The 52917-nt window shown below is 41.8% G+C and overlaps 2 protein-coding genes across 2 annotated transcripts; both read right to left on the bottom strand.

Moving 5' to 3' along the window:
* Nucleotides 1–947: 947 nt before the first annotated feature.
* On the bottom strand, nucleotides 948–25179 carry BUB1B (BUB1 mitotic checkpoint serine/threonine kinase B). The gene is made up of 23 exons (XM_075712878.1): nucleotides 25037–25179; nucleotides 23464–23523; nucleotides 23053–23197; nucleotides 21966–22162; nucleotides 21685–21863; nucleotides 21373–21566; nucleotides 19321–19415; nucleotides 16897–17123; nucleotides 16497–16609; nucleotides 15691–15788; nucleotides 15356–15408; nucleotides 14787–14897; nucleotides 14456–14540; nucleotides 13974–14076; nucleotides 12608–12897; nucleotides 11476–11666; nucleotides 9266–9412; nucleotides 8975–9087; nucleotides 8526–8687; nucleotides 7664–7806; nucleotides 5917–6088; nucleotides 5423–5529; nucleotides 948–1137 (listed from the first exon to the last, which is right to left on the bottom strand). The coding sequence occupies exons 1-23, from the start codon at nucleotides 25177–25179 to the stop codon at nucleotides 948–950; spliced, it is 3318 nt and encodes a 1105-aa protein (XP_075568993.1).
* Nucleotides 25180–37911: 12732 nt separating this feature from the next.
* Nucleotides 37912–51120, bottom strand: CDHR5 (cadherin related family member 5). The gene is made up of 14 exons (XM_009483001.1): nucleotides 51030–51120; nucleotides 50628–50806; nucleotides 49667–49717; nucleotides 49217–49309; nucleotides 48972–49070; nucleotides 47514–47624; nucleotides 47010–47186; nucleotides 46511–46601; nucleotides 45234–45331; nucleotides 44231–44437; nucleotides 43042–43158; nucleotides 42046–42118; nucleotides 39402–39553; nucleotides 37912–38508 (listed from the first exon to the last, which is right to left on the bottom strand). The coding sequence occupies exons 1-14, from the start codon at nucleotides 51118–51120 to the stop codon at nucleotides 37912–37914; spliced, it is 2136 nt and encodes a 711-aa protein (XP_009481276.1).
* Nucleotides 51121–52917: the final 1797 nt, after the last annotated feature.

Below are 52917 nucleotides of genomic sequence, written 5' to 3' on the forward strand. Positions count from 1 at the left end.
ACTTTCATACATGGGAGAAGCTGTGAGGAAGTAAATCCCGAGTCTGAGATGTTCCTCTACACTGAAGGTACATAGCATCTTGGTTCTGGGTCGTGTAAATCCTGTTCTCTAGAATAAAATGAAGCCTTTGTATTGCTTTCAATAATACAGTGCATAAAAGGTTAACATAAATATCTATCCACAAAAACACCCACAAAACCTGCAAACACTTCAGCACATATGGCAAGTTTAGACTTCAGTGAGATTTCTGTAAGATGCTCAATCCAGTCAGTAACTCTAGCCCTTGCAAAAGTAAATAAAACACTTGCGTTGAGAAGCAAAAATTGAAGTATGCATCTTTTTCACTCATGACTTCATCTACTTATGACAATCATCCACGAGAGCACATTCCAAGTAGAATCATTCAAGTTGTGTTCAAGTATCCGGGAAGTCCTGTGTGCTTATGAAAGCTGCCACCAAACAAGGAGCTTTTGTATCTAGCAGTCACAAACAATTCCCAGTCACGCAGAAGCACTCCAGCATGGATACTAAACCAAGTCTTTTGAAACCATCTGACAATAATATTTGACAGAGCTGCTATCAAAATACAACTTTATTGATGAAACACTGATTAAAAGACCAACTAAACATAGGACAAAGATGTTTCAGAGACTGCAGTGTGAACTAGGTATTAAACACATTTTTAAAGGAGCTATACAAAAAGGGGAGGGGGAAATTATGACAACCAATTTTCTCCGGCAAACTGCTCAGACACAGACTAGTCCATGTAGCAGGCTTAGGAGGTTATCTATGCACTGATGCAATACCAACATTCTTTAGCAAGTCCCGTGTGAAGTATTGCAGAAACAGCTACAATCACTGTTCATGCTTACATTTGAAAAAAATAAATAAAAAGTTAACAACAAATTCCTGTCTATAATACAAAAATGTATTAGTCCTCTATGAAATCACAGGAAGTTCTCCAAGAGGAAAGTTTCTCCCAGTGCAGCTAAGGATTCACAAAGACGTTCTTGGAAACAGCTGTCAAACATGTCACTTATTTCCTCTCTTAACTCCCTCAGCAGAGGCACTGTGGACTTACCATCTGCATTCAGAATTCTCCCAAAAAATTTACTCCAGAAATCACTGTCAACAGTCCTAAAACAAACAGAGCAGTTTTCAGTGAAACAGTATGCATACACAACATGTCTGTCAAGACTTCCATTTGTAGGCAGCGCTAAATGCCCTGGGAAAACCAAGTCTGAAATAATAATATCACTCACATGAGTTAATATAAAGGAAAACTAGGAATGTATTGTTAAGTTTACACATGTGGGCCCCTTTCTCCAGTAGGCTTCTGGATAGTAACTAGCCAGGCTGTTTCACAGGTCTATCAAAAACACTGTTTTTACAGTTGCCTCTTCTAGCGTACCTGACTACTATCACCATTCACATTCAGCCACGGCACTTTTAAATTAAAGGAGTTATCAAGAGCATTCTTTGAACCAACAAAGCTGGCATATTCCTTTCATGAATAAGGGGTAGAGGTAAATCTTATTCCACCATTTGCAAGTTAAGTTCACAGGTCAATAGTAAAGGAAAGCTGCAAGAGAAATTTAAAAAAAAAAAAGTGGTTTGCAGCCATTTTTACTTTCTTTTTTCCCCTGCCTTCCAACTGCCAGAGTTCTCATATAGATAACATTTCAAAGACAATAGTAATAAATCACCTCTCTCATAGATAACCTTTTTGTTCATGTTGTGTGGGTATAACCAACTCATTAAAGGCTCAGAAAACTGCTATCAGAGCTAACCCTTTGTTCTTCAGTCTTGCACTGAAGTCCATAGACCGCCCTGCTTCTGACTACTGAAGCACTTTTCTCCCTTAAGCTAGGAGTTACATTGGCTTTTGAACAAATTATCTGCCTCTGCTTTATGTGACTCACAGAACAGCAGCAGTCAGTCTCAGAAGGAATTTGGCCTGTACTAGTACTAGTAACTACACTAGTAACTCCTACATTTTCTAAAATAATGAAGTCATACAGAACCTAACAAAAAAAAAAAAAAGCAAGACTTGAGGCCATTTCATTCATGGACTTAGACAAGTAAGAGACATAGCAGAGGAGGTTACATGTTGGTAAGGACGTCTGAGGAGTTACGATTGACAAAAATAGTCCTAAAAATTCAAACATAGGTTCTATATACTAGCTCACATAAGCCTGCGCAGATGAAGTTTCCTAAAATAGTATAGTGAAAATAGAAAAACTAAAACCACTCCTGGAAGTGAAAAAAATCTCCAAATCTATTCTTTAATAATGGTAACATGCTAAAACCCCCTCCCCTGAAAAACAGGTTGGCAACCTTATAGCAATGCTCAAAGATGGAAAAAAAAAAATACTTGATCAGAATTCACATTCTGCCTTTCCAGAAGTCTTTACCACAACATTGACTTAAGTGCTTTGCATTCAGTCAGCTTTTAAGTGGGTTCTGCTTTATTGAGTGCCATTGGCCTTAGAAGAACAATTTTGTGCTTTGCCTTGCAGTTCCCCACTGCTTTGGTATTTTGTTGAACTGGTAGTAAAATTAGTGGCTCTACCAGTCATTCTGCTATCTTTAAGTTTGTTTAATACTTAGAAATAATTAAGTCCTTTTTTAAAAGCTTTCCTAAGATAAAGAGGTCATGGTTGTTGCATTTAACACCAGTCAGCCTTCTAATAAGAAGCCTTCTTTTTCTTTTCTATTTCTCTTTCTATTTCTTACTGCCTAAGCTCTCAGAACATTCTTTGAGGAAAGTTATCCTGTCAATACAGCCCTCAGAAAAAAAAACCACCCCAAAACCAAACCACAAACCACCCACCCTCAGAACAACCTCCACCAAAACCAACCCCCAAAGGAAAAAAAAAAAAAAACAAAACAAAACACCCAACCACTTTCCAAGTCACTTATAGAACTTTTCGCAGAAAGGACAGAAGTAACATGATCTTTACAAATGAAAAGTAGAATTACTAAAAGCAACAGGAAAAAGAATCCTGTGTCTTCATGGGTGTTGCAGCTGTCATTGCCATGCATGCCTGCATTCAAAGAATAAAGCACAAGATTAATATCCATCAGCTGGCTCTTCTCACAGGGAAGTGCTTAATTGTGCAGCCACTTCTGGTGGATGAAGATTCCCTGCAGCAGTAAACTTGCTTGTCAGAGATTACTTGAGAATTTAGTGAAAGCTTAAAATTGATTGGAGGAAATGTCATCAATTAATAAGAGCCAGCCACACTAAAAGGTCTATGTGTGAATGAAGGGAAAAAAAACACCACCACACCAAACCACATTCCGTGCAGATTCCTTATTCCCGCATAATGGAATGCCCCGTTTACACTGTTGATAAAAGACTTCAGTATAACATGTAACTAAAGCACCTATACAAACATTTCTTGGAATTTGTGATGTTGAAAAACAAGTATAAAAGATGAATATTAAGTCTATAACACTTTCAGAAGCAAAAGTAGAAGACAGAACGGAAAATGGAAATTCCTTATTTGTACTCCCAACTTCAAAGCAAAGTTATAAACTGATGCACCCAGGCAAGCGACGAGCCATTACAGCCTGGCTCCAGTGACACAGAGCTCGTGCCCAGGCTTTCCCTTCTCCCCCCTTAGGCTCCTCTAGCCCTTCACAGGTCTCACTCCCCTTCTACCCAAGTCTCCCTCCAAGTTCTACCTCTACCCAGAATCCTACTTCTTTCTATCCAGCTTCCCCAGCTGTGACTGAAATTCCTTTCCAATTGACCCCTCTCCTCCAAACTCCCCATAAGAGCCAGCCCTATCCTTCCAAACTCAGACTTACTCTACCTGCTACTCCACTCCTCCTGCTCCAGTTATCCAGACAGTTATTACCATTTTTCTCATACCTGCATCCTGATCAGGTCCCAAACACCCTGTTCCTACCTTCTCAACTCAGGCCTTGTGTGGCTTCATCTGCAGTAGCTCAATTTAATCTCTTGCAGAATTTTTAAAAAGTAGTCAATAATAAAAAATGAAATAAAAAAAGGCAACACTTATCAGAAATCTGTCCCTCTATCCCAGCAGAATACTATTAAAAACAGATCATGTTCTGATAGAAATTAATATACAGGAGTCCTATTTTTCAGAGCAGGTCAGACTTACTTAGCTCAAAGACATGTAAATGTTAGAATATCTGTCAGTAGAGAGAAAAAGCCAGTCTCCATCAATGATTTAGTTACATTTTTTTAATTACTTTTAGTATTTCTGAAGCAAAGGCAGTATAAGATAGGTATTTACTGCCAACCTATACATCATTGATATTCATCTCTTCAGAGAACAATCACCCTTGGTGATTTTGTTCTTCACAGCCTAGTCCTGTAAGCTGATCCTCTGAAGAAAAACCAAAAGCTACGGGTACAGTATGGCATGCAGAGCGAGTACTCAGCAGAAGCCTCCTATAGCCTTGTAACTACTGGTATCAGTCTATAACAATATAGACAAAACGGATATATGCCAAGCAAAGAAAAATGCATTTTTCCCCTGTATGCAGCTTAAGATGATGAATTTTTTTTCCAAAGGTTGAATACAACAAACTAGGAGGTGTAAGTAATGCAGGTTGCTAGGGAACTGGACAACTCCCAGACTGGTAGTAGGCTTTCTTAAAGCAATGGTCATAGTATCTCCACACAGCGAGTGTAGCTAATATACCACAATCTTGGTGCAGATACCTGTCAAGTAATTTCTGTCATGAGCAGAGCACTCTGGAAAATCCTTATGAAATGCTAAGGTGTAAAATTCTGCAGGATGTGACTAAAAAAAGTAAACAAGTGTTTACTCTAAGAACAAAGGGTAGATGAAAGCAGAGTGGTCTTATAGCCAAAACATGTGGCTAAAGGAGAGCAGGAAAAATGAATACCCGAGGACAAACATCAGTTTCCAAAAAGAAGCTGCTTGCAGATACATCTTAAATTATCATTTTAAATTATTTTCCTTCTTGTGCATGTATACTGTTTCTGCAACTGTTACAGACAGAACCCTGGCATCAGTGTCTTAGTAGCCCTTCAATAGAGCCTAGAATGCAAAAGGCAGAAAACACAAATAATCTTCATTTCTAAAGCAACATGCTCATGTAATTTTTTTCCTCACCACCCACCCACTTATAAACTTCTCCAAGCTTGGTCTATCAAGTAAAAAGAGAAGCTAAAGCAATCTGGTCCAAAAGGATAGAAAAAGCAAAAGTCATCTTAACTGGACTGTTAGGCTGATATTGAGCTTAAAATGAAGAAGTCTAGTAGCTTCAAAACTGAAGTCCCCACAGAACAAATACTTTTGGCAACAACAGCGCTGAGTTCTGTGTACTGAACGTTGAAGATAGTGCCATTGTAGAGAAAATGAAGGAAGTTAGAAGTCTGTTCTTTCCCAGCAGCCTCCTCTGCAAAAGGACTTACTTTGACACATTTTGGCTGATTTTCCAGATGGAATTCTCTTGATAGACCTGGATGTGATCACCAGACAGCATCAAATGTACTATATCTGCAATGCCAACCAAGTCTACCTGCAATCACAACAAACATCAGAAAGTTCAACTTCTGTCAATTTCTGCAGTCCACTACAGTTTGCTACTGTTGGTGCTTTTACACATTTAAGTCTGAATTGGTCTTTGCATCGGAATCTTCAGAGACCTGCTAAACAAGGAAGCTTCAAAAAGTAAAAATTCGGGTCTTACTGGAGGTTCCTAAATAAATACAGTAGGTCACAGGCACTCAGCAGCACTGCTAGTCCCTTCACTTTATGCCAGAGATTTAATCAGATGAAAAATTCTCTTTATTCAGTATTTATTGATCAGACCTTTCCACGGAGTTTGCAAAATATAGCTTAAGAAAATAGAGATTTTGTAAAGGAAACACAGAAACTAAGATGTCCTGCTAAATAGATAACTCACCTGATAAGGAAGAGAACTTTTTGCCAGAAGCTGTTGTCCATGAGGGGTCTGAGATATTGGAAAGCTGTTGGGCAAACTTACTCGAGGCTGTAATCTCAAATCCAAACTGTGAGAGAAATCCACTATCTTCAGAGCTCTTGTCATCTCATCATTAGCAAATGGATCACAGATCCTGAGCAGAGGAAGCAAATGAAGCACAAGACAATCCAACAAACTTTTTTCTTCTTTTAAATTAAAATCAACAGCATATAAAAGGTGTCTTAGCTATGTCAATGCTCCCCTCTGATGGTTACCTTAAGAACTACTGCTGAAAGGGCTACCCCTGGATAGGGAACCAGCTGGCAGCCTGAAGCTTAGAGATGATACTGGTATCCCAGAGTAAGCAATGGGAAACACTAAAGGGTTAAGGATGATGCTGTTTTGATATTTGTCACAGTTATCTGAAACACAGTTGGTGGGATGGAAAAATAGCATAAAGTTTAGTGCCTCTCCCTCTCCTTCAAGATCGTAGAACTCTTCATACAAGAAAGAATTAAGCTTCATACTACTTTAAAAAAAAATCTTCCCTAGTCTACACAGTAGGGAGGACAAGCAGAAAGGGCAGTTCGGAATACCTGTATAGGTGACGGTGTACTGCCAAGCCAACAATGCGAACAGATCACACTTCTCACTACTAGTCTTCTTACACACTTGTATGCTATGAGCATGTCTTGTAATTGATACTATGCACTTGTCCTAGGATAGTTTCTGCTATCTTAAAACCACCCCACCATTATCCTCACTTTTTGGCAGTTTAGTTTGGTTTGCGTTTGCTACAGAGAAATCCAGCAGGAGATAAAGTCCATCAAGCCACTGTTAGATCAGTGACTTTCAAAATGGGATGTGTGCACTCTAAGGGATGTGCAAGACAATCCATTGGGGTGTGTGAAGAAAATATTAGAACATGTATGTAATTGACAAATAAATAAATTCTATAAATAAAATATTTTAAAATATATTGGGGGTACATGTATTAGGTGACTACAGGTTCAAAAGGCATTTAAAAATATATTGGGGGTACATGTATTAGGTGACTACAGGTTCAAAAGGCATTTAAAGTTAGTAGCCATTTTTAACATATCAGCGAAGACTAAGGACAGCCTCAGTGAATTTCTTCTAATGGAATTATATCTGAATCATTAGACATTCCAAAGTTACTATCTTCCCACACTTAATTCACAAATCACATTTCAAGGGATATGTGACTTTGTTAACATAATATGGGAAAGAACTTAAAGAAGAAAACCAGATCTGTGCATCAAGTTACAAGCCAGACTGCAGTGGAAGCTAAGCTATCTCTTTAAGAGAGTGTCTGGATATTCCAGTCGCACCTGCCCTTTGTCTTCTAATTTCCTGTTTTTCAGATACGTAGAACCAGAAGGCAAGTTATTTACCGATATCCAGTTAGCTGTCCAGTACATTGGTCAAGTAGAAACTTGGTAACACAGGCAATAGCAAAAATGTTTTGTTTAGTATAAGTTTTACACATCATTGTATACTATTTCTATAGAAATAAACAAAATAAATGTTTATTCCTAAACAAAGTGTTCTCACTATTTTCAGAATACACTGTAGCCTAGAAAAAAAATCCCACCACCTGGACTGCAATATCAGTACCCCAACTAAAGAGGAGAAATTACAAAAGCACAAGAGCTGTAGCTGAAACCGAGTATCATATATCCTCCCATATCCATACAAAGGGACAAACCTGTCTCCCAGAAAGAACACCTCTGGACTCAGATCTCCGTGGACAATCTCTGCTTTGTGGAGCTTCTCTACCACACCCAGAAGATTATAAACAACCAGTAGGACAACTTCCTCCGTGATGGACTTACGGCCACGAATAACATCCTGAAAACAGGGAATAAACACGTATCTATATGCCATTCTACCTGAAATTAAGTGAAATATTTATAGCTCACCTTTTTTTTCCCCTTACTCATCTGTACAGAGATAACAGTCCTACCCTAAATTCAGTATAATCAGATTTTGCCCATGATCAGCCCAGCCAAAATTAAAAGAAGCATGAGCTCTTAGGAGACACTATTATTCAGAAGCGGACAAAAGTTCAGGAGGAGGAATTGAACTGAAGACTGAAATCACTATTTCATTTGTATCCTATTTATATGCAGCCATTCAAAATGCACTTACAAGACTTTATTTAAAATGTAAATCCTTCAGCAGGACACTAAAGGCTATGACCTTCCTATAGCAGTCTGGAACTCATTGAAAGATGTCAAGTTAAACACGAGTTTTAGGTGCAAACCTTGTGGAATAACATGTGGTTCTTGGCTCAGGTCATTTATCACTCATGAATAAAGTGTGAAAAATTGTTCCGGTTTGTCTCCAAGAAGCACATGATCTATGAATGAGACACCAGCTCTAACTAAGGCTATAATAGACAGTCCTAATTTGTATATAGATAAAACAAAAACCAGAGGACCTAGATTGCAGGATTAAACATGTGATGCTGTCTTCAGCAATGAGCCTAATGACAAACAAAACTCACTACTGTTACCTATACAAGAGATCATGTCTTCTACAACTGTACTTTGTTTATCTGTACTGACCCCAAGCGTGAAGCGGTTTATATCCCTGTGCAAAATAGCACAGCCATCTTGATACAAGTAACAGCTGCAATTCTCACTGAAGCTTTGGTCAAAGTCAGTATTCAAACGCTCCTGTAACTGAAGTGTGATATAAAAATCCCAAGGCACAGGCTGAGAATACACCTACAAGAAGGTACATAAGAAGAACATTTATTTTTGGAATAAAGCAAAAATTGCTTATCTTCATATTCTTCTCATCCTCTTTTTTTTCCCTCCCCACTTTACCAAGGAAGACATTTTCCACAGTCAGAAAGTTTCAATCTATATCAACAATTAGAAAGAGGACTTGAAGTAGCAAACTTCATGCACGGAATTCAGAAATTAAGACCAAACTTACTACATTTTACTTTACATTGGCTGAGAAGATTTTAACATTTCACACTTCTTGTATAATAACCATCATGTGTTACCTTGATTGCAAATCCCTTTGCATCCAGCTGGGGAAAGTTAGATGGAATGGCAAAAAGCATCTTGTATTCTTCATTGGTCCAATATTCCCATTTGATACAGTAAGTCTCATTTCCTGTTATGGAAGTTTACATTGATGAGCTGTCACAGCAAATATACGTACCCAGGCTGTGCAAGTTATTTCCCATCTACACCACATAAAACTAGTGAATATGGAGTGAATATGAAGCATATTTCAAACGAATCAGAACATAAATAGATCCCTTGCACTGTAGAGTGTCTGGCATACCTACCTAGCTCAACATCTTTCTCAAACTCCATGACAGGCAGAGCACCAGTCTCCAAATGAAAATCTGGAGCAGCAGTCAGTAATTCTGGCATAGGATCTAAAAGCTTTTTACGCTGTTCAGCACTCCACAAGGACTGAGTTACATCATCACCTAGGAAGAGAAGTAATAGAAACAGATGACATGACTAGGTGTTGAGTCTCTGTGACTTGATTATACCTGTCAAGAAAAAGTAACCTGGATACTGGAAGCTTTCTATCTGCTTACTGATTTATTGCATCACCTTTCAGCAAGTCAATTAATCTGTTTCCAATAGGGTCTTGTTCTGTGAAATGAACACAACAGTCGTCTTTGAAACTACCTTACAGACTATCTCATCATGAGGTCTCAGTGATTCTACTGTAGCGTCATGTAAAACGCATCTTTCACAAGAGACGAAGCTCGGAATTAGATTAGGTACATCTGCTCAGCCACAGCAGAATTCAAACTCGTTTTACAAATTAGCACTCCTTTTTTAAATCTATGTCCAGAGTAAGCGATCAGTTTGTGATTTTTAAATGAAGGGTTTTACTGAAATTCACTCCTTTTCTTACATAAAACCCCTGCTGTATTCAAAGGAAAACAGAGTTGGCCTCCAACTCTGCTGCTTACTGCAATATTAAGAATTTAAGGGCTTTTACCTCCTGGAAGACACATAAGGTAATTACACATAGGTCTGGGTTTATTTTCCTGCATAATAGGACAGAGAAAAATAATCCAATAGATGAGTTCAGCTATACAAAGCCAAGGTAGCCTGAAAAGTGTTGATCTCAAATGATCAGAGTAAAACACAGCAGAACTAGATGGCTTCTACTGACTTCCACAGTACAAAGGTAAGAATTACAGTATCATTACCATTATATTTATTTGAAAAGCATTGCAGTAAGATATTGCTCAGGAAGTAATTCTGTGAAAGTAGATCCAGAAAACATTGTAGGTTGAAGGCTAAACAGGTCTTCCAATATTTTACCATCACAAACCTATGAAATTTACTGGCATATTTTACAGGAATAAACAGACAGACATCTGAAGTAATTTTTCTGCTCTATGCAGCATTACGGGGTCCTCAGTAGAATTACTACGTCCAGGTTGAGAACTGCAATTCAAGGGAGATGTGCAGAAAGCAAGAAAAAAAAAAAAGCAACAGGAATGATCAAAAGTTTAAGAAAGAACCATTAAGACATCTGAACAAATGCCTTCTTTTTCTGAAAAGAATCTGTAGAGATTCTTCATCTTGCTCTAAAGATTAGTCCATATGATTAAAAAATTAGTGTTAAGATCTATCCAAAATATTTCAGCTATTTCAGTGACAACACTCTTCTAATTGTATTTTCATTCCAGGTCCCAAGCATGCTTCATAATAAAATAGCCTGCAGACACACAATAACATATTCTTCTCTACAGTAGATATGCTGAGAATTTTCAGATGTACAATTCTAATTAAAATATGATAAACTGAAATCAAAGGAGTTAGAGCCAGTTAAACACCTTGAAAACCATCATTCAACACAAACCTAATTCTACAGGCCAGATTTTGAAGGCTTTTTGTGACCATTCCTGTTCTAACTGTAATATAAAGACTTATAACAAAGAGAAACAAAGGCCTTTGGCTAGAAGAAAAAAGAATAGAAATTAACTATTTAAGTACCAATACTGTTTTCCTTCAATAGGAAAAAGGAGGATACTGTGAAGCAGCACAATTTCCAGTAAAGTTAAGAGTGCAAATTTAAAACCAACATTATGCAAGTTTCACTAGATTTCAAATTCATATTTACCTTTTTCAGCCTGCCACTTATCAGCACATCAGCAGAACACACAGTATGATTACAGAGAGAAAAAAAAATCAAGGCAAAACAAAGCTGTCTTAGAAGTTCTCACTACCATCCAGTCCAAATATTTCATTTCAGAATTTGGCCTCATTACTCCTACACACTCCCTGCTTTAATACCTTAAATAACTTCTCCATCATCTTAATATTTACATCTTTTGGATGCTGACAAGCATGCTATACTCTATACCTCACTCCTAACTTCTGACAAGGGAGACAAGTTTAGTCACAAGTCAAAGTAACAGGAAATACACAGAAAGCAGAGTAGAATATAGGAAGTACGGGAAAGGCGCCATAGTTTAGTGACAGCTGCAAGTTATTTGTTGTGAAACTCAGTTTAAGTACTAACCAGTAATATTTGCACTGATACATCCAGAATCGGTAGCCATTTCAGCAGGCAGGCTCTGAGCAAGTTCCAGTTTCTCAGGGATATGCAGGTATTTAATAGTAGATATTTGTGTAACAGAGGAAAGAGAAGATCCCGAGGAGACAGAACCACCTGATGAGCGGGTATCTTCCAGGCTTGCTTCCATGATGGGGCTGTAAATAAAGTCATCAACTATTCAGACTTCCACAAGATAAGACTGTCTAGATAATGCCAGCCTAGTGACTACGGAAGGATACTGTGCTCTCCCAGACTTCTGTATGTTAAAGAAGTCCTTTCCCATCCTTAATGGAAAGCCAATAATTATGTCAGAGCTTCATTTCCGCTTCAATGATTGTTTATACTCAGAATCTTAGTCTACAGATTCATTGTATCTTCTCTTCCATTAAATATGAGTGCTACAACAGAAGACGTACTGAACGTTTGTAACTCCCTTAACTACCAAAATTCAGACCTATGGTGCTTTTAAAGCAGTGGCGGGTTGGGTGGGAAATAACTCTTGCTCTTCCTTCCTAATTATAATCAGCATGGTTTCCCAGGGAACTGGCCAAGTAAAGAAACACCTTCAGCATGGTATACATGTTTGCATACTAACAGCTAGCAAATCAAACTCGGTTCTAAATTAAGAAGACACCATATAACAGATGCTTTTTTCTTTACAATGGTAAGAAACAGGAGGTTGTTTGCCCAGTTTTTTTCTTCTTTCTAGCTTTTCTCCTCTGTAGAAGAAGTCTAAGCCATAATCACCAGATGCATTTTATACACTAAAGTAACTACAGAAGCATAAGAGTATAAAAGGAACTGATGATTCTACTTTTAAGCTCTGGTTACAAAGACAGAATGAGTTTATTAATTTCTTTGCAAGTTATTTGGTAGAAAAAGCATGGAGGTTAAGTCCCTCAGCAGTAATGCTGAAAAGCCAAGTGGGCTTGCTATTACCTCTTAAATCTGCTCACAGCAAAAGGGACCCTGAGCTAGAGAAATGGCTGTCTTTAGTATATTCTGGTCTCTTCAGAAAATTGTTTCTTCAAAGTAAATCCACAACCAATGAAAGACACCCAGGAAAAGGGGCTTACGATGCTTTGCTGTTAATTACCTCAGTTTATTTACACAAAGAGCTTCATTGTACGCTCCCTCACAAACCAGCGTTTCCTGATTCAGAGGTGCACTCTTAGGTTCTGGACAGTCTTCCTTCAGGACACTCTGTGAAAAAGCAGGAGCTGGGACTCTCTGAGCTACCACCACCCCATGAAAGGGCGTTGAGGCCAGATGGGCAGCCCTAACAAAGTCACACGTGTCTTCTGGGTTGGCACAAAGGGTTTTGTTCTTATAGGAGCCTGTCACAATTGCATCTTCAGTCAAAGGTTCAATTCCATTCAGCTCATCCTGAAAAAAAAGTAGGAAGAGACAAGTGAAAAGCCTGTACATTTTATGTCAAATTTTCTTTCAATTTACTTAGAAGCTGAACATCTTTCTCTCCCCTTTCTTCCACCCCACCACCTTCCATTCCAGTATGAATCCGACACTCAGTCTTCATGTACTCTACTTATATCGCTCATTCAAATTGAGTAATTGAACCCTAACTGTAATATAGTTGTGTATTTTTTTTCCAACTAGAAAGGGTAGCTTTGTTGCCCCTTAGAGTGCTGTAGACCTGCCACAAACTGTTAGAGACTACTTAGTATCTACCATCCCAGAAGTACATTTCAGTTCAGGCATAAGCACATTAAAGTGTTTACTAAAATGTCAGGCATTGAAGACACGTAGAACATGTAAAGCAGATCTATGCAGTTATCCAGACTGACTCTAGACCCAAAAATCAGCATGATGCTTACCATACTTAACCCTGATAAGTATTTCGTATTGTAGCTGTACATAAAATCCATCTCAGCTCAGAATAAAACCCTCTCACTCAACCAGCCAAAAGGCCTATTGCGGCATGCAATAACTAAGTCCCTTGGTGAGACAGCAACTACCACCTCTACTGAAAACTTTACGAACATCTGCAAAACTGCCACAAAGAAACAAGGTACAAAGGTTTAAGGGAGTCAAGCTTATGGCACTTTGGGTGAGGAACACAGGAGCCAATATGCTTGTTTGGATGCATGGCAAGAGAGTGGATGGAACAGGAGGCAGTGTTTAAGAGTGCCACTCTTCATCACACAAACTTCTTAAAGTTTCAGTGTGAGTAACCCTTGCCACTAATCAGTTGCTCAAAGTTTGGCAGACTCCCTACCATCATCTCCATATTGGCCACCTTAAAGCCTAGTAAAAACATGAAATTTCCAGTGTAATCTTAACATCACTCAATTCAAGTACTGCCATGCCAGACAAAAGTTTAGGAATCCTTGCTTATCACACATCATGTCAGTCCAGCCAGCCTCACTCAGTTCAACAGTAGGACATTCTATGTTGGTTTCTCCTTGACAGGAAATCTGCTATGGGGTAAACTGTTTCCTTACACAGGCTTCTGGTGGTAAGTTTTCCTTTGCAGTTAGAGAATCTGAAGGTTTACGAACAGCAAGAGGGCGCCGGGCACTTTTCTGTGTATGATCTGCAGAACAACTAAAATAAAGTTACATTCATTAACTATTTATTACAGTAGCTTCTGACCTCCAACAGAGATTCCTCTCAAAAGTTTAAGTCTACTGAGAATTTCAATCTACCACTTTCTACTACAGAACTACCAGTAAACTGCAATATATACAGCTCTCCAGAATGAAGAAAGTTTATATAGCAGCTTAAATAGTTCTAGATTGAGGAGGAACAACAGGAGAGTATTGCCCATTAAGTAATGAAACAAAACAAAAAATACAAATATAAACAAAACAAAAACCTACCCCACATCCATACAAGAAGCAGGACTGTATTTCAGCTGCTACAGAAAGTGGTTTGATACTTCAGTTTTCCCTCCCTCTGAAATCTAGGTCTTGAATAATCCTACCTTATATTCTGATTTGCCGAAGTAGAGGATTCATCAAATATGGAGAAAAACGTAGCAGGATCCGGTGGGCGAAGGAGACCTACATCTGTAAAGAAAAACCAAGAGGCTCTATTATAGCAACATTTTTTTTCCACAACAGTGTATCCAATGCTACTTAAAAGATTTAATACACAGCCTTAAAAATACCAGTCCTAGCAGGAAGTCACAGAACAGACATTTAAAGAAACCTATTAAAAAGAGGCTTGGTTTTGCCATGTTAATGAACCACACTTTTACCACCATACTGTGTTAGCTAGCTTGCTCTTTTCAGAATATACTTCAGCATTTGTACCTTTTTTCCCAAGGCTGGCTTCATCCCTCTGTTCTTCCTGCTCATCCTCTGAGTCTAAAAACACATTTCCCCTTTGTGTATCTGGGCATACATCAACAGTCTGGAAAACCTCTGTCAACAGTAACAGTAATCAATTTGGGTCAAAAGTAAATTTCTTCAGCACGCACCCTTCCCAACAACAAAACTGAATATATAATTTCTGATTGTATTCCTCTACCAAATCCTCTGAGGAAAAAGAATGACTTAAGGTAGTACCAATCTCAGTGTTAAACTCTTAGAAATTTTACTAAGACTGCATATATGAAAGTGTAAAGAAAGCTCTTCAGCTATTAAAAGAAAAAAGCTCTTCTGCTTGAAAGTCCTTTCAAATAAGGACAGTTTTCAGACCTCAGATGCTCGGTCTTTGCAGAATATGGTTAAGGGCACTCAACACGAGCATGTTCTCATTTTCATTCTTCTAATCCACCTAGACTTTTGTTTTTAGTTTGTTGCAGTCTTGCTATTCATATAAAAGAGCACTTCCCTTCAACACGGCCTTCGCCTTAATGATAAGAAATTTTAATACTTACTGTCAGGACAAGATGGTTTTTGTTGTTGAGTATCTTCAGAAACCTGGGGTTCGCTGTGAAAAAGATACAAACTTCTTTCTTACATTTTATGCACCTTCACAAAACATAAGTAAACTTTGTAAAAAAGGCAAGCCCAGCTGACATACGCTACTTGTAAGAAGATCCCTCAGACAAATAATTGAAATTATATAAAGACAGATTACAGATCCTGGTTAAAGGCTGATGCCTAGGGGTATATTCCATTCTGCGTGCGGAAACAGGCTATCCGTTAGTGATCCATGTTACTCGTAACTAATTATCCCCACAAATTCTCTCATTTCTGGCAAAGACATTACCTTTGCAACTGAGGCTGTTTCTCCCCACCTTTTGTTGCACTGGAAAAAGTCAGTCCTTGGAGTCCCAAAGGTGGGGAAGCTTCCGTTATCTCTGTTGGCTGTAGAAACAAAACATATTTTGGTTCTACAGTGATGGAATCACAAGCCATGCAACAAGGTTCCAAGAACATTGTGATAATCCTGTGCAGGTCATTAGAACCCTGATGGATTAATAATTGTCTTTAGCCAGTTTTATTTGTACTTAGTTTACTTGCATGAAAAAAGTCCATTCTTATTGCTTAGTATAGTTAAAATGCGTAATTTTACTCTCTGCAGCCATATATAACTTTCATAGGCGAATTCAGTTATACTGCAACTATTGAAGACACATGTAAGCAGTAACACAGCTTACATCAAATTCACAACACTTCATATTTCATTATTTAAAATATTTACTACTAAGGCATTGTTTTGGGGAAAGAGGGGGAAAGGAGGCAGGGAGAGAGAGAACATACTTATTAGCCCAACTGATGAAGCTGGGAAAAGGAAAAGCTTTAAAATAATTAACTTTTACTTGTTATTTGCAACCTATAAGAAAACTGGGATATAGTGGAAGGGTATGGCTTGGGGACAAGTGGGAAAGAAGAAAAGAAATATTTCTCTGAGCATTACTGGGTGATGTATGTGTACAATGGACTGAAGCATCCTTTCAAAAAAAGTTTTAAAAGTGTTAGCCAAAGAGAAACATATTAGATATTGTTTCTCCTTTGGTACTTTTACTTGAAATAGTAGCTATTTTTAAAAGAACAGTTAAACGAGGACAGTACCTGTTCACGTGGTTGTTGCTGCTTGTCATCTTCTTTCTTCTTTAATTTCTTCTCCAGCTCCTCAATTTTCCTTTGTATTTCTTCCTTCTTCTGTGCTATGGCCTGCATCTCCTCTAAGGAAGAAAAGCTTTTAAGGCACAATGCATATTTCACATGCAATCTGTGGCTAAAGCCTAAATTCCTTTCAGAGGGGCTAAAACCCCTGGTCTTCTTTCCCTGTTTCACGCATAAACTGTCAGATATGTTACTTTCTCTATACCTCAGAGCAGTTAAATAACCATTCCAGCAGAAAGAGAAAAGCAGCTGCAATAACAGACAGCTCTATGCTGGTAAAAAGTAAGTATAATTTTATGATTCCAGCTCAGAAAGCCTTATGTCATCATCCCATTTCAAAGCATACCTTCGGTTTTCTTTTTTGCTTTCTTTCTGTAGATTTCAGCTCGGATCTCTTCCAAAGAGAATTCTTCGACTCCAGCATAAACTTTATCTTTACAGTACATCACCACCTCTTTCTTTTCTTGAGTATCCTGCTGATGATTTTGCACTCGCTGTAGTGGATCCTCCTCTTTCTCAGGTTTGCGAGCACTTAAAACACGGTTTATGCTGGGTTCAATTTTGCAGGGAGTCCTGAAAAAATGTGCAGTTATTACTTCAATTATACATACTTCATGGTAATATAGAAAAGCAAGCATAGGAGAGAAAATAGCTAATTTCAGAATCTAGCTGTAGAACAGTCTAAAGACATTCTGTTCTGTTGAAAGAAAAACCAAACAAGAAAAATGGAATGATAGCACATAAAAGGCAAGCATACCAACTCAGAATTGTGTAATGAAAAAAAAAAACCCAAACCACCGCAAAGTGTTAATAAGGCCCAGTCAAGAGCAAATGAAATTCTTAGGATACTCTGAATTGCTGTGCATTCTGGAGCCAGATCTAGGTTTACTTTAGCTCCACTGATCTGTGTGACCACACAGGTGACAAGTCCCTAATCATCCTACAAAAGGAGGAAAAAAAAAGAAAAAAAATCAGCAGGACTTAAAAATGGAAGATCTTGGACTAGATTAAGAGTGGCATTTTAGATTCAATAAAAAAGGGAAAATTTAAGATGCAATAAGAGGGGAGTTTGCTCAAGGAGAATGTTTTGCTTGTTGAGTGACAGAAATGAAGTGCCCCATTACAAAAAAAAAAAAAAACCACCAACATCCAAACAAACAAACAAATCACTGTACAGTGAGAGGAGTCTGTAGCAGCCAATTTAACTTGAAAGTGCTTTCTGAAAGTGCTACATGCTAATTTCAGGAGAGGGGAACCAGAATTTGTGCAGTTTTACAGATACCAGTAACCCTGATGACTCCAGCAATTATCTGTACCGCAATAAAACATGATCTGAACAACTGACCTTGAAACATATGCATTAACTGTGGTCTGGGTAAATAGTTAGTTCAAAAGAAAACACAGTGCACAGTTCCAAGACATCTGTTTTGTTTTGCATGTGAATGGACTCACAACCCTAAGACCATCTGGGAGATTATGAGGCAAGCAGGTGTTCCTAATGGTTGGGTTTTTTTTTTTTAAACTTTTATTTGTGGGCATGGGGGCTTATTACCAAGATTACTACAGGGTCCTTCTACCCAAATCTCTGGATGACAACTGATTGCATCACGTTTACACAATTTCAATGCAACACTTCCAGACTTGATTTGGTTGACAGCCATGGCATCATGAGGAAATGGACTCAAAAGCAGAAAAAAAAAAAATCTGCTTTTAAACTTTCGACGACATAGTCTAAAACTACGTACAAACTCTCTGCTCAAGTTGCTTACAGCTAATTTGGCATGATGTTCAGTTCCCCCCCATTCCTTCCTTTTCTCTGGTATAAAAAGATGCTGCCTTCTGTAAATGAGTCTTCAGCTGAGACACCAGCATGTCAAGAGATTTAGTTCTATGGCATCACTGACTTTCAGGAGCAAGAAATAGTCTTACAGCTTAGACAGAAACTTAATTTTTTACATATTCTTAAACTAAATTATGTCGTCTTTGGCGAGAGCTATTCTGCAGTCCACGTGCAACATACAAAACCCACAGCAAAACCCGATGCTGTTAGCCACCTTTCAGCATTCTTTGATTATACACAATTCAGAGCCAAGGAAGCTGTCTGTAATATCAAACATTCTTTTCCACTTGTCTCTTAGGAAGAGCTTATGTGTTCTATGGCCATCATCAGCCACAGAAAAAGAAAGGCAAGCCGTTTGCAAAATAAGGCATTTTCCTCTTCTCTAACAAAACAGAGCAACCCCATCTCCTGGGATTTATCAGCATTTCTGTGAGCACAGTAGAAGCAGAAAGGTAATTTCAGGCAAAACAGCATACTCCTTGATAACCTAAGCAACACTGTTGTCATGGAAACTTTGATAGCTTGTTTCAGAATAAAACTCCAGATAGAACGAGCACAGAGTTCCCAAAATAGAGGAAAACAGCAATAAGCCTGTCTCAATTTGTGGCTGCTTTCATAGCAAAGAGCATCCTAAGAGGTAACTCTGGTTTTGTGTAAACACATCAAGTTACACTATTAAACTAATTAGCATATATAAATATGATATAGTCTCCCACATAATGAGCAGCAATAGTCAAATACTTCCCATGTCCTTATGCAGCCTCCACTGAAGCCTCTGCCATCAAGCTAAAGTCCTAAGAGCTTCCAGGTTGACAGAGTTTTAAATTCTTGCAGGTCTGGAGGTTTGACTACTTGACAAAATGAGTCAGAATCTAACGAAACAGGTTTGATAATTTCAAACGCAATCCCCATTTCAGACTGAACACTCACATGACTTGTTGCTGAGCTGACTCTTCCACATACGGGGTGAAACTGGGCAGTGGGTAGGGCACTTCTGTACCAGAATTTGCACTGCTGCGAGGACGCTGAGGAAGGAAAAGTCAATGTTAACAGCTTAAAGAGTCATGTTTAGACTCTACATTCCTCTCTACTCTGAATCTCCCTTTTCCCAAGCGTTTGGCTCGTTTGTAGTTTTTGTTATTTAAAAAAAAATTAAAACTGATAGTCTTGGAAAAGTCTAATTCCATTCCGATTCATAGAGCTATGGACAATCAGCTGAGCACTAGCACGTAAAAAAGGAAGACACACTCCTCCTGCGTGTCCTCATGAGTACCTAGTTTCTGTCATTGAGGGAATGCTGGTCAAGCTGGGTATGCCAGTTGCTCCTCTTGTTTGTTTTCCAGAAACACTATAGTCCTCATTTTTCAGCTGAGACTGTCCCAATTCTATGATAGTATTCCTTCTGCTGTCTACCAAGAACCTCCAGGCTTCTCAGTTTTCCTCTCAGAGGCCATTCCAGCACCACAAAAATTCCTTAACTGCTTGTGGGGTCCATTATTTAAGAGAAGACAGATAGAAATTAGCCCGACAACACACTAGTCTCATGTGCCTATTTGAAATTGCTTTAGACTCTTAAGCAGAGAGTTACATGGCAGGGATATTTCACAAACTGACTTCTCTTTTCCACCATTTTTCAAATTGTTTACTTCGCCATCTTCAGACCGGCAATAAAAGAGAAGCCGCTTCCCTCTGTGCAGCTTTTAATGTCTCAAAGCATTCACAAAAGGTTATTCTTTCAGTATAATACAAGCCAGAATGAGCACCACGCTTTAGTGAAGAGGAATTAAACATCCTCAACTCTTCTGCTGCTTGCAGATTTTTTTTTTTTTTTTAAATTAAGTCTAACAAATTTCATTACAGGGGGAACAGAGAGAACTCTAAGGACATGCATTGAAAGAATACAAAGGTATTTGGGGACCAGAATGAACATGTTAAGCAGTCCAAAGCAAGGCAACTGATAAAAGCAGTTTTACATTAATAATTCTTCCTCCTCATTCTTCTCAGCTAAATTAAACCTATGATTTACTGAACTTTTCCATTCACTTATTCAAATTGCTTTGTATCTGATAGTAATTATTCCTGGAGTTTCCATGAATTTCATTTGCTTCCCTCTCCTCATCCTAGTTTTTGTTTCTAAGCTTCGCTTATGATGACTTCTATATTGAGAAGTCTAAAATATTTTTATCGTCCAATTACTTTCTATTCTTCCCCTCTAATCTACAAAGAATAGGGGAACACTGGGGGTTATCTAAGGACCTATGAAACAAACTTGATTTCATAGGATTAATTTCCTTCAGATAATGTCTTGGATCATTTCTGTAGAACAGCTTAAACACCTGTAGAACAGCTGTTTGTTTTCACATCTCCAGCACTAGTTTAAACCATTGGAACCTGCCTTCTGTCATCCTACTGTCAAGATAAATATTCAATTGATACAGTAGTTCTTCAATTCTTTTGATCTCCACTCTTCTGTTTTCCTTACAAGCACTTCAAAACAGACTTGCAGAACGCTGTAAATGCCTTATTTTCATAAGAAGACAGGCAACAAATTCTTCCTTCAAGTTGTATTGTATGACATCAATTTAACTCTTGCTCTTCTTTCTTACAGAATTAACTAATGCCTGGCTTCTCTCCCTTTCTTTGGCTAGTGTTTTCCCCTCTTATATTCCTTTTCTGCCCTCCAAACAGTTTGGCAGGCCACCTCTGCCAATTTTTCTGGTTAGCAAGAATTAGAATTTCTTGATTTAAGAACTCTAGAGAGTTTTTTTTAAACTTATTCCAGCAAGATCAGCTTGCTAAACTTCAATAGGTTACGCACAGCCAGATACTCTTTAGGAAGAAGCTAGGAAGATCCATAGTTACAAGTAGACACAAACCCCAGGCAAGAGAAAAAGAGTATGACCTTTGTCTCGGGGTTCAGAAGAAGTCATCAGCTTACACACACCTTCCCCTTTTTCGCCTGTCCATTTTGAGACTCCTTACCCTGCCAAAGTTCCAAGGTCCTGCGCTTAGTTCATTCTCCTTGGCCCTCGGAGCTGGAGGTGCTGTCCATGGCTGGGGTGTAAGTATGGGAACCTCAGGTCCAGAAGCTGAATTTTCATCAAACACAGCGAAACCCGGATTATTTGAAAGCTGCTGAGAAGTTAGAGTCTGGAAGCTTCTGTTTTGATTCGTGGCTATAAGCAAAAAGATTTATGCAAATCAGCCTTTACCTATCACACTCAAGTGCAAATTCCACGACAAAAAGATGTAACTCTTCCAATAACAATATGTGGTTTCAGCAACTGAATGTACCTTTAAGTGCATCTCCTACACGACTAATTGGGGCTCTCACTTTTTTCTTCCCCCTGCCTTTCAGATCTGCCAATGAGCTTCTCTGAGGTTCTGCAGGTCCCAGAAGACCCGTATCTTTTTCATCAGGAGCTTCCTCAAGCCCCAGTAGTGTCTGCCGAGATACACGTGTCTGAAACTGCCTGAGAAGAAAACATCAGAGAAGTCAGCATAAACTTCACTGTACCAGGTATGCACTGAAGCACGTAAGACTACTCTAATCTTCCCTTCAGCTGGAAGCTTACCTGTGATGGGACTGGAGCTTGTCCAAAGGCTCAGCCTTGCGCTGAAGACCTTCCTGGAATATCAGATCTGCTTTCTTAAAACTTCCTCTAGCCTCAAGTACTTCTGCCCAAGTGATGTAGAGTAGTGCCAGTGTTGTGCCAATTTCCTGGCTATGTAGATAACTGTACAGATCCAAGGGCTCGTTACAACAATCTCCCTGAAACAAACAAATTGTTTCAGTAATTGTGTTGGACTACAAAGGATTCCAAGTTGATGCCTCCATTTTGATGCCTCCTGCAAGACCCCACATCAATACAAGTCTTACAGAAGCAGCTGTAAAGCCAGGACATGTAATTGTATCATGTCACAGTGCATGAGATAAAGAAATGGAATTCAGTAGGAGAATAACAATAAGAAAGACCTCCAAGTGCATGTATGTATTTGTCAATATTATTACCAATCCCTTAATTCTAGCCTACATATTCGAAGTCAGTAGCTTCTTAGATTTTTTTTTTATCCAAGATAATTCAATGATTGAACTTTGTCATATTAGTATTCCTGAGAATAATTATTTTATCTTTATCTAAAGTACAACATATTTCTTATCAGTTTCAGAACTGGTAAGCCAGGTCAGGAAGCTAAACCTGGAGAAAAGCTGCTTTAAGAAGAACAACAACAAAAACTATAGCAATGGAGAGACAGGGCAAGACCAGAACACATTCAGCTTAGTTTTGCTTAAACATAGGATGTGGATACAAGTCAGTTAGAAGTTAAAATAACTGGTAGGACAGATATAACACCCAAAATGTGTCTTTAGGTCACTTCCTTTTCTCCTTAAATAAATAATCAAGACAAAACTTATGGAGTTTGTAGCTGTCCAAACTTTATGATCCTAAAAACAGTCTAAAGATCCTATTGAAAATGAGAAGTGGAATTCAGGAGTAGGCAACATGTTTGCACAGAGATACTTCAAGTATTGCACTAGTTGTACAACATATTCTTTAACTCTATTGTTACAAAAAAAAAAAAATCAGCTTAACTGTGTGCAAACGACATGACAAGTAACAAGAAAAAGCAGCACCCAAGACATATTCACAAAATACTCACAAACTTGAGCCAGATATTAAGATAGCGGGGATCTTTGTAGTATCGCTGCTGTTCATTGAGTGCTTTCACTGCCCTTTCCAATATTGCTGCGAGATTACTCTCCTTTCCACCCTGGGGGAAGGTTTGCTCTGTCCACTTGATGTACCTAGAGATGGAATATATTCATAGGAAGTCAGTTCTGAATGAGATACAAGGCTTCTGTTTCTGTACAACATAAGGAGATTTAGAAAAAAAAAAAAATCAGGCATAGTATTGAAAGACAACATATCAGTCAAAAAAAACCCCACCCCTGTTGTTATAGAATTTCTTTTTTTAATGAATTTCTTATAAATTAGAATCTTTTTTTCCCCCAAGCTTTTACAAGAGTATCTGACCTTTCTATTCTTTTTTCTGAAATAAAAGGAAACTTACCGGTCCCAGACATCCAGTGGATCATCTCCAGAGTAAAATCGGATTTCTGATTCAAACTCCCTAAAAAAAAATTATCCACCCAATAAATACATGTGTATAACTGTAAAGATGTTTTCTATGCTGTAAACTAAGACCTTCGCTCTCACTCATACCATTTTGTAGGTCTATAGAAAAAGAAAAAAGGATAGGTTTGCTTATATTTAGACTTGAGCTTTTACTGAGACCAGAAGAAAATAAGCTTTTGTACTCTTCTTCAAAATTAAAGCACTGGGAAATGTATCATTATTTAACAAGAACAGATACACATCTTTCCAAAGGATATTTCCAAGAATTTCTATTACCCTAAAGCTTACATGGTCTCCCTTGACAGAATGCTTGTTCTGTTATGAAGAGCTATGAGCAGACATATATTGTGAAGTTAATTTTTGCATGAAACGTCCCTTATTTAAGTATAGGAGGAGATTGGTACACACAAAGGATGATGGAAAAGCCTGATGATCAGACAACTACAGAACTGCCCCAGAGAGCACGGTGAAGACACATCTATGTGGTCACACATCATCCATCCTTACAACATGATGACTTCACCTTCAGGCAGCACATCAAGAAGGCGAAACACCTTGCAGCTTGAGTTAGACAATAACATTATTAGCTTGTGTTTAGCCATGGCTGTGACTTGGTCCTGTAGAGCTCCCCAGGGAGTCCCTTGTTCTTGGAAGGCTCTGCTCAGCCGTAACACCTCACAAACATAATGAGTCAAGTTGGACAAACACCCTTGCAGATCCCAGTACAATAACAATTCTATGGCTTTCCATGAAAAAAATCCAGATCCAGCTGATAAGCACTGGGTCATTAAGTACTGGGCAGGTGTTCATAGGCCCTACTGACTTCACATGATGTCACCCAGATAGTTCAGCGTGACAAGCACCAGTGCTTCCAAATTCAGACAGCACAGACACAATACGCAGACTCCTCACCAAGTCAACTTGGCCTTCACAGGGCATGCAAATTCGCGGATCAGACAATAGAAATATAACTGAATAGGTCTGGGACACAAAATGCCCCTTGAAGTCAAACAGTTGTATCTGGAAGACTGTATGCAAGACAGACCAAACCCAGGCTGACTTTGCCCACTCAGGTGTCTTTGCAATCCAGAGAAGACATATGAAGATACCTGTATTGTGCCGACATTACAATAGTAGGAAGAATTTCTCTCCTGAGAAATACCCTGTTTCAGTAGATTATTGTAGGAAAGACAAAAAAGCTCTCCTCTTCATAACCTATATGTATTTTTCTTAATAAGTACATTTAAAAGCACAACTGAATCTCCCTAGTGTTTGCTGTTTAAACGCTCCATTGCAAATCTAAAATTAGTAGTCTATACTGTACAGCACACACAGCAAGTAGTCCTAAATAGCTGGACTGTGATAGTAGCATAGACATCAGTTACTAAGCTTCTGATCTTTTGTGCTTTGTTTAATGTTCATGAGATCAGTACAGTTAACTAAGACATAGAAAAAATGATAAAGCGGCAGGAAGATAAAGGGAAAGAAGGCGTCAAAGCATCTCTCACTGTTTTTTGAGCTGAACAGCAGTGTGGATGGAAGTCTCCTGCTGAGCCAGTGCTTCCTGCAAGGTGGACATGACACGGCCCTGCCGGAGGGGCTGCACATTCTCTTTGCTCAGCTCCCACTCATCGTTGCAGTCCTGTGACATGGCAGCCTCTCCTTGTTCGGCCTTAACAACAAAACAAGTAAGGAATTGATTCATTAGGTAGGATGCTAACCTGAAACCTGACAGATCTAGCTGTCATCAGGCGATGACCACACGCTTTCTGTGTAGCCATAAGCACACCGTTTAGGTCCCCAACTTTTAGAGGGGATGAGGCATTTAATTCCCCTCCGCGGGTATTATATGAAACAAGAGCTAAGCGCTCCTTTACAACCAAGAATCTCAGGCAGGTGATGTTAGCAGGAGAGGTACTAAGATTAAGCTGTTTGCCTCTCCACATGCGTGCGCCCTTCCTCCCGCCGGGATTCCCCCCTCTCCCAGGCTGGCGAGCTCCGGCCGAGGGGAGACACGGCAGCGCCCCAATCCGGGCCAGGCCCCTCTGGCTCTCCACCCACGCGTACCTGTAGCGGACCGGCGGGACAGCCGAGTCTCGACCCCTGCCTCCCTGCGGGGAGGGGACGAGGGGCGCGGCGGAGGCTCCCCGCTAGCACGGAGCGAGAGGAGAAGCCGCTTACCACGCCGCGGCGGAATGGCGGCCCGGCGGCGGAATGGCGGCCCGGCCCCGGGACGCGCCCCGGCCCCGCTCCCCTCACGGCGGGACGAGGGGCCCCGCGCTCCGCCGGCAGCGGCCGCAGGGAGGAGGCAGGCTCCCCTCAACCCGCCCAAGCCCACGGCCACACGCACCCGAGCGCGGCCGCCCCAGGCCCGTGGCGATCGCCCCGTAACGGCGCCCCCGCCTCAGCCCCCTTCGAAATTCAAACTGCAACCGCCGCCAGCCTCCTCCCCATTGGCCGCCCCCTCCACACCGCCCTGTCTGATTGGCTGCGCTGCCAGCCTCCTCCCCATTGGCCGCCCCCTTCACACCGCCCTGCCTGATTGGCTGCGCCGCCAGCCGGCCCTCCCGCACCGGTGCATCATGGGAATGATAGTTTCCCTCAGGCGGCTCGCGCCGCGCGCTCCCGGCAGGGAGAAGTACAGAATTAGTTTTATAATGAGTGCCCTTACAGCTGATCTCATCTAAAAGGCAGCCGTCACCGCAAGGAGCATTCCTGCGTCCTCCTTTTCCCGCTCGCATGTGTTCCCGTCGTTCCCCTTGCTCAGCTCTGGCGCTCGGCTGACCTGACAGGGCCCTGCTAACGACAACGAAACCTGCCGATTCCTCCAGGTTATTTCTCTGCCAGAGGAACAGAAAACAATTCTGTTATTTTCTCTGAGGGGAGCACTCCTTTCGGCATGCACCTAGCCATTAGCTCGGCTTTGTTGTCACAGAAAACCTCACTTTTCAGGTATCCCTGTCAAATACGCAGCTTTTGAGCCCCCCAAACCGGCTCCAAGTGAACCTCTTGGGTCCGAGCAAAAGAGCGTGTACAGAGGTACTAGCTCAGGCCCCAGAGGCGGTATCGCTGTGTTAATGTGATGCTCAGCCCGGTTAATTGTCTTCTCTCCTACAGCGTTGTAAGAGAGAACTAAGTAGCCCAACAGGCTGCAGGAACATTGCTATCCTGCTTCCAGTGCCAGAGCAGGATCCTGCAGGGAGAGACCAATTTTTTCTGCTCTGCCTCTACTTACACAGTATGGTCATGCCCTCAGCAACCTAATAAGATGGCTGGAGTGCTTTAACAGCTCCCCACACGAGTTTCAAGTTGTTCTTCAGCATTGGCTTGTGTTCCTGTAGATCAACTGAAGTGAGTCAGGAGTAGTTGTTTACCTCTCTTGAAGTGGAAGTTGAGATCTACATCAAATCCAGTATCTTCAGGGTCTTAAATGTACAGATGTCTTGCTCCCTTCTGCATTCTGTATCTGCAAAAACTGAAATATGAGGCAGCTGAAAAAACCCTGCCTTAGGCATGGACAGATATTTCCTGTGAGTAATATAGATTAGCTGCCTGCTATTATTGGAAATCCGATCAATAAAAAAAAAATTTCTCATAAAGCAAACTGAATATTTCATGAGTAAAAACTGATTTTTTTTTCTTCACAACTGACCTTAATAACTCACAGACTCTGAAGGCATTTGTGATGCCTGTGAGTTATGAAACCTTCATACTCACAGATGAAATGTAATAACAGCCTTCACTGTTTAGATATTCCATAGCATTCATATGATCTCAATAAAAGGCATGAGTGCAAGTACGCAAAGTAAACACAAAGGATAATCATGGCCTGATATTTGGGTTGCTGGGGTTTGGTTTGGGTATTTTTTTTTTGAGAAAAGGTGCCTATATTAAAGGCAAACTGTGACCATGTCGTTGATGGGTGATTGCTTCTTCACTACATGGGCAAGAAATTCATGACATGCCTAGAAGGCATATATGGCCTTACATCCCCCTAATAAATCTGCTACTTCTATACCTGAACAGTTAACATACTTATCCTGCAATAAAATACATAATGTATGCATAAAGATATATAAATCCAAGCATAACATCAAGTATAATATGGTCTCTTAAATTTTTCAGCTATTTCATTAAGACCTATCATACAAGTGTTTATCTCAACTTACACAAAATCAAGGGGAAAAACAGAACTGCAATCTCTATCATTCATTACAGCAACCTCTCTGTGCCTCATTTAACATAAATTAGATGCTGTGTGCTGTTGTAGGAATGAATGGCCTGCACACAAGTTGTCGCAGACCTGCTTGTGCTCTTACAATAGCACAATGAACTTTCAATGTCCAAGGTCTTGTTCATGAACGAAAACTCAGATATGCCCAGAGTAATGACAAAAGCCTCTTATTCTTTTTGGGCTCCTCCAAGAGCCTGTGAAGAAACAGATAGAGGATGATCCATAATGTGATCTCCTGACATTTCTGTTTCTACAAATATGGAGTATTTTAACATGACACCTAAAAGCATTAATCTGTCTTCATTAGCATTCTACACACAAGGGACAACATAGGGTGCTTCAGAAATGTCGTACAATGCCATAACTCGAGGACTCGCTAACAGAGCTGACATGGCTGGGTGCAAAAGAGACCACCAAAGGTTTAGCCTAAGATGGGTGCTTCACGACATACAGAAGCTAGGAAAATCCATTTGGTGCCGAGAACTTTGTGAGAGTGCAACTACTTTTTCTCTAACACATCTTTTGTTTGATGTGTTCCAGGAGCGCTCCAAGACCTTCATCTCATGGAGTTTCAGAGAGGACTCACCCATGTTACAATAACCAGTTTCCAAGCTTGAGAACAGACTGTTATCTAAGGTGTTTGAAGACGATAAGAAATGAAAGCAGAGATCTTGGGCAGCTCCTGGAAGATGAGGTACAACGTGTTAGGATATAACATGTTTAGACTCAAGTTAAATCCCTGTTGTTCTAAGATTATTACTTAAATCTGCATTTCGATCTTTCCACCCACATTTTTCTGTAGGACTTTCATATGGTGAGTATTGCCATTGTTGTTATAAGTAGAACTTCTGTATCAGGATGTTGTGGTCAGGATGTGTTTATAAAACTATAGATTTGCGTGGTGAATAACCTGTTATTGAATATTGCCCTGAATAAGATTTCTGAGAATATGTATCCTTTTTGATAATTGGGGCTGGTTTTCATTCTGTTCTTCAATTCTGGCTCAGATACAGAGCCATACACCTGTGCTGCAACGTGTCCAGCTAACAGAGATGAGAGCAATAACCCAAAGCTAAACCTAGTAACAAATGTTTAAATTTTATGAAAATCCTGACTTTCTACAACAGTGACTGTCTTGGAGGACAGTCCTCCAAGTTTGAGTTGAATCAAAATTTTCTTTTTTTATCATATATACACGCAAGTCTTAGAATACGATATTTTTATCTAGTCAGATGGCAGTGAAGGAACTCTTGTGAAATCTTGAATGCACGTCAGTGAGTTTATGCGACTTTCTGATTTTATAATGTAAAATTTGACTGTGCTGAGCCACAAACAGGGGAAAGAGGTATTGGGAGGATGTTTTAGGAGGAAAACTTCCTGTACATATGGAGAGAACAGGCAATTTCGATTGAGGAATGCAGATTTCCCACCCCCACCAAATCTTCCTGCTTGTTTTCACTCTGCTTCAGCCACTGCCTTTGCTGCTGTGAACACCACCATTTTTTGGATTGTTCCCTATTTTAGGAGCGAAAGATGGGACTGTACTCCCCGAAATACAGTTTCTATCTAAGTATTACTACTGGGTCACTGCTCTCCGCAGGTCATTTCTGCAGCCTCAGTTTTTATTATAGTTTCAAACCTGTTCCTTTGAATCTAGTTAGTGGACTGCTTTGTTTTTATTGATTGGATAAAATATGTATTTATAAAAACTAAAGGCCATAATTTGCTTAAAGGCCATGTGATGGAGTTGATCCCATTTCTTTAAGTTTCCATTTACAGGTCTGCTGAGGTCAGTTTTACTTTTATGAGGACTTAGTAACCAACTAATGAAAAAATAAATTGTACAAACCAGAATAAAATTTAATTGACGCTTTTTAAAGGAAAAAGAATCCCTTTGAGAGCTAAAGAAACTGTCAATCGAAGGCAAATTAGTTTAAACCAGGTCTTCTACAGTTGCCTATTTAACATTTGGAAGCTGTTCTTTGACATCAAGAATAATTTTCTCTGGATTATGTGATTGAAGAGATCAGGGTTTGTTATTGCTTCAGATAAACGCTAGATAGTTCTGCTGTCCTACATACAAAGAGAATAGGTCTCCAGTTATCTTCCATCCCTTCAAAACTAAACCAAGAAGTGTCCTCTGCATTCTAATGAGCCACGTACCAAAGCCATTTTTCTCTTGGAGGCAAAAAAGGCAAAAGGATGCACTTGCTGTCAGCTAGGCCAACGAAGACTTGATGAAACCCATGAGGTTATTCAGTTCTAAATGGGGACAGAATTTGGGCTAGCAGAAATGAATTTTCAGACACCTGTGAATTTTTTTTGTTTTTGTTACTTCCTGAAGGTAAAATGTCTGTATTTGACTTGATTTTTCAAATTCTCTGCTTGCGTCTGCTGATTTCAATTCAGCGTTTTCCCTGGCAGCTGCGAAGGGACGTTGCTTCTTTTCTCTGTAGAGGCCAAGAATGAAAATTAAATGGCCACTTCTTGCTGTGTGGTACTCCAGAAGAGGGTGCTCAAAGCTCAGAAACGTCATTAGCATCAGCGCTCTGGGTAGCGGTGTCGCCTCTGCAATGCATTTCAGTCTCCCTTCAGCTTCCATCTGTAATCTTAAATCCAGACCTACCGCTGTCACACCGAAACTGCTGGTTTTCCCCCGGCACGTTTGTTGACAACGGCGAACATATTTTCCTACCCTGTTAAGCCAGGGTTATACTAACGGTGGACCAAATTCCTTAGAATTGTGCCCTGCGTGGTCATTCACCTTAGATCACAAAGTGTTACTCCAGGCTGTTGCAGGGAAAAGAAACCTGAGAATAATTGCCCATTTTACATTGCAACAGATTTTTTCAAATATCTTCGAACTGGCATTGCTTTAGAAGAACAAAAAAGAACTTCTCTGAGCCAGATTCCCACATTACATGCAGTATGTCAGTATATTTTAAGTCTGACACAAATTCAGAGAATCCAGAATCTTGAATTAATGCTCCTTTTCATACACAAGCTATGTGACAGTTTTTCACTCCTGCTTCTGTGTCTTTTAGCTAATATCAATGTGAGTTTATGAGACAATATTTTGAACCTTTGGAGAAGAACTGCAGTAAGATGGTTAGAGATTGGGGTTCTTTTTTGGTTTAGTTTTTAACTCCAGCAAGTAAGCATTGACGATTCCTAGTTCTGTGTAATTTGTTTCTTAGTGGTTTGCATCTATCAGAGAGACTGCCCTAGTTGATCCTTGCATCACTAAAACAGTCAGATAAAGGAATCAGTAGAGAAAGGCAGTCATCTGCAAAGCCCAAGTTAAAGACCAGATTTGGCTTTTTATAGATCTGCATAACAGATATTGAACATATATCATTCTAAAATGGTACAGAAATAAAAATCAGAGCTTGATTGTGGATGGGTGAAAGAGATTTCTTAAATCTACCTGTAGAGTTAAACTTTCAAAACCATTTGAATGTCTTTGGAGTTTAAGGATGAGTTTTTAAAGGTACTTAGGTGCTTATTTGCCATCAAAAATTCAGCTTAAGCACTTACATGCTTTTCAGTCCTGCGCAGAAAAGGGTCCATGTAGAAACCAGTGCATGAAACTTTATGCCTGTCTCAGAAAAGTCATAGTGCTCCTCATAATATTCACATCTGAACTTATGATACTTATTTAAAAGCTTAGTGAAACCCTTTTTTGTTAGTTTGCTTTATCAAAAGTCTTCTGACTAATCCAAACAATTTTATAAAAACATTTCTATTGCTTAGTATATTTTTCTTTCTAATACAAATGTTTATAAATGAACATGATTGTTGTACAATAATGCAAAATGTTAGTCAACCTTCCCAGCCTAAACAAACAAATCCAACCAGATTTAGCTAATCTCAGATGGCCTTGAACTTAGAAAATAACATTTTCTTCTTGTTACTTTCACATTTTTCTTCATTTCCTTTCAAAAAATAATGTGAGATTGAAAGGAGAAAAAGACTCTTCCTCTTTAAAATCAGTAATTTTCTTTGTTTCATTTTTTTTGCATTAAAAAACCCCAAACAAATCAGAAATAGCCATACCACGTTAGAAGTAAGATAAAAATGAAAGGTTTTGTTTGCCATTTTTCACAGTCATTGCTATTTTTTCATCCAGTTCCAATGATTTTCTTAAACCAAAAATACAGTCAGGGCAGGCCCAAGACAGGAGACAAGAACATAGGATCTGGGGGCTTTAACAGGCAATAGCTCGAAAAGGCTGAGCACTGCCTGCTGCCAAGATTTATTAGCTCTCCTCACAACAACAACAAGAACCACTACCGTAGACATAATATTTACAAAATGTCATCTCCTTTGGGTGGACACAAGCATAATCCTGAAAAATGCCAAATACTGTGGCTGTATGTACTGATGTTAGAAATGGAAGAGCATAATGAAGAGTGGTTTAACTGGACCTGTCCAATTTCTATGTTTGAAAGATGAATCTTAAAGATATACTTGGAATTTGTTGACATTTGATATTCACGTAACATTGATATAATTAGAATATATTTCCACTAATGGAATTTATTTTTCCCAATAGAATTTCAAATTTATTTCTAATTTGTGGATTAGACACTTTTGTTTCATCTGGGTAGGGTTACTGCTGAGATGCCCAGGCTAGAGGTAATCTTGTCCATGGAAAATCCTGGAAATCCTGGCCAGGTTGTCTACTGCCCGGTACTTTGCTGAACAGCTGTACAAATCAACCTGGGGAGCCCAGGGCTGGTGCTGTTCGGGTTTAGTTCCCAGCAGATCTGATAAGCCTATATTAGCATAACATATTTTAGGTTATTTAATGTAATGCTCTTGATAAATGGTATCTTCAAATTATGGAGGATGATATGGGAGACTTCACAACCATTCACACCTCTCAGAAATCATGACGGTATAAACAGCAGACCTGTAAGGATCTCATCTTTGATCCACCTCCCAGGAGAGGCATTTCCTGGAGAACTGAACATGCAGGAAATATCAGAGTCCTTCTTAAGTCAAGTCTGAAATCTCACCCAAAAGGAAGAGAATGAACAAGTGAAGCATGATGGAAAATATTGCTAATGTTCTCTGTATGTCAAATTAGTGCCACGGGATTTGAACAATGCTGGGAAGGAAAAATGAGATCCCTCTTCTGTGTAGATATCTCTGCTTCATGTGCCAGTGTCCTGACTATAGGGTATGCCAGACTGATATTCGTAACACAGAGATGATGGGATCCTTCGAAGGACGAGACCCGCTTCAAGCACAGCTCCCAAGCTCATTATGCTGCAAGGGAAGGGAAAGGTTTTCTTCTGCCTTCTTACCAGGAACATATACTTTATCATCTGTGAGGCCATGGTCTTTTGCAACATACTTGGAAAGGTGAAGTACGTGTCTCTGAACCCCCGTGGTGTGCCGCGGCCCTCACATGCATGGTGCAGGCTCCATCCAGGCGGCTGGTATCCAGGAAGAGGCAGGGGAGGTCATTGGTCCTGACACACAGCGGGTCACATGCAGTGCACTCTGTGACCTGGTACTCAAAGGTCTCCTGCTCACTGCTCTTGGGGTCCCTGCTCAGGAAAGCAGAGTGTGAGAGCCTGGAAGGGCCTGCGTAGGAGGGAACAGGACTCTCATTCCCTGCCTGCACCCCAACCGAACAGCAGGGACTCCCACAGTCTCCTGGAGGGATAGGACAACAGAAACCATGTGGCAGGCTGTAGGGATGGCTCTCAAGCTGAGCATGGCACTGATGGCTCACAGTGTACCTGCAGGGAAGAGGCTGCAGAATGAAACAGGGGTCCTTGGACATCAGTGCAACAGAGAGAACAAAAGAAAGAGGTACCCAAAACTTCTTTCGAGACCCAAGTTTGTAAACAGGATGTGGGGTCAGGAGAGTGTTGTGGTGAGGATCAGCATCATAACTGATGGCTCAAGAACATTTTCCCTTAGTCTCTCCTGCCCATCCAGGTGCAGGCAAAGGAAGACAGCCCCCAACCCCCCACTGTCCCCCTCTCTCAGCACCATCCTAGCCCTGGCAGCCCTGGTTTCAGTACCTCAAAAATGGCATAAAGAGGACCAGCAGCTACACTTCCCTCTCCCTGCCATGCCCAGTGAGATCTTCTGATACGGCACATCAATGAAGTCACAGCACTGGTGGCATCTCAACACCCTTGTTCTGGGGTTGCAGCCAGCCCTGTAACTCATACACTCACTGTACAAATGATAATTAGGTTCTGCAAATGCGTGCTGTCTTTGTGTGGGGCTGTTATCCCAAGAGAGGGAAGGTCAGTGAAACTTCCTGCTGACAGGACACCCCAATTCACCACAAGGCTCTGAAGGAAGGGTCGAGTGCAGGAAGGAGTTGGCAGAAGCGCCTTCACTTTCTGCTTTCTCATTCAAGCTGTGTAGAATAGAAGACAGATGCCTTTGCTGTCCATGTGACAGCACTATTTGAACACACATTTTCCCTTCTGAGTGCGGCAGTTTAACTTTTGTCTTAACAAGTGCAAACTTCTGGGTATTCCTAGTTGGAATTTTGCAGGATAAAAGAACAAGAACATGAAAGCTTGCGGGGGACACAGACAGAGCAGCTGGGGCTGCAGAGGAATGAACTGCCAACAGGGAGCCTGGCAGGTGAGTGGCACATTGGCGGGATTTCAATTGCATGCCAGCGGAGGGAAGCCAGGGCACCAACAGCCAACGAATTGCAAACTGAGGGTGCCTGCACTCAAACAGCATGCCAACACAAAAGGCCAAAAGCATGAGAAGCACACCAACGAGGGGAAGGTGAAGCACCAACAAATGAGTAGATTGCAAATCGAGGGAGCTCATAAATCAGTGTGCCAACGCATGTGCCCAGAAGCCCAAACAATACAGCAGCAGAGGGAAGACAGACTGACAACAGCGTGCCAATGGACAGGAATTGATCACATATGGCACAGCCATGAGGGAAATGGAGCAGCTACGCTGTGTCAGCCCACACGAACTGCCTTCTGCTGGAAACCATTCAGTTCAGTCATTGGTCATAGGTATCTTGAAACAGTCTTCTGGACAAGCAGAAAAGGATTTTTCCTTTCTCCAGGTGTGTAGAAAGAAGAGTTAGAGAAGGACAGTCCACAGGAATACAGTCTCCAAATATAAAAGTGAGAAGAAAGTTGTGCCTCAAGTAATCCCGAGGCTAGCCAAATGCTGCAGGCAATGAAGAGGTGTTTCTGCTCTAGCACACTGAGGGGGCAGCTGGTCTAGGGGCGTTGTGTGTGCCTACGCCTGTGTCCCTTCATCAATGTGGTGGTATCAGCTTTGGTAACAGCTGGTGGGGCCAAATTCACCATGCTGCTGTAGATACCAGACTGGCACCCCCTGACTGCACATCTCCAGCTGCACCCGGGCTGATTTGAGCCTGTCCCCTGTCCCTTGCTTTCAGTAAACAGGTCTGGCTGTGTCAGCATTTCTCTCAGAAATGTTTTTCCTGGTTCATTGAAGGCAGATGGGATCTGGCAATCTGCAGCTCTCCTTCCCAATGCCAGTCAGTCACTTTTCAGGTCATTATGCCTTAAAATAATTCAAAGCTCCTTATGAATGCACTGAGGCAGGAATGACCAATTGCAACCCACGTTACAGAGCTGTGAATAACAATAACTGCGTTCTGATAAGCACTGGTCCCAACTGCAGAAAACTGGGGCAGAGGGGCTGGTGAACACCTAGTTGCTTTTATCTGCACTTTTCTCTTTCTCTCAAACCTCCTCTGTCCTTTTCCCAGACCCATATGGGTTAGAAAGCACAGTGCTGTGTCTGTGCCCTTTGCCCATCTGATGGGGAGCACTCGCTGTTGCATTAGTGCAACATCTGCTTCTGCTTTCTGCTTTGCTTCCACAGAGATCACCCCTTGTTCCATGTAAACTGGGTTATGTCAGCCACTGACCTGGGACACAATCCTGCATTGCCAAAATGATGGGCTAGCAATTAGCAACTACTGGAGAGTTCTCACAGTCCCATGGGAAATATTTGCTGGAGATAACCCTAAGCTACTGGACATGCTTACACAGCAAACACAGGGCACACTCCCCACCCGCTGTTATTAGACAAACTGCACTTGTAATTTCTGGGCAAATAGCTTTATTGCAGTAAGGAGGAAAGCTTTCCACATCTCAATCTCCACCTTCAGCAAAAGTGCAGCTCCTGAAGTCCACACAGCAAGGGCAGCGCTCCTCAGAGAAAGGAGAGCAAAACTGGGCACTAGCAACACTGGGATAGGGAGATGTACAGAAATAAAGTATGGACCAAGAGGATTAAAGCCTCCTTGGAAATAATTTGCGCTTTGGTGTACATGCGGATCCCAGCAGCCATACTTTGTTTTCTCTCTCTCAAGGGTTTATGTGGAGTAATAGCAGCAATGTGGAGATTGGCTTGTAGGGAAAAGGCAGGATTATTTATTGGGTTTGCTTCTCTACCAGGAGACTTACCTTGTTGCAATCCCATGCTGTTGTGCTAAGCTGAGAAAGTGAAATAAACATTAGTGACTCAAGCTCCTTCTGCTGCATCCCTGTCTTGGACACTCCTGAGCTTTTTACTGGAAGTTAAACACTCAACAGCCCATGTCTGCCCTGTAGCTAGCCCCAAAATAAGAAAACCAGGAGCAGCACAAATTTTGTGCTGATAGATCACAAGATGCAAATGCAGACAGCCATATTTTCAGACAGTGGAAATCAGCCCAGCTTTGGGTTACCAGGTAGGGGAAGAGATTGGTTGATGGGAGGCATAAATCTAGACCAGAGCATCAAACACTTTAGTCCCCATGCTGCCTGGAAACGGTGTGCTCACTTTGCTGAATTGGGGCTTTTTGGCAGGACCATAATTGAAGACAATATTGCTGAAAGAGGAGGAAGGAGTGAGGGAGGAGGGGTCCAACACGCTATGGTGCTGTCACCCCATGAAGTCAATCCAGAGGTCAGAAGGCTTTCTAGCTCAAGCCAGAACTCATAAGTCAAGCACAGCAGATCTGACTTGCTCTCAGTGAACCACCTCTGCTCTCAGGCTGCATCTGAGCTCTAGGTGAAGCTTGAAAGATGGTATTTTACCAGCAAAAGAACCTGCTGGGCTCCTCATGAATGGAGAAAGGCGGTATGCAAAGGGGTTGACATCTGAGACGAGAGGAGCAGGGAAATGGCAGTGCCACCTGGCACTTGGAGTTAATGCTGACCTCTGCCTTCAGCAGCAATGATAAAAGGGACACCTTGAGCCCTGTTGGACAAGGGAAGCAATGGGAAACAACGCACTGACCCCACATCCAGCACCCCTGGAATGATACCCATTGCTGCCAAAAGCCCGGAGAGCTGGAAATACCCCTGGGATTTTGTAGGCAGGTCCTGGCAGGAGCTGCTCTTTTCCCTGACAGATAGGAGACAGACGGCTAAAGAAGTACTGCACAATTAGTGGTTTTATGACATAGAAAAATTGGTGACAAAGTCCTTCAGTAAAGAACATGTGATCAGTCCTTGCTTACCAGTGATAGAGGAAACAGCAGCTCCTGAGCATGTAAACTCCTGGCTGCTGGCAGGACGAGGACCATAGTGGCAATTGCCAGCTGCTTGTGCTGGGAGCATGGAGTCTGGCAAGGCGGAGGGCAGAGACAAGCCCTGAAGTGAGCTCCTGGATACAGTCATATGAGCAACTGCAGGGTCAGGGTGACTTGCGCTGGCTTACACCCTGCAGCTGGCATCAAACGCTAACACCCGAAAGGGAACAGCCAAGCAGTCAGCGCTGGCTTATTTACCCACCAAGAGGAGATGAACACTGAGAGGTGTAACTAAATTGCTACCGTGAGCTGGACTAACTGCGTCAAAGTCAGTGCAGCTACATCTCTGCTGTACCCACAGCTAGTTTAGGAAATGTGATGTAAGGGACCCCAGGGGAACAGGCAGGAAGGTGGAGACATGGGACATGTGTTCCCCCCACCCAAAATCCTAAGTGATATTTCAAGGTCTCACTAAAAGGTTGAATTAGCTGTAACTTCTTCCAGCTTTAATCTCTGCATTCAGACAAGCAGGACAGGCAGCCTCGTCCTCCTGCATTCCAGTTTCCCCCTCATGCAGAAAGATGGGCTTCATGTCAGCAAAGCAGCTGAGATTCCCCCATTTTTGGGGGGAGAGTGCAGGCCTATTTTCATTGTACATCACTGGCGTCTTCTGTCACTCCGTCTATGCAAGACATGTTGACTATCACTTCTGCAGCTGGGAGTGATGAGCTCTCTGAGGCAAAGGACACTCCCAGCCCTCCGTGGTGATAGTCCTTGTCATAATCTTCTTCTTCCTTGTCCTCATCCTCGTCCTCCTCCTCCTCATTCTTCTGCAGATCGTGGTTGCTGTCATCATCATCATCTGCTGCATTGTCCTCAATCACTTCAACCCTCTCTCCAGCATCTGGATCCACATCAGTCTTAAACCACACAGCTTTGTAGCCATTATCTGCCATGTGCCTGTCTGTCTTGAGGATAGACTTCACTTCTTTCTCATGCTCAGTCTCTTCTTCCACTTCTTCCTGTCTCTCTTCCTGGTCAAAGATGATGGTGGAAGCTGTAGAAGACTTTGGGAAGTTATCAATTTCTTCTGCATTGGAAGAAGGCAAGAAAAGTGGTGGCACATGTGTCATCGACTGGACACTGCCATTTTCTGACGTCTCGTGCTGTTTGGTGCTCACATCTGGGTGTTCATCTTGCTTGTGAGATTGGTTCCGGTAACTCCCAGAGATTTCCTTGGAGATCTACAGGAGGAGAGACACCTTGTGATTGTAGTGAAAGGAAAAGAAACAGGGCGGGGGGTGGAAGGGGGGTGGCTGAAGTGACTGAGCTCTTGCTCAGAAAAGCTTCAGCTTGTTTTGCAGTTGGACCTATTTGAAGCCTGGGAAAGATGCAGCTCCCTAGAACAGCTACTTTTTATTGACTCCATCTCTGGATTTTTTCAGATAAGCATAGGCATGTTTTCCAGGAGGGCTCAGCACCAGCAATGTATATGATTTGTACCTATCCATTTGAGGTACTGCTCTGGAGTGGGATTTACCTCACTCAGGGTGAAGGACTGTTGTTATTTACTGTGTGAACTATGTGCTCTGGACTCATGTTGTAGTCAGTGGGCTCTAGGCTCCTCACAGTCCCATCCTAAGGCAGAGGCCAACATCTGTCAGATGAATTACAACCTAAACTTCAAAGTAACCAGACTGTCAGGGTTAATAGCTCAAGTGCAGACAGCTGTCTAAGCCCAGGCTTTAGGATAGGATATGAAGGCACCTTTCTCTCCACAGACTATAGAGGGAGGATGAACAGTGGTTTATACCACAGACACCTGTTTTTTCAAAGACCACCTCTGATACGTGTCACATTCATCCTAGATTTTGTGCTCCATGGAGCTGTGGTCCTCTCCTTACCATGTCTGCTCACCATCTACCACACGGCTTCAGCCTCAGGGGGCAGAAAAGAACAACAGCAAGCAACACCAAAGAGATGCTACCTTTGCAAACATTGTCTCAGGAGTGATTCATCACCTTCACACAAATGTGTAGCATTTGGACAGCCCATCTGTACTTTAAAACCTCCTCAGATCCCACTTTCTAACTCTAAGAAATTCTTAAAGTGAGTCAGGTACAAACAAGGCACTTACCTTTTTCTTTATCAGGTATTTGACTGGTTTTCCATGCCTTTTAAGTAGCATCACTCCAAGGACAACTAAGGCAATTAATAGCAGTGCTGCTAATATACCACCTAAGATAGCCATGTCCCGAGCCGTGTATGTCTTACCAGAGGAGGTTACAGCTACAAGAAAAACAAACCAGTGTTACAAAGCCTAAAAATGGCAGCTAGCTTTTTTAACACAACACTTCATTGTGGGAGAAGCTCCAACCAATTTTTGAAGGGCAAAGAAGCATCCTGTGCTGCAGAATGTGACAGGGATATAGTTAATGTCACAGAAGGCCATTTGTTTGTTGTCCTGAAAGCAGAGGGGTTTTTTTTAAGGTGACCACTCACAGAATATTGTAACTTCCAATAAGTTACATGAAGTAGAAATAGCATCCATTTACAGGACAATAACTTTTACCCCATGATTTAACAGAGCTAATATATACGTGACTGTATTAGGCAAGCAGATGTTACATGCAGTAAAGCTAGGTAGATCTTGTACATTCCCACTTCACCCATTTACACCAGCATGCAAAAATGAGGTACATTTGTACGTATGTGTGTGAAAATGCAAAGCTTCCTTTGATCAGGAACATCACCTCTGATACTGATGAGCACATTAAAATAGGAAATAAAAAAGCATAATAGGAAATAGGAAAAGTATTAGAAGGTCCCCAGGGCAGGAACCCCTTTCCTGCCCTTTTTGTAGCCGTAGCAATATACACCATCCTTCTCAGGAGCGGCTTATGCTTTCAGCCACCGGTCAGTGTAAGCATATTTGTAGGGAGATAACAGGATAGTGGAAAGACAGTAACTTCCTCAGTTAATCAGCTTTGCTTGTTGTTGTCAGTGGGATTCTTTAAGTTTTCCAGCTTCATTTTATAGTGTAAATTAGTCTCTTTAACGTTTAATCATTAATGAAACACAGTTTTGTTTTCCTGCTGACCTGTTTATGACAATGGACTTTGAGTATTCCCTCCACATTTGATTGCACCCTCAGTTTATCATTAATACATTGGTGAGAGTTTAGGACATCAGTGAATTTTCGCTTCTTAATCATGGCTCCTAGGGAGCCACAGCCCACAGAGCTGATGTGAAACTCCCCCACCCTTAATTCCTTCTGTGCTGTGCAGCACGCAGTGCCTCTGTGAAAGCTAGCTCAACTTGGTGGAATGACTCACCTTGAGGTCCGTGTGAGCTGGGTCCAGCACCAGTGCCTCAGAAACCAGAGGCCAATGTACAGTTATCACTTCCCAGAAGGAGGATATATCAAAAACAACTCTAGTTTCTCCCTGGATATTGTAACACTCAGTAAAGCACTCTCCAACCCATTGTGTGCACATTCCTTAACAACACCTCTTAGAGCTGAGGGTGAAATATCCTGCAGATTGGCCAGGCAAATGGTAATCTCAGCTCTGTTTAGGCCATTCCTGGGTGCTGGCTAGAGTATAGGATAAAGCACAATTCATCTCGTAGGCTCTGAGCCATTCAGTGTAATTTCAATCTACTTTTTTGCACAGTCATCAGCATCATTATTTTGTGGGGTTGAAATAGCAAGGGCAACATTTAAAAGTTGTATAGAAGTATTGGTATATCTGTTTGGAGTGTTTGCAGCTCTGTGTACTGACACCTGAACTAGCTTTCTGCTGAGCTGGACTGTGCCCTTAAATTGGATTTAGGTAGTTTTTATGCAGCCAGTGTTTTTAGCTGTGAAGTGACACTACCTTTAGGGAATCCAAATTTACACCCAGGAGCCCACTTTTTTTCCTCCAGAAATCCCCATGATGGTCATGGTTCAGAGGGTGAAGTAATGGAAGAGCCCAACTGGGAACTTCAATCACACATCATCATGTAGAAACCAGTGGAGTCTGGGCATTATCTGTCTATCCTGAAGTGAAAATGCATGATATTGGTTCATCTTAATCCAAAGCATAAGAAGCTTCATAAGCTTCAAATCTAACTGATTTATAAGATTTATTTAAGAGCCATTTCTAAGAAATATGGAGGTGTAAGCTAGTTTTACGTCAACAAAGCCAAGTGATAGCTGGAGGGTTATGTATGCAGCCTCATGTCTATCTTATTTCTCATGGGTCATTTCTCCTGGTAAGACCTTAAAATCTTGGAGTATAAGAATTTGACCTGAGCAGAAAATGCCTTGGCTCACAAGGAAGCCTGGCTTTGTGGGGGTGTCCCAACTTCTGTCTGCTCTGCATAAGACAGGAAATAATGTTGCCGTTTTCTCTATTTTGGGCTAAAAAAGACCAATGACATACCAAGGCATCAGGGCAACCCTCCTTTGCCATGATAAGACATCCTGGGTTATTTCTGACCCACAAAACAGCATGAAGCAACCCCAGATTTAGCTTTGGAATATCAAGAAAAGACACTGCAATACACAGCACTACTTAAAGTCTCAGGAGGCTGTTTGAGGCACTTGGTGACCACATCATAAGGATGTTATTTGAGTGTTTTCTTTCTTATAGCCACTGCAGAATCTCCTGTAGGTATGGGGTTGGCCTCAGCCCAGGTCCGCAGACTTCAGTGGGTGACCTGTCATTGCCAGTTTGCCCACACTGGACTCCCTAGTCATCTCCACAAAGCAGAAAACAAAGAGACACCCAGCCTACCTGTGTCAACGACGATGTCCACCACGATTACAGTGCTTGCCTCCTGCAGGCTCACCGTATCTTTTCCAACAGCCTTTGTGAACATGGGAAAGAGATAGCTTAGGGGCTTCCTAGATCTCCAGTTCACTCTCAAGGTATGTGGTGGGCCCTTTGCGGACAAAGTGCCTTGCCCATATCCTCACAATAGCTCTGCATTGTAGCTGGACTATCTGGTCACAGAGGAAGAAGAGCTCTGAAGATTCCCTGTCCTGGGCCAGAACCAGGTGCATCGTTTGTGTACAGCATTGCAGCACAGTGCTGTACACACATAATGAGGTAGTGTGGGGCAGGTAGCAGCATGTGTTGGCACCTCTCTCTGCCCTGCCCATGTAGCTAAAACAATGCTATAGTCAAGCTGGTTCAGAGAGCTCCACAGGGCATGACATTGTGCTAGGCAAGTCTTAGGGAGCCAGTTGTCACCGGCAGGCAGATGATCAAAGTGAACATCTAGCTTCTAGCTAGCAACATCTAGCAGTTATTAACTGCTTCCTTTGACCTGAGCAAAAAAAGTACTGGATTCACCAAAAGATTTCCAAGTTTGGGTCTGTAGCCCTCAGAGCTGGGGTATATGCCAGCAATCATACCCTACCCATACCTACACATCAATCTCCTACCCACTTGCTGGCCCTCCTTTTTTTGTTAATCAGAATCAGAGTGTGGGAGAGGGGCTCCTAAAATCTCCCCAGTTGACTTTTTGCTTGTATCCAATGATATTTTCCACAGGATCAGAGAAAAAAATTTACAGCTAGCACCAGATGTAGCCTATATCACACAGAGGAAATCTGCTCTCACTTCATCTTTCTCCATCCCTATACATTTATGATGTAAATGGTTGGGTCAAGGACTGTCCTTTCATTATATCCCTTACCTAATGGAATTCCACCCTTGGTACTTTTCTGCTAGAAACTACCCCTTCCTTCCATGACCCTGGCAAGATAATGAAGAAAGTTGCCCTACCTCGATGGTTACAGTTCCCGGTGACTGCAGCGTCACGTTTGTCAGGATGAGTCCATCTTTGGTTGCGATGAAATCGGTGCTCTTTTTTATGTAGTACTCAATGTTTGGGTTGACTTTCTGAAAAGCCAGAAGAGCGAATGATTAAACCACACTGTTTGTGCTTTGCGTGCATCTTTGTAACAACCCGTTGGCAGGACTTGTCAAATACACCTGAAGTATGAGCAGGTGTATAGTGCAATAAATAAATTTGGACTGAGGAGGTGAGAAAGGTTGAACTCAAGTGTGTTCACCCTGTTGCTCAGAGTTTAAGAATGTATCCTAAGTGTTACCTCAAAAAAAATCCTAAGTTTTACCCAGCTTGTGTTCGTATCTTTAGCATTTGTACAAGCAAAACATATCTATGCAAGCGACCTTATAGATTTGATCGGTTCTGCCTTTAATACAGTGCCAAAGGGGGATGTACATGGAGAATAATACTCGTGCTGAGGTCTGCACAATTTTTTCCTTTGTGTCTAGGCTGTTATTTCTCTACTAGGTCTCCAGTCTTGTTATGGAAACCTTGGCATCAATAAAACTAGGACTTTTTGCTTTATTTAATAGGACAGGATGAGCTTGGCTGGTCAGGGAATGGCTCTTCCCCTTTCCTTCTCCCAGTACATTGTTCAAGAATGGCTCCTTCAAAGTGAGTCCTTACAGGGAGAAAGTTAACAATTTCCAGCCCAGGACTGCAGGTCCTTGCTAGTCTGCTGTCTTGGGACTGACTCCTCTTCCCAGGCCAGTCCACAATAACCCTCCATGACCTGGCAGAGAGAGGACACCTCTGCCTGGGATCCTGCCACCCTGAACTCTTCAAGAAAACACTCCACCCAGCGCTAATTCAGATCTGGACCCCCGTTCACAGTATTTGCTAACCCTGGGCTTTACTCATCATGCTGTTTTGCTGTGGATCAGCTCACCTACATAGATCTGGGTGGGACTGGCTTTTGGAAGAGAGGAGTCCAGCAGCTTCTCCACATTACATCACACCATAAACAGTTCTGATCTATGTGGAATTTCCAGGGAAATATAATATGGAATACTAGAGGAAAACATGCATTTGCCTCTCCCCACTTCCCCTTCCTCATGTTTTCTGATCCTGCTTTAAGCCTGAAGCAGTGAGAAAGAATGCAGTGCATTTTCAGTTTCTCACATTGGGGAAATCATTATCTGCTGCTGTTATCATCAGGGGGCTTGAAGGATCACCAGCTTGGAGGACAAAGCTTCTTGGGGCCAGACCAACAAATACTGTCCCGTTGTAGATCCTGCTTTCAAAGTATGGTGCATAATGACTTTTATTGATGACCTTAATCTCTACAGTGGCTATGGAGTATTTCTGTATGTTGTTGACCTGGGTGGCCTGGAAAGAAAGAGACAGAGAGAGAGATATTAGCTTTTCCTATTAGTGATAAGACGTAAAAGGATAGGCTTGATCTGAAGCCCATTGCAACCCATGAGGTTCTTTCCATCATTTTCAGTGAGCTTTGAGCCAGGCCTCTCACAGGTGGCCTTATGGTTTGGAATCCTTGTGTTTTAGCTTGCTTCTGCTGTTGGCCCTCCACACAGTCTTGGTCTAGCCCCAAAGTCTAGATATGACCCTCCATAAGTGCCAAGTCTGGACAAATTGCCATGCTCCAGTACAAAGCAGAGAGATTCTAGCACCAGCAGACAGAGTCTGTTCCTCTTCATGAGGGTTTGGGTCAGTTCAGTTACTGCCTGAGAGTCCACATCTTCCTGGGTATGTATGTGCAGGGAGTGCTCTTCGACTCCCTCCTTTCCTCTTGAGCTGTAGCCAAAAGAGGAGCTTGTCTCTAGAGTTGAGTTATATTAACTACTGTAACACAAGCTCCAGTCATACCAAAAGAAAGCCTTCCAGTTATGCTCCTCTGTACTTTCAACTCAGCAGGATGTCCCCATTCAGTTAATTTGCTTTGATGTTGCAACCCACACATAAGGGAGAATGCCTCTTAACTTCTGCAACAGGTTTGCATGTAAGTTGGTATAAGACACTGGTCAAATATTAGGCCCTTCCAAAAGAAAGGGTGTAACTGAGTTAGCTTTGATTATTAATGTAATTGACTCCTGTCACATCAGGACTGCTGCTGCCTAGAAAGCCAGCTATGCTGAGTTGTTGTCTGCAATGTTGTCAGACTTACCATGACTTGCAATAGGTACGAGTCTGGGGAAGTTGCTGCTTTGTTCATAGTTAGATTCCCTGTGTCTGCATCCACTGAGAATACTTTGTCTGCATCCCCTAAAGAAAATGGAAAGACTGTTAAATCATCAGATACCTTCACAAGGTGACCTGGAGCTCATTGACTCATTTTTTCACATCTTAGTGACCATACCCCCAGGGCATAATGCTGTTTTCCTTGCCTGCCTGGCTGCTCAAAGGGCTGGGAGTGCTGCCCAGGGATTCAGAGGGACTCAACAGACAAAAAGCATCGAGAAGATGCATGTGAACCCAACTAGATGAGGTAGCACAGCAAAGCTTTGCATCTCCAGTGCCTAGGCCCAGATACAGCCAGCTTAAATTCTGCTAAATCAGCTTCCTACATCTCTAATCTCTGTTTGAATCATAAAAACATCTATGTTGGATGTATGTTAAAATATAAGCAAAATTTTAAGTTCTCTTACTCACTCTGAGATGCTGTGGGCTGTATTTAGACAAGGACCCCTCAGTCTGGGGCTCCCTATGGACTGTGGGGTAGGGAGGCCACACTACATCCAAAATGCCAGTGGTATTTAAGGTTCTTTAATGTATTTATTATCAGGAGTATATTCACAGATCTGATGCCATGTGGCATAGGTGAAGGGAGATGAACAAGTGATCGCTCCACCTGACCAATATGATCTACCTTTGCCTTGAGAGTTATTCAAAACCCCACTATTGTTTAAAAAAACAAAAATGAAATAAATGTCCCCCTCAATGATTGGGCAATCAGTTGACTGTATTCAAGTAATCTTTTTGAAATTACGACTAAAACAGGGTAGATTAGACAGTGGCAATGTGCAGTGGCAACGAATAAAAACAGAGTTCTTGGCAATGAATGAAAATTATGCTGATGATGGGGGAATTTTAGGTTTAGCTCAAAGACTGAGTGAAAGTGGTATGACCAGACTGGCGAAATCAAGTCTAAAAGCTTTAAGATAAAACGTCTCACCTCCCAAAAAACCAATGTCCTTTTGAAACAGATATCATGGAGATTGCTTTGTGGGACTGTAATTCTCTTTTTCTTCCTCTCTGTACAGTCCATTTCTTCTACTTAATCAACAATGTTCTGTGGATCGAGTTATGTTTCTGTGGTAGAAGCAGAGGGGCAACTCCCCGGGTCCTCAACTCTCAAGTGCCGTGGAGGGTATCTCCTCTTGGCAGGTAATGTAGGGGACATAGAAGCAATGCAGTTTGTGGAAGGTGACAACTTGTACTCACCACCAACAATACTGTACACGATTTTTTCGTTTAACATGTAGTCAGGATCAATAGCACAGATAGGCCCCGGCTCTAGGACGAGTGGTTCCGTCTGCAATAACAAGGCAAAGCATTACATACCACGTTACAGTACCCAATTAGCGTTTGCAGCGTTCTCCCGCCCCAGCGTGGCTCTGGTGGTTTTGTCTGGGCAGAATGGCATTCTTTGCTGGAAAATGGCTGTAACAGGGCAGAGGTGAGACAGCCTAGAGCAAAGGGTTTTCCAGTGCTTGCCTCTCCTGCGATGTGCTGTAGCAACAAGGACAAGCAGTGCTGCTTGGGGCAGGGGAACCTCCACTTTCCAGGACAATGAAGGCTGTCTGTCATGCTGAATCATCTGCATTTATGACTGGAGATCAGCATGAGCTCATGCAAATTATTAGGCACTACCCACTGGGAATAGCATCTGGATATAGCTTGAGAATAGCATCAAGGATACTGTTTGATCATGGCTGCTTACCGAGATCTCTGAGATATTGACCCTCCCAGTATAGGGGCTGCTGATGCAAATGCTTTTGTCCCTGTTAATGAAATTACAGGGTAGGAACCAGGGTGATCTGGTGTCAGCTTGTTCAATAAATATGTTTATTATTGCAGTAGCTGTGTTGGTGGTGTCGAGGCTGTTCACAGGCCTGTCCTGTACCCAAAGGCAAAGCATACTCATGAGATGCAAGTTTTATTGTGAAAAGAAGAACCCATCTGCAAAAGCCAGCAGCCCAGGTTATTTTAGTTGTTCTAAGCCCACTCTGTCTAAGGCTTAGCAGTTTATATGAGATTAGCTAAAGCAGTGAATTATCTCATTCTGCTGACAAAGGTGGACTGAATGCAGGGCTGGACACAGTCACTGTGTAATTAGGGGGGGTGGAAGGCTGCTCCAAATTCACCACCCCCAGTATCCACCCTCCCTCCTGCCATCCCAGAGATCTCTCATTCCGAGGCATTTTGTTCCTCCTAAAGAACTTACCCTTGCATACAAGACCAACGTTGTCGAGTTAAATTTCTCATAGTCCAATGCTTTTTGTAAATAAATTTCTGGGTTATTAACTCCTTTTATGGCAAAATAACCGTTTGTGTCCTGGAGGGGGGAAAAGAAAAACCCTACTAGCAGACTCAATTGCAGACATGTTCAAAATACTGCTCATTGCTCCTTGTCATCCCAGTCAGACCTTTAAGCCTGGGGACCTTGGGGAGGGCGGCAGTGTGAGAATGCCAGATCTATTTAATCTTCAGTATTGCACAAGAGGAGTTGCCTGGCTTGTCAGAAAGGTTTGTTCATGTTCCTGTGAGTTTTCTTCTCCAAGGTCCCCTGCTTTGCCTGCCTACCTGCTCAGCAGGTACTGGATGAAATCTTTTACCTCATTTATTTCCTACACTCAACAGGCTGCCAACAATCCTTGATTTTGGGTCCATGACAGCCAAGCATTCTCACATCCATGCACAAAACAGATCAAGATGGCTCAGCCTCTGAGAGCTGGCAAGATCACTTGCCTTAGCCTAGCACAACTGAACTTTGGAAGCAACTGTAAAGCTAAATTGAAATAACATAGGTTGCATTTTACTCTATAGCCTTCTGCTCTTGCTTTGGTTCTCCTTTAATCTTATGTTGTGACTAGAATTCCTCTGGATTTCTAAATCCCCCTGGATTTACACCAATGTGAGTGTAAAGTTTAGTCCCATAGCTGAAATTCAAAAACTTGTGGTTTCTGTTCACAACCCTTAAAATCCCTGGGGTTATGGAGGTAATGGAGGCAGAATGTCAGACACTGCCTGCTCACTCTGCAAGGCTTTCTAAAAATGTAAATATACATTTTGTTTTTCTCTTGAATTTATAGTTTCTAGCCCTTGCACTCCAGACTGGCATCAGTTTAACTGTGCATACAATTCACTTCCTATGTTACCAAGCAAACCCCTTAAGTGCAAATAAACTAAGGCACTAAACTGGGACCTGGGGAAAGTGGAGTCTGCCTTTGGCTTTGCCAAAGACTCTCTGTGTGATCTCGGGCAGCTCATGTTATCTCCAATCTGCATGGACACTGTTGGCAAACAGGGCAATAACTCCTTTGGCTATCTGACTCAGCGCAATTCTGAACTCTGTGAGGTACAAAGGTCTCTTCTGATATGTTTACAGACCATCCCAACAAGACTTCCCTGGATCTTATGGCTCAGAATATCCTAGATGAAAGTTTAATCTGTACAGTGTAATAAAAGTGTGAGCAGTAAAAGAATTCAATACCTGCAACATTGGTTGCTCTGTTCTGCTGAACAAACATTTGGTTTTTGCAAAAGACATACCTCTTCCAGAAGCTGTCAGAGAACTAAACACAATAGAGTGACCTCAGCCCCAAAGCTGGGGGTCTTCTGAATTAAACACAAAGACTTCTCCAGAGCTACCATTTTTTCCCCAAAGAACAAAGATGCTCACCGGCACTGTTGTTGTGAGTTCATAAAATATGGTTTCCAGGTCAGCATCGCTAGCGCTTAAATGTTCACGGTCTACAATGGTTGCATTCACTTTTGTATCCTGAAACAAAGTTGCTGTGGTTATTCTCTCTGTGAAATGGGCCGAAGAGTACTCCCTGCTAACCCTTCCTTAGTCCCACAGCACTGGGCGACCCAGTCACAGAACTGGGTGGCCCAGTGCTCTCTTCATTTCTGTAAAATGCTTACCTCAGGAATAACTTTGGTGAGATTCGTTTGCTTAAACACTGGGCTGTTATCGTTCATGTTGAGAATGATCACATGAAGATCCAAAGAATTCCTCTGCAGAAGGGGTAAAGCAAGAGAATCAAAGGCAAAAATAAGACTGTTAGGGGCTGATCCTGATTTGCAGAGTGACCAGAGGGGATGGTGTAAGGATCCCAGCTGGATGGAGGCTGGATGGGGCTGGAGCTTGCAGCCAGCCCATAGTGGGGGGGTAGAGGGGTTGTAGGTGTGTTCCCACCCCCTCCCCATTCGCAGAGCCTTGGGTGCTCCTTCTCTGACTATGAGAGGAGTGTGTATGTCCACAAAGAAAAGGCCATCTCCTCATCGCGGTCTGGGGACTAGGAAGAGCAGAGGGAAGTACGTGCTGCCCCGCAGTACCTTGTAGCAGGGCTGAGTGTTGGGAAGAGCACTCACCTGCCCAGCAGCGTTCTGACAAATCAGGCTCACCAGCAGCAAGGTGTCTTTCTGTATGCAAAAACAAAAAACGCGCCATTGTAGGAACAAGCTAAAATGTACTAACTCCTTCTAAAGTAAATGAGACAAATACATGCATTGCTGAATCAGAAATTCTGCTGAGCTTTATCTGGTTTTCAGGCATATCTAACTTTTCCTTTCTTTCCTTTACAGCCATCCATCAGCGCTGGGATTTTGTTTATGCTGGAGTCAAAGCAGACCGATCTTCCAGCTTCTCTCCCTGTGATTCCTGTAACATGTCGGCAGAGCTAATCGGCCATTTTCTCGCACTTCAGGTGAATTCAAACAGAGATTTCTTTTTAAGTTGAATGAAACAGAAATGTACCATGCAGCAAGTACAGTGTCACGTGCAGGGTGTTAACTCTGCTGTTCTTTGCTCAAATAAATGTGGGTTTTTACAGTAGGGGAAAGGCAGCTTAAGGATGCTTGTGGCTGTGTACAGAGTGCTACAGGTAGGTAAAATAATTTAGCAGCAACCTAACTGAACACACTGACCTTTTATGCTGCTTTTATGCTTCACACAAAATCACCTCACTGATCAGAGCTGTGTTTTCTACAGGCCATCAGGGATCACTTTACATGAAGCCTGGAGAGCTCTGAACACTATAATTGTCTTTTGGTTTTAAAACTTCCCCTTGCTTTAATTCATACAGACTCATTGAAGGAAGGTGACAGCAGGCATACCATGCATTCCCCTCCTCCCTATACTCTGCTTATGGAAGGGCTGATCTCCCAAGCAGTGAACTCAAACCCAGCTGAAAAAGGTTTATTTTTCAAAGTTATTTCCTAGATCCTTTAGAAACAGGTTACGAATCCCTTGAAGTCCAAGACCCCAGGTTGAAACTCATTGCATCCCAGCATTATCCAGCTCATCCTTACAGCCTGCCAGCTAAAGGCTTACCTCATAGTCCACACTTCGGATCAGCTGCAGCTCGTTCCCCTGTAGAGCAAAAAAACTGACATCGGAGGAAGCAGGATCAATCTGTACAGTGAAGTTTGGTCCCATACGGATAGTGGTCACCACGTAGCCAGGAGGGTTATTTTCATAAACAGTTGGATTGCTATTACTGACAGAACATCCTGGAAAAACACACAAATGAGACACAAAATTGCCTAGGAATTCACATTGTGACAGAGTTTGGTGAGACGTGAGACCCGAGACCCTGCTGGTTACTATTGGAGAGAAGGTCATTGAACAAAGCTGTGTTGGAGTAAGAGTGTAAACATCTCCCACCTATAATGGTGCAACCTGCTGCCGTGGGAGTTATTCCTCTGAGGTCATGGACCTCCTGCAAGAGCTTACCTTGTTGCTGTGCTGAAACCTGTGTTATGAAGGGCAGCAGACAGAGCACAGAAGTGAGGAGCCAGTGAAGAAACAGCAAAGAAACAGCCATGGTGAGCTGCCAGTTGTTGAAAAATCCCTGTTTCTGATTAAGTTGATCCTCTCCTCTCCCTGCTTCTCCCAGTGCCGTCTCCTGCGTTCACTGCTTCATGAAGGCAAAAAACAGTGGCTGGCTGGAGTGAATTGCAGCAGTTCAACCTTTGCCTCTTTGCCTCATTGGATGATTTATTGAAAGACATTTGCCAGTCACGGAACATGATAACGCATAAGTTCCTGTTTCTACTTTGTTCCCGGGTCTTTCCTATCCTAACCTCTTTGTAGCACCAAGGATATATTTGAAGCATTTCAGAATTCAGAGCCAAGCCCCCTGAGATGAGCATGAAGGAGGACAAGGGCTGACACTTAGGAAGCTATCTGTAGTGGGCAAATTTATGTTTCTGATGTGCCAGAGATAGGGTCTGTTTTTGTCAGATCGTTTCCTTGAAAAAGGCATGATGATGCTCCTATACCCTCTATATCTTATTTATTTTAGCCAGGCTTTTTCTGCATGGCCCACATTCCCTTTTATAACAGGGTTTGCTCTCTAGCCCATGACTTACAGTTTCTCTCTTCTAGTTGCAGTCTGCCATGTTGTTCCTGAAAAACAGATTTTTTTTTTTTTTTTTAAAAATTAAAAAGCCAGCTCTCAAATGTCTTATCTTTATTTCTGGAAAAGGCAAAGGTTTCAGTGAAGACAAAGCCATCTTGGCTGCTCTTTTGTTTGGATGGTAAAGGAAGGAGCTAGGCCATGTGTAAGTCCTTGGGTTGAGATAATCAGTTATGTTTCTGAGACAATCTTGTTATTCCCAACCACCCTACAGCACCCTTGCAAGGTGAGCAGAGTGGATCCAGAGACAGAGACTGGACTCAGCTACAGCCCAGTGATTATCCAGCAACTTTGTAGGGACAATGCATGTCCCTTTCTACTGTTTGCTAGCAGTGGCTCTTTGTAGGGATGCTCCCCAGAATCTCCATCCAGGCTCCAAACATTTACATCTCAGCAGCTTCCTGAAGCCTCAATAGCATGCTATTCTGCTGTCTTGTCCTGTCTTTTTCTGAGCCTGTGTAAATTTTTCCAAGCCAAATATCATGTGGCAAGGCATTTGGCCACTTATGCAAAGAAACACCATTATTTTCAACTTGCCCATTGTGTAGGGGGAGAAAGGGGACAGCTGCTCTCCCTGCTTCTTTTAAAACCCCAGTTGATTTCAGACAGTTCTCAGATGCTGCATTTTAGCCAGATGGCCGTTAGTGGCTTAACAAAATACAGACTGTCAACACTCCTTTCAAAAGTCCTCCAAGAGGTCTCTTTCCTAGCAGAGATTTCCCATGGACCAAAATAAACAAATGCCAAGGTCCGTGAGAACAGCATTTCAGCATCACAGTAAGGGAATGGGTGCTCAGATTACCATTTGGGAGGGGCTAGCTTCTTTGCAGATGTCAGGTACATCATAAATGGTGAAAACTAATGGTGCAGGATGGACTGAGCAGTTCTGTGGTAGGCACGCATGGTCGCAGCTGAAGATGCCTTATTTTAGAGCTGCTCTTCAAAATCTGTTGGGTTTACAGGAAAGGTGGAGTTGCTGTTCTATCAGAGGAGAGAATCTGCCAGGCAGCGTGATGCAGGGACAGCATGTAAACCTCATTAAATGGTGGGAACAAATTCCTCCTAGTGGAGCTTTATCTTTAGTGGCTATGAGAAAGCTGGGCGAGTAAATACAGGGGCAGAATGAAGTGGAAACAATATTTACAGTGTGTGTCTATGCTGTGTAGCTCTCTACATTTCTTCGCAATAAACTCTAGCACCCAA

Source organism: Pelecanus crispus, chromosome 6, assembly GCF_030463565.1.
Source record: "Pelecanus crispus isolate bPelCri1 chromosome 6, bPelCri1.pri, whole genome shotgun sequence".
NCBI lineage: Eukaryota > Metazoa > Chordata > Aves > Pelecaniformes > Pelecanidae > Pelecanus > Pelecanus crispus.

Excerpts from the sequence above, each read along its gene's own strand:
- BUB1B (XM_075712878.1), bottom strand. The coding sequence starts at position 25,179 with ATGTCACAGGACTGCAACGATGAGTGGGAGCTGAGCAAAGAGAATGTG. Across the intron at positions 17,124-19,320 it reads TCAGCTCAGCAACAAGTCAT|GACTCCCTGCAAAATTGAAC; the intron begins GTGAGTGTTCAG and ends ACATTTTTTCAG. Across the intron at positions 14,898-15,355 it reads AAAACCATCTTGTCCTGACA|AGGTTTTCCAGACTGTTGAT; the intron begins GTAAGTATTAAA and ends TACTGTTGACAG.
- CDHR5 (XM_009483001.1), bottom strand. The coding sequence starts at position 51,120 with ATGGCTGTTTCTTTGCTGTTTCTTCACTGGCTCCTCACTTCTGTGCTC. Across the intron at positions 49,071-49,216 it reads TCACCAAAGTTATTCCTGAG|GATACAAAAGTGAATGCAAC; the intron begins GTAAGCATTTTA and ends ACTTTGTTTCAG. Across the intron at positions 45,332-46,510 it reads CGTGTACAGTATTGTTGGTG|GGGATGCAGACAAAGTATTC; the intron begins GTGAGTACAAGT and ends CATTTTCTTTAG.